This window comes from Archocentrus centrarchus, chromosome 22 (assembly GCF_007364275.1).
Source record: "Archocentrus centrarchus isolate MPI-CPG fArcCen1 chromosome 22, fArcCen1, whole genome shotgun sequence".
NCBI lineage: Eukaryota > Metazoa > Chordata > Actinopteri > Cichliformes > Cichlidae > Archocentrus > Archocentrus centrarchus.
Genome location: NC_044367.1, coordinates 11,957,705 through 12,022,496, shown reverse-complemented (window position 1 = coordinate 12,022,496; position 64,792 = coordinate 11,957,705). Strand labels below are relative to the sequence as shown.

Sequence of the window (64,792 nt, the reverse complement as noted above, 5' to 3'; positions counted from 1 at the left end):
TCAGACTTGACTGATTGTCTTCACATGCAGTTTTCATACTTGAGATTGCAGTTTGCTAAAACCACAGGAAGAAAGGAAACTTCAGAACCAGCACAGATCAGCTGACCACAGCATGTCCACAAAGAAAATCTATACTCACATTAGAGCTCACAATAAAATGATTACATCATGAGGGAACCTAGGGTTCTCCCACCTGCTTTTTCTTACTTTAGAACCCTGACCGGCATCCATAGCAGAAATTATGGTGAAAACAAAGGTAAAGGAGTCTGTAGAGGTGGGCAAATCAAAACAGAAAAATTAAAATAAAATAAATAAGAAAATAATTTAAATAATGAATAAATATTAGATTTGATATTTTCTTAAATAATTGCAGCATTTTTACACAGTGCATTGATATTTTCTGTGGCATTAATTTTCACACTTCTTTTTTTTGTTTATTTTTCAATTTGCTCTTCATCCAGTAGATGGCCATGAAAGATCAGTAAATACAGTGACATACCCTGAAAAGAACATGATACAAGACATCCACCTGTTTATATATATATATATATATATATATATATATATATATATATATATATATATATATATCTCAAAAAAATAAAGGGAACACTCAAATAACATCCTAGATCTGAATGAATGAAATATTCTCATTGATTACTTTGTTCTGTACAAAGTTGAATGTGCTGAGAACAAAATCAGACAAAAATCATCAATGGAAATCAAATTTATTAACCAATGGAGGCCTGGATTTGGAGTCACACACAAAATTAAAATGGAAAAACACTCTACAGGCTGATCCGACTTTGATGTAATGTCCTTAAAACAAGTCAAAATGAGGCTCAGTATTGTGTGTGGCCTCCACGCGCCTGTGTGACCTTCCTCCAATGCCTGGTCATGCTCCTGATGAGGTGGCGGATGGTCTCCTGAGGGATCTCCTCCCAGACCTGGACCAAAGCAGCCTCCAACTCCTGGACAGTCTGTGGTGCAACGTGACGTTGGTGGATGGAGCGAGACATGATGTCCCAGATGTGCTCAATCGGATTCAGGTCTGGGGAACGGGCGGGCCAGTCCATAGCTTCAATGCCTTCATCTTGCAGGAACTGCTGACACACTCCAGCCACATGAGGTCTAGCATTGTCCTGCATTGGGAGGAACCCAGGGCCAACCACACCAGCATATGGTCTCACAAGGGGTCTGAGGATCTCATCTCGGTACCTAATGGCAGTCATGCTACCTCTGGCGAGCACATGGAGGGCTGTGTGGCCCTCCAAAGAAATGCCACCCCACACCATTACTGACCCACTGCCAAAACGGTCATGCTGAAGGATGTTGCAGGCAGCAGATCGCTCTCCACGGTGTCTCCAGACTCTGTCACATGTGCTCAATGTGAACCTGCTTTCATCTGTGAAGAGCACAGGGTGCCAGTGGCGAATTTGCCAATCCCGGTGTTCTCTGGCAAATGCCAAGCATCCTGCATGGTGTTGGGCTGTGAGCACAGCCCCCATCTGTGGACGGCGGGCCCTCATACTATCCTCATGGAGTCGGTTTCTAACCGTTTGTGCAGACACATGCACATTTGTGGCCTGCTGGAGGTCATTTTGCAGGGCTCTGGCAGTGCTCCTCCTGTTCCTCCTTGCACAAAGGCGGAGGTAGGGGTCCGGTCAGTATACAATTTATTTATTTTGGGTGTGCAAAGGAATCACTGAAAATAGACTGAAGTTTTTTTGTAAATGAATGCCTAACATTTTCCTTCTTTTACAAATTAGGGCAACCTCTGATTTATATGTCTATAATTATAATTAATTTGTACTATCAGTAAATTTGTGTATAGCAGAGGATTCCTCAGGGTAGTATCTTTGATTAGAGCCCTCATTGATGACTGTATGTTGAAGCATTGAAGAGTTACAGCCATTTGAAGTTTGTATAACAAAGGCTGGCTTACATGTGGTACTTGGAGTCTCCAAATGGCACATGCAAGACCACGCCTGAGAGCAACACACAAAAACCTTTACAAAACAGAAGGTTTTTGTGCTATCTTGATAAAAGTTGAAATGCACGTTGAAAAGACTTAATTCTACAGCTTCGTTATATTTTCCAATCCATACCTTCTACACTCAGTGTGTAGTTACATGAAAACAAGCAGGAAAAATCTAGGCGAGGCAAAAATTGTCAAATTTTTCTGTGTTCCAAACTTAATAGCTACATACTCATTACAGTTGCAGCATTTTTGACTGCAAAAATGAAAAATATAGCTTGTCTTCTTCACAAAGAGATCAAGCTTTTGCATGTACTCCAAAGAGTTCAGGAACAGCAGCTGATTTAATTTGGGCATGCTTTTTCAGGCGTTTTTGGTGATTTTGGAGCGGCCAGTTAACAGGTTTAAAGCAGGTACTGGTAGCTTTGACACTGTGTGCAGGTGCCAAGTCCTGTTGGAAAATGAAATCTGCATCTCCATAAAGTTGGTCAGCAGCAGGAAACATGAAATGCTCTAAAACTTCCTGTTAGATGGCTGTATTGACCTTGGACCTCAGAAAACACAGTGGACCAACACCCGCAGATGCCATGGCACCCCAAACCATCACTGACTGTGGAAACTTTACACTGGACCTCAGCCAACTTGGATTCTGCGCCTCTCCTCTCTTCCTCCAGACTCTGGGACCTTGATTTCCAAAGGAAATGCAAAATTGACTTTGATCAGAGACTAAAACTTTGGAGCACTCAGCAGCAGTCCAGTCCTTTTTGTCTTTAGCCCAGATGAGACACTTCTGACACTGTCTCTTGTTCATGAGTAGCTTGACACAAGGACTGCGACAGCTGAAACCCATGTCTGCATACGTCTGTGCGTGGTGGTTCTTGAAACACTGACTCCAGCTGACTCCAGCTGCAGTCGACTCTTTGTGAATCTCCCCCACATTTTTGAATGGGTTTTGTTTCACAATCCTCTCCAGGGTGTGGTTATCCCTATTTCTTGTACACATTTGTCTACCACATCTTTTCTTTCCCTTCGCCTCTCTATTCATGTGCTTGGACACAGAGCTCTGTGAACAGCCAGCCTCTTTAGCAATGACCTTTGGTGTCTTGCACTCCTTGTGCAAGGTGTCAGTGGTCATCTTTTGGACAACTGTCAAGTCAGCAGTCTTCCCCATGATTGTGTAGCCTACAGAACTAGACTGAGAGACCATTTAAAGGCCTTTGCAGGTGTTTTGACTTAATTAGCTGATTAGAGTGTGGCATCAGGTGTCTTCAATATTGAACCTTTTCACAATATTCTAATTTTCTGAGATACTGAATTTGGGGTTTTCATTAGTTGTCAGTTATAATCATCAAAATTAAAAGAAACAAACATCTGAAATATATCAGTCTATATGTAATGAATGAATATAATATACAAGTTTCACTTTTTGAATGGAATTACTGACAAGAATTACTGAACTTTTTCATGATATTCTAATTTTATGACCAGCACCTCTGTGTGTGTGTGTGTGTGTGTGTGTGTGTTTGTGTGTGTATATATATATATATATATATATATATATATATATATATATATATATATATATATATATATATATATATATATATATATATATATATATATATACACCTGTGGCCATGGAAGTGATTGGAAGAGGCAAATTCAAGGATTGGATGGGTGAGTGAACACTTCTGGCAATATGGTGTATATTGAAAGCCAAATCTACTTTAAATCAAGACTACTTTTTATAGCACATTTAAAACAGCAAAGTTGACCAAAGTGCTGTACATTAAAAATATTTAGCCGCAACCATTACACTTAAATCCAGAAAAATTGAGCACAAAATGCTACATTAAAAGACAATAAATAAATAAATAGGATAATATAAAATAAAACAAAAGTCAAATGAGCAAGCAGGAAACATATCCAGTTAGAGCCATAATTTGTTGGACAATGACACATTTTTGTTTTTTCATAAATCACAGCCTCCCATTTTCAGTAGCTCAAAACTAGTTGGACGAACTAACAATTTAAAGTATATATGGACTGTTTTTTGTACTTTCAGCCCTACATACCCATGCTACAACACTGCCTCCACCATAACAGACAGTACGCTTCGGATCACGAGCTGCTTCTCTCCTTCTCTAGACTTTTCTCTTCCCATCATTTATGCTTAAGTTCATCTTAGTTTCATCTGCCTAGAGGATTTGTTTCAGAACCAGTGGTTTGCAGCTTGCTGCAAATGAAGGCATCTTTTGATTGTAGACTTGCCCTCTTTATTTGCCTCCTGTGTTTCCTTAACCAAGGAAAGAATTTATGATCGTCCACTTTAGTTGTCGTCTGTGGTTGTTCAGGTCTTTCGCTGTTGCTGAGCTGGTCGGTGCATTCATTCTTTTTAACAGTGCACCAGATTGTTGATTTGTGCACTTCTAAAATTTTCACTGTCACTGAAAAATGAAGGGCTGTGTATAAAAATGGCTGTAATTCCCAATGCAATATTTTTGTTAATCCCTGTGGTGTACAAAGATAAAACTGCAACACCTGTCTTGTTGTGTCTTTGACCTACAGTTCAGTCCATAATTTCATGGCTGTTGTTTGCAGTGACTCTCTTTAGGTTTGGGATTGTTTATTGTAATAATTTTTGTACCTTTTCCCAGCATTTATTGGGCATTATGAAATAAATCCTAAAGTGAAAGTAAAAGCTCAGTTACTTAATCCCCCCCTTTTCCCTTTTCTCTCTCTTTTTTTTTCTCGTTCCTGGTTCTCTTAAATGCCGGAGCGCTCTTTCTCTTTATTCTTTAAATGCCACTCTGACCAGTTCTCTCCCACTCTGAGCGTGCTGAGCCTCCTCCATCCATAAATGCCATGATCAAAGTCTTCACTTTATTGGTGTTAGAACTGACCTCTCACCCCACTCTGCCGAACGTCAGGGCTCCACGTCTCTGTGGTTCAGCTGTTATAAATAAAGGACTGGGGTCCCAGAACTTGCACATCCCTTGAATCTAGACTGTCTTGTAAACAACCTCTCAGACATGACCTTACTAGAAGAGAAGGTCGTAATGCTAAAGCAGGCAGATGGCAGATTGCTTCAGTGCAAAAATGTCAGAACACTTACAGCTGTCAGCGGCAGTACTCTCTGTCAAACCTGGCGGTTTAAAATAAAACATTTAACACCTGAAATTTATGCTGCAGATCACCTCGACCACCAAGAGCAAATGTGCAGGTATGCTCACGGGGCTTTTTTTTTTTTTTTTTTTTTAAATACATCTTAGAGTCAAGGTGATTTTGTGGTATTTCTGTGCACAGTTTAAGAAAGGTCAGAAGATTGTTCCTCCTTTCAGTAAAGCTTCTTCCAAATGTTGTTTTGTTGAACTGTCCAGCAGAGGGCAGAGTAAGATTGCTAAATCCATTGATTCACCCTCACTCTCCACCCTCCTCCTCTTCGTTTCTGCTTACATCCCTCTTATGATAAAGAAACTTTAAAAGTCTACTTTCCTTCAACTCTGTTGTAATTTACCACGGAGCCAGAGACGGCACTTTTACAGCTCGGGATAATTTGTTTTCTTTCTTTGTTCTACTGGCAGTTCCCCTCTTTTTCTCTTTCTGTCTGGCAACTGAGTGGCTCTTTGCCCTGCATGGCTTCCTCCTCATTCCAGTCTAACCCTCTCTCTGGAGGAGGTTGTCACGGCCAAATCATGATTTTATGCACCCATGGGAGAAGTCTGCAACTCTCCGTGACACTAGAGACTGAGAACACACAGACTTGAGAGTAGCATGTGTACATATACACACAGACACGTGTGTGCCTTGCACACATCCAAAGGCATAAATACATACTTTTGATGTGTCTCCTCAAAATGCCAAGATTTTATTGGTGCAAGCACAAGGCCAGCTACCAAAAGCCCCCCATATTTCAGAGCAGGCTGATTCACTGTATATGGCTTAATTTCAGCCACCTGTAGAGTTTCCACATTTGCTCCACAGTCTATACTCCCAATTTATGTCTGTGTAACCCAGGGCAGCTCAATCCTCTGGCTCCCTGCCCAGGTGCACCCTATAGCTGCAGCTAATGAACCATAGCATTGGTGCCAAACAGTGGGGTGGGAACTATCAGGAGTACGGCCCAGATATGGTGAAGCCCATTCCCAGCTCTTATGACCTCGGTGAGGGAAATCCTACACCCCTAACACACCTCCTGCACCACCACAAACTCAATTACCCTCATCAGTCATTGGGTCTGAGCACCAGGACTAAACCCCATGCTTACAGTTCAGTCACAAGACCCCAGCCTCTCCTCAGGTAAGGTTGTGTGTTTAACTACATGCTGAACACACACACACACACACACACATAAATGGGCTCTACTGCATGGAAGCAGAGGCACTCTATAAATCACACCTGTTAAAGCTCATTTGGTACTAAACGTGCTTTATTGAAAAATGGTGTTTACTGCCAGTGCTCTACCACAGAAAATATGATGGTCATATTCTGCTGCAATGGTAACACAATGTAGCAAAAACACCAGATAAGTAGGTGTATTATATTACTGTTTTTATTTTTAATGGTTGCTTTGGTCATTTTTACATTTTCCTTTTTTTGGGAAATGAGGACATGCAACAAAAATCCACAGCTGGACTCAAACAGGAGACTCTGAGATTACATGGTGCTCTCGTAAGCCCTTCAGCCACAAACACACTCTATTACTCTTCTTTATCAGCTTATGAGAAAAGAAAAAAGCTATATTCTGGTTAGTGTAGAGGAGGATGTGGTTTTTAAATGAAAAAAACAGGGGGTTGCTGACAAAAATCAAGCATGATATTGTGAAAGCTGGAGGAATGCAACTGCAAGAGTGGTCTGAGCTGCTTTGGACAGAGGAGCAGAGAGCAGAGGGTGGCGGGGGCTCTGTCACAGCCCCTCCAGGGTAATTGGCTCCAGATGTGAGGCAGCGTGGCCCCTGCGCCAGAAAGGCGTCAGGGCTGCATTAAGAGCTCAGCGCAGGGTTGATGGGATCACACAAGACACAAGCTCACCCCAACTCACAACCAAAAATCAGAATCCTAAACTGCATTGCTGACCACTGGGCCTCCATCTGTACCCTTCCTACCCTGGACAGGTTGCAGCCTGTCACAGAGCAACAGGCAACCTTCACACCTATGGGCAATTTAGAATCAGTAATTAACCTAATCCCACTAACTGCATGCATACTGCCCCCTTTTCAATATAATTTCACAAAGAATCATGAGAAATCTGAGTATAAATGGGCTACAGTCTACTATGACCAATGCATCTGCTGTTTCACAAAGAGTGCTCAGAGTGAGGAATGCTCTCACTGTGACACAAAGAACATGTTTACTGATAGAGCATGGAAATTGATTAAATGCAGAAAAGCGGCATGGAGTGAATGTCGATGCGGGGAACAGAGAAAATGGAAGGAAAGAAAAAAATAAGTTAATGGAGAGCACTTCATCAGTGATGACACTTGCGTATCGATGGCATCTCTTCTGAGCAGCAGTCCCCACCGTGACTAACAAGGACAGCCACTCATCATGCCAAACAGCATTTTAAAAGCTTATGCTGAAGCACCTTTCAGCCAGGAATGCACGTTGAACAAGATCATGCAGGTAAACAGAAAACAGATGTGGATGTTTTCAGCTCTGCTGCAGTTTCTGACATCCACTGCTTGCGAACGCATGTTGCAAACACAAAATGCAAAAAAAAAAAAAAACAGAAGAAGCAAGTGGAATATTACACTGGCTCTGCTGTCGGAGAATCTCAAGTGGGCTCCAGTCACCTGTAGACTGTAGACAGCACTTTCTGCATATCTCATCCATGGTTCCCAGCCCATTTTAGAGTAACAGAAAGGCAAACTAGGCTGAAGGTCAAAGTAAGGTCGCTGGGTTCAGATCCAGCCCCTCTCTTGATTTCCAACAACAGAAAATGATTTTCAAAGAACACAGCCGACACCTCTTAAAACAATACAAAAGCGGCAGCTGCCAACAGGGACTTAATTTCAGCCTACCATCATTCCTCTGCCGGCTCATTCCATCCTTTAACCCTGGGAGATGGTGTTGTCATACTGCTGGACATGGGCCCGGGGTGTGAGTGAGTTTAACTAAACAAAAACACTCCCACCCTGGGCTGAGGACTCGTGACCCAGTCAGACCTCAATAAAAAAACAAAACAAAACAAAAACAGCTCTGGTCTGTGTTAACGCGCACATTTCCAACTCGCAATAAACCTGGAAAAATATCTGAGCATGAGTTTCATGAGATGAAGATGACCCGGCCTGCTGTAAACACAGTGTGACACTAGGTGGTAATCTTGCTCTGCTTATGGGTTTAGCATAGAGGTTTCTGAATGAGCCCATATAGGGGAGGGTCAGGATTCATAATTTCTGTTGCTTTAAACTTCCACTTGGACTACATTTCAGAAAAACAGTTGGGTTGTCACTACTTTTCATTTTTATGTATAAGAATTTACTGGAGGAATTTCTCACTGGGATTTTTTTTAAATTGTTGCTTCAAGCCAAAAATGAGAAAATTATTGGGGAAAAAAAAAAAAAAAGTACTCTTTTTTTTTTTTTTTTCCTGCTGTAATAATTGAATGAAATTAAGCATTTCAGCACTTCTTCAACTCATGATAACCAAATGTAAATTCAGCTGCGGTGAACTTTCTTTCTGGGAGTGTCCTTCAGAAGAGTGGATCGAGGCTGGGGATATTTCCCTGCATTAAACAGCCTTCTTTTTAAGGGTGGCGTGAAAATCAGGGCAGCCGCTGCTCTCTTGCAGGGACGGCGGGGCCAGCCCGCCTAATTCCTCAGATTAAAAGCAGCAGTCGGGTGGCCGCAGGTTCCAGAGGCAGCATGAAGACAATCTAAACAGCATCGTGATTAGAAACGTACAGAGCATGTGGCTTTCATTAGCTACAGGCTGAAACCACAGCACAACAGAGGAGCGGGCCTCAGCGTCAGCCGTGCGCCTGCCAATCAAACGCACAGACATGTTTTGACTGATGAGCTTTCCACAATACTGATAAAGACGTTTTAGTGGTGAAAAGAGCAAACCAACATGTCGTTACATAAACAATGTCACTTTTATCGAGTGCTAGCAATCTGACATAATCTAAGACATCATTTGAAATTATAACCACATGGAGCGCACACACGATAATGAACCAACAAACTGATTACCGGCTATTATCACGTTCACTGAAGCAGATGATGTAGCAGAAACAGTTTTACCTGACAGTTACACTGAAACTGGACTTTGTCAAAAAAAAAAAAAAAAAAAATCCCAAAACCATAAAGCTGATTTAAAAAAACTTTCACCCTTTATTTTCTTCATTGTGTTTGCAACAACAAATAGTGTCATACACAAAATTTAGGAAAGCAGTAAACACTGATGTAGTCAATAAAGTGCAAGATCATCACACAGAACAAGTAGAAGTGAAATAGCAAGCACATAAAATTGCACTTTAAAGTAAATTTACACCCTTGTATCATAAACCCACATATCAGATTGAGTTTGGTACAGTACAAAAGTCAGCATGGACAGGTGATGTAAACAGTGCGCTGAAATTGGTCTCTGACTTATAGAGCACATAAAAAAAAAGAAGAATCATTTTAACATAAATAATAATATATGCTGTTCCCTTTATTCATTCGATGTTCGGTCTCTTTGGTGTGTGTTTCCCTTTCTTTGCTTTTGTTGTCGGTTTGGAAGAAAAAACGAGAAGGAAGCTAGGAGCCGTTTGCCCATGTGATGACAATGACACAGAAACTCGTGACACCCATGATCACGCCAAAGAGCACGAGAAGTGCAGCCTGGAGGGAAAAAAAAGAGCAAAATGCCAAATTACCTAAAAATGTAATGTTTGCAGTTTCATCTCTGCTGTATATCGAACAGCTCATTTACCCCAAAGGAGTCGAAGGACCTGAGGGGCTGCCTGCTGATTTTGAGGTAGAAGATGCCCGGAAAAACAAACAAGAGGCAGCTGGAAGTTGTTGATCCTGAGCAAAAAAACAGGAAAGTCTCATGAAATGCGCATTTTGCATGAAAGGAGATTTACAAACTGTTCGAGCAGGGCTCAGCCATTAATTATGTATGAGCACATACTGCAATTCTAGCCAGTACAATCAATAAATGTGGGCTACTGGCATATTGGCAGCTTTTAATGTATGCTCATATTTAAAAGGTTACAGTTAAGGAAATTAAAAAAAAAAAATGTATAATTTATGAATACCATAATATCTACTGAAAGATTTAGTCCCCCCATATGTCAAAAGTATTTCCAAAGTACCACATACCTACTATTCCAAACACATTTCTGATATCAGGCACAAAGATGGCCAATATCAGCACCACACACAGGAGGGTTAGAGTTACAGCGACGTGGATCAGCCAAGAAAAGGCACGTTCTCCAAAAAGCAGCAAAATCGCAGCTTTACGGGCCTGCGGCAGGCACACAGACAACACTCATTCAAGCTGAAAGCACTCGAAGGAGACGGATCGTGATTGTAACCAGTTGTTTTAAAGGAGAAAGTAGGAAACTGGGGTCGTCTGCGTTTGTTGCAGCTGTAAAACAGTAATAACAAACCTGGACAAATTTTCTAGGCACCGATAACAGTTTTTAAATCACAGTAATTGATGAATTTAAAAAAAGCAGAAAGCTGAAACAATAAAAATACAACTCATCTTAATACAACAACCACACACACAAAAAAAAGATCAACAGAGCAAAGAAACAACTAAAACTTAATTTTAAAAAAGACCTCCAAATGTTTCAATTTTACAGTTTGAGTTTAAAAAAAAAAGGGAGGTACTTCTTTCTGAAAAAGGATATTATGAAGCAGGTCTGCTTACAGGGAAGTGTATAAGTGGCACAGTCAGCAACACAGAGAGGAGGATGGCCAGTCGGACCGTTATCACCATCATGTCCCGTGGCAGGTATGCATCATAACCAAGGAGCAGCTCAGAGTCCACATTAGCTAAAGGTTAGAAGACAGAAAAAATGAGGGCACGCTGCCAGCAGGTAGAACAGGGCTTTCCTTTGACTGAAAGTGTTCCTGCAGACTTACAGTAGAAGGTGAGGTAGCCAAACAGCGCAGAAATAAAGTACAGCAAGAAGCTGAGGCTGATGCCAATATTCGCCACATTCTGCATCCTGGTCTTGGTAGGCCTGAAAGACAGAGAGATAATGATGCGTACATGTGACATGCAGCTTTAGTGGCTTTAAGGTGGACCTATAATGCTCATTTCCAGCTCCTTATTTTACTGATGAACTTTACTAGAACTGAATAACTTCAAAACAATCAGAAACACAATAGATCCCAAGGAAAATCGTGGAAGTAAATGTGAAGCTGCAGTGCTGACCGGTCCAGTTCGCAGTAGATTGGCAGGACAGCCGTGTGGCACAGAAAGGAGAAGGCCATGGTGGGGATGGCGTAGGCACTCTGTAACACACACACACACACACACACACACACACACACACACACACACACACACACACACACACACCTCAGTCATAGCACAGCCGTCATTAACAAATTAACAACTTACTCTGTTACACTGGAAGAAGGGGGCAAGGTATGGCCTGTATAGCTGTAATTGGGCAGCTAAGTGTGAGGATGCAAATTTAAAGGTGTGAACTTTCTGAAACTTCCACTAAATGCATCTTATACTACAAAGTAATTATACACGTATACTACCGTGTGGGCACATTTTAAGAAACTGTCAGGAAAAAAGTAAGTCGGTGTCACGTGGCAGCTACATGGTGTGCTCAAGTTCCTCATGTACAGGTTACACTTAACAGGTGAGAGTGTGACCTGTCAACACAGTCAAGCAGCTGCAGCAGATCTACATTTAACAGCTTCTCACGGCCACCTCAAAGCCTCTGCGTGTTCAGTGTAGAGAAAAACACTGGTTTCCTAGACGTACCTTACTAGAGATGACGAAGAGTTTTGGTGAACACTCGGAGTCAGAGGAATTTGATATCTGGAGAAACAAGGAGAGAAAAGAGAGCCTGTTACCTCTAAGAAGAGATGAGTTCTGCAGCACTGCTGCAAATAGTAAAGCTCAATTCCAGCGATTATTTCTGGAGCTATCGGGAAACAAGTATTCTAAGCTAACTCATGTCTTAAGCTCTTGTATGGTCTGTATAATTCCTAAAGGTCAGACTTGATTTCCAGGATCAGGCAAGGTCACCTGGACTTCCTGCCCTTCAGGAACAGCATCATTCACCATACACAGATCTGTGCAGCCTTCCCTGCTCCTCATCAGACTGTGCAGACACAATCAGTAAACTTAATCTCCTGGGTTTTCCTCCTAATCCTGTGGCCATGACCTTTTGGACCAGACTGCATCAGATCTGTGTTGTTTTTAGAAAGTATATTTATGTCCAATGAATGAAAGAAATGCTGTTCTTACCTGGAAGGCGCCTGAAAGGGAAGTAACATTATGAGGCAGTGGGCAGTAGATGGACCATTTCTTGACAACGACCTACACACGAGACAATGAACAAGGTCAAAAACGGAAGAAACAGATGAATTTATGAAAGTTTATGTCCAAACTTACCACAACTGCAAAATACAGCATGAATAAGAAGGCGAGACTGCTGGTGTATCCCAGGAATCCTGTAAGGGGTGAGAGGAAGATCTAGTAAGAAGCAGACAAATAATAAGCAATTAATAAGAAGCCACTGGATCTCTTAACGTACCAATTTTAGGCAACATCGACAGAGGTAGAACAACACAAAGTGTGACTAGGATCAGAAGCAACCTGCCATCTTCATACCAGGCATTTCTGAAAAAACAAAACAAAAAAAAACAGCAAGGGCTTTAATTATTACAGGTTGATGCTGAATTAAGCCACATGTTTTATCATTAGATCAGGGACAGCAGAGATTATTCTTCCATGCCTTAAGATGGACTGGCTCTGGAAATTTGTCTCCATTTCGTGCTCAAATACAGAGCGACAGATTCATCATGTGGTACGAATTAAGAGCTTTAGCTCTTGCAAACCATAACAATTATGTAATTCACATGCAAACGTTGTGTCGCTCCATCAGAAGAGACCACATTTCACTTGCTGGGCTTTTTGGAGAGGGGGAATAATATTTTCCTTTGCTGAGGGATAGCCTTGGTGGTTCATTTGGGATTGGGGAGCAAAATAAGGGGAGAGACGGGGAAGGGGGCTGGCGTTCGAGGTGACACATGTGGAAGGCATGCTGGCTCCGCCGGAGTCGGGGGTCGGTCGGGACAGGCGCTGCCCGGTGCTCTGCTGCGTGTTGTATGTGGGTTCATGGGGGACTGGCTCCACCACTCTTTATGGGGCTTCCAGAGTCAGCAGCACCTGCTCTGACAACATCAACACCCACTGACCCCCGTTTGGCAGTTTCACAGCTGTGGCGTTACCATAGGCGCTGATGGATTTGTCTCTGTGTCTACACCGTTTCTGCCCTGTAACTGGATGTCAGCGAGACCTCGACTCGCTCTGGGCCAATCACTTCTACTCCAAGCCAAGTTTACGTGAAGCACTCAACTGAATCTTATTTAAACCAAGGCTGGTTTATTTGCATAACACTTTTAAATAAGAAGTATTTTAAATAATAAGAAAAAGCATTCATTTTTACAGACGTGGAGGTTTTTTTTTTGTTTTGTTTTTTTTTTTAAGAAATCTCTAGGGGCTCCAGGCTTACTGTAAAGGCACAGGATACCTAGAAGACCCATGAAATGTGGAACATTTCACGCTATAACAAGATGCAGGAAAGCTCTCGGTTAAAGTCGGAGCATGACTGCCAATGAGTCAATCTCGAACATCAGCATAAATCTGGCCAGCACAATCCCAAATCCACAGCTGTCCGTGTCTTTGGCCTTGAATTTAAACACGATGAGAGAAGCGGGACACACGCAGTCTGTTAGCAGAAACACGAAAAGATTGAGCATGACTTTGTTTTTGCTCTGCCGTATTATGATAAATGAGCCAGATAAAAGAAACGCGTTTTAATATAAAACAACTCGTTTATCTGGCCTTTGATGGAACTGAATGTGCGCGTCTGTTAACATCCCAAAGCCGCTCATTAACAGAAATGTTTTGTTTCCCTCAGCAGTGAGCTGTAATTAGAATGGCAAAACTGATATCCCCTTGTATCAGTCTGATTCCGGGGAACATGTGTGAGAGATTTGGGGGGGTGAAAGGAGAGCACTAATGCAAAGCAGCTGTGTGTGGAAGATTCAGATGTTGACGGATAGGGCTGAGAGCAGCTACAACTCTTGCTTAAACCAGTGTGGCCAATAATAAAGTGATAGAAGTTACATTCTTGGCCAAGAACTTCTCTGCAGGCATGTCCACGTAGACCAATGAAAGGCACTGGCTGCTGCCGAAGGGTGATGAATGGCTCTCTATCATGAATACATTTCCTGTGGGCATGCGTCACGCTATACAACAGACAGAGAAAATATTAGAAGTGTACTTTGGTTTGGTGAGAGAGCATCCCCCACATTATTCATAAACTTCTTATTGCCCAACTAATTCCAGTTTGTGTAATTTTGTGGTGCACAAATGTCAAATTTGACTTATTTAAGAGGCCAAAGGTATAATCTCCAACATCATGGGAACAGGAATGACTCATTCTTTATCTTAGTGCAGCTAATTTAAAAGAATGACTTTGTTCAACCCGCAGCTGTGGCAGATTTTGAACTAATTTCCTTTTTGGCAAAGGAGGGGAGCTCACAGTGCTGGATATACCCACCCTGTGCTGTCTGCACTCAGGAGGCTGCTGATGGCTGCAGGAAGCTCCGACTTCAAGATGAACAAATAGGATGACATGGCTGAGAGGAGAGAGAACAAAAAGGGTTCAGAGATTGGGTGTTTCAAAAAGAAGAAGATGAAAAAGCCCACAATCATACAAAACAACTAAATTATAAAAGCAGCAGTTGACTGTGTGCTGCCAGAAGCAATGATAAGCTGCTGTATGAGGATGATGTGCGTTTTCCAGTGTGAGGAAATAGCAGGGTGGAGGTGGGGGGGTGGTACCACAGCTCTGAGTTAATGCAAATGGGTGGGGCAGGCAGCTCAAGGGATCACCGGCAAAGCCCTTGGCGTAGAGGAGCGGACATTATGCAGGACTTCCAACTGCCGGAGACCACGAGCAGCAGCCAGAATGAAGAAGTGCGAAGGGGGAGGAATGCTAACAATAATGATCTCTGACGCTAATCCAGGTACTTCTCCCCCCTTTCTCCACCTCACTGGGAAACAGGATACTTCCCCGTACACGCAGGCAGCCAATCAGAGAAGTGGAGTGGGGTGGGGATCGGGGTCACTTCTAGTATAACTAGCCCCAACAATTCCAGGAGGGAAGTGAGAAAGGGGAAAGAGAGCACCATCAGAAGTGAACATGTTTGGAATTCAGATGCAGTGTGTGGCCTGTTATAAAGGGAGATAATGTTAAGGGATTTAGAGTTGTGAAGCCACGCATAGCCAGAGTTAGTTGGGCCCTTACTGCCCCGGGGGCAGATCTTGCACTCGCCGTTAAATAAGCTTGGCCTTAATCCCCCAGATCCTGTATTTGTTTATAAAAGAAAATTCCCCCAGCAACCCTGCAGCCCACACAGATACACGGACATTCCCTCTCTGAGAATAACTCCTGCCATTTATATGCACTAAAATCTGTCAATAAGAGGTTACTCTGAGGCTGCAGTTTCTTTAACGTATTAATCAAAAGCATTCCCTGGAAGAGTTCATCCATCAACTTAAAGAAACCATGAAGACAAAAAAAAAAAAAAAAAGATTTTCAACCACAGATAAATAAAGACACACTGACAGAGATCACACAGCAGACACGATGCAATGGTTTAGTTTGATGCAGCTGGTTACTGTAAGTACAACACCATGTCTGTGGAAATTTCTGGTGGGCTAGCATTTGCATCTTTAAAGGAAAAAAAACTCCTGTGTGAAGAGGAAGCACTGCCAAGTGGTAAGAAAACATATTATAATAATAAGTATGCATGTAAACTTCAAGAGAAATTGACCTAAACCTTCTGTGTGCGGTCAGCAAATAGTGGGAGAGTGTGCTCAACATAAGACAGAGCCACTTTCATTTCATTAAGGACAAGGGCCGAAGCAGGCTGTGAGAGCCCAGGGCTGGTCAGTAATTAAGGTCAATTGGCCCATCAGCCTTTGGCAGTGCAGATGAATGTTTACCCAGAGTGAGGCTAATTGCACTCTTATAAAAGGGGCCCGGGGTATAGACAGATGCATGCTGGAGTGCTGGCTCTCACACTCTCACACATACTGCCCCATGCTGGGAAAACCACAAACATACCAGAGGGCAGGGCAATAATCCACTCAGCCGTGCCACTAATGACTGCAGAGGAGCTATCACCTCAGCTCTTGACTGTCTGGGAAGCACGGTTTGTGGCTGAGGAATGACAGTAAGAGAGAGAGAGAGAGAGAGAGAGAGAGAGAGAGAAGTGAGCTGGTGGGGGGAAATAAAGGGAGGGGTCCCATTAGGCTACTCCACACGCAGACGGTGGGAGTGGGTTTACCATCAGCGATCAATTAGAGGATAAATCACGTTTCAGGCACTTGGGGGTGGAGGGTGGGATGGAGAGAGGACAGCGGCTTCAGGGTCAGAGGTTATCAGGGAATTCAGATAATAGCCTCACAGGAGGGAGGGTGTAAACCTGAACCATTTGGGCACCAGCAGGGGGCGCTATCTGCCACTAAAATAAACTGACCATAGTCTGACCCTGCAGCACTCCTCAATCCTCTTCACCATCCTTCTCCAATAAAAACCCACAAAATCAGTTTATGTCCAGCATGTCAGAAATGATGTATGTAACTGCACATTGAACCGAGGGCTCACTTACCACCAATATTTTGGATAAGAATAGCAATTCCAACCAGGACCTAGAAAGATTTTTGAAAAGACTGTCAGTGTGAATAAGTTCTTTGGTCATGGCTGAAAACTTGTACGAACCTTTTGGCAGGGTAAGCGTACAGCAATCCAAAAGTCAACACTTACTTTTCCTGGTTTTTGTAAGGCTTTCCCTCCAAGGCCTTCATATGAATTGATACCTAGATACAAAAAAAAAAAAAAAAAAAAAAAAAAAAAAAGAATCTGACATGAAAATGAAGCCAGGATGGCTCTCACATTGCAAAAATCTTCATGGGAAACTGGGGGAATCAATAGCCCACATCACAAGAATATCTGTTTTTTATCTCCTCTCTTGGCTCCTTTGACACTGTCAAATAATATTATTAAGTAAAGGGAACATTGAAAAATCTATTGAGGGTGTGTAAATTAAACAATTCTGGATTAGACCCCCTAGACAGACCCACAGGGATGTGTTATCTTGCATTCCACCCACCTGTTTGGTCACAGAGCTTTAGTAGGAGGTGTATAGAGTACGCAGCCAGGCTGGACACCAGCACCAACAAGATACTAGAAAGGAAAAGAAGATGTGCTTTGGAAATTTCTAATCCCATCTTTACAAATACATATCAAACTGTAATAAGAAACAATAGGAGAGATTAATTTTGATGTTCTCAAGAAAATATAACAAACTAATCCAAATCCAGATATCCTCTGGGATACAAGGGGTCCATTCATGGAGTTATGTACTAAGAAGACTTACCAAAAACCAACTATTCCAGTGCTAGCCATGGCATAGGCTAGACCCAGTATGCCGCTGCCCATAATCGCATTCATCAGGTTAAACACAGACAAGGCGAAGGAGGCACCTCTGGCTCTGGATAGCACAGCTCCCTGCACATATAATGTACAATATAAACAGTATGAAAAAAAAGATGCAGCAGTTATTTTTGTAAGTTATTTTTGATTGCTCATGACAGTATTAGGAACAACTGGCTGGCCCTGATGATGGATGTCATGAACGAGCACTGCAGCGGCATGGAGGATCAGGGAATGGAAATGGGAATGGATGGGGTGGGATTTGAGCTGCTGGCTGTGGGACAGCTGCCTGAGCTCAGGATAAGGGGAGCTGCCCAAACTGCTTGACCTCTCTAATGGGGGATATCCTGGACAGAACGAGTGGCAACTCTGGTGTCTGTGTCACAACAAGCTTGGATTGACCCGCAGGCCTGCTGGATGCAGTTCAGCCTGCTACAGTACTGAAAGGCAGGAAGTAAACTAAGACTCTAAATGTATAAAAATACAAACTGGCTGCAGTTTATAGTGAAGGGCATCACATTGAGGTAAAGCATATCCCAACTTGCATAGCCTCCCTTTCAACATTCAAACCAAACCACTGCTCATCTCACCATTTTTTTATGTTTTGTGGTGTCAGATTAATGACTGACTGGCACTGAATCTAGAAGCTACCTGATGCATGATTTAATTACATACCACGATGTCACAATTACATTAAGCAAGTGGACAATTCTGCTGTCACCTTGTTTGAGCATGTTTTTGTGGCTACATTCAAACAGAATGCTGCCTGATAAATCTCGTTTTGAACTGGGGTCACTGGTATCCACACACACTCTAATAGGCTGCTCAAAACTGCTGATGATGCCCCTGCAAAAATTCTCTGCATCAGCACCTCTTCAGAATGTGCAATGTTAAGAGTGCTCAGGAGAAAGTCCAAGCAAAAAAACCCCCCCCACCATTTTCATATGTTGCGCTTACAAATCTCTGAAAGCCTCTGAAACAATTATTCCTCGATTTGATGTCAGATAAACAGACTAGATACACAATATGAAGTTGGTTGATGAAGCTACGTGAAACACACACACGTTCTAATGTCAAATTAATCTCTCGTTTTCCTTTTATAGATTTCTGCCTACTGCAGCTTTAAGTTCAAATTAAATAAATAAAAAAAATAGTTTAATGTTTAGACTCTGGCTAACATGCAAATTTGATTAGATTCACCTTTAAACAATAAAACAACATGCAGAATTTATTAGGGCTGTTGCTGTATAAATGTACTAGCGATAACATATTTCGGCTGCTCCTCTTCTGTCACACCAGCCCTCTGCATGTCCTGCTTCACTACATCCATAAACCTCCTCTGAGGACGTCCTCTTTTTCTCCTGCCTGGCAGCTCCATCTTCAACATCCTTTGTTCAATATATCCACTTTCCCTCCTCTGCACACGTCCAAACCATCTTGGCCTTGTCTCTCTAACTTTGTCTCCAAACCTCTCCAACTTGAGCTGTCCCTCTGATGTACTCATTTCTAATCCTGTCCATCCTGGTCACTCATCTCCACCCGGCCCGCAAGGAGTCTCTTTTTTGCATGTAATTTATTTGCAAAAAAGAGACAAACCCAACAAAAAGCAAAGTTGAAGAAAGAAAGAAAGAAACCGTGCTGACACAGAGGAAAAACACGAAACTGAAAGCATGAAGTTCAGAACAAGCACGTGATGTTTGTCATGAACATTTTGGCAGCTTCTTTTACTGACAACACTACAAAAGTGTTGTCTTTTTGTAATTCACAGTTTCTCATTAAATGAAACAAATGTCGATGTTGTGGCAAAAAGTGATTTGTATGTATTTTTTTAATGTCTACCATCCTCGTTTATATTGGTAAGCAGGCTGCAGTCAACAGGATATATGAAGGGGTTATATATAAAAATAAAGAATAACCTGTTTTGCAAGTATCCTCATTACTCTGCGTTATTGTACCTACTCTGTGTTCTACATTATAACCATCCAGTTTTTTCGCCATTAAAAATATATTTATGGACCTGTTATATTAAATTTATTGTAATTTCTGTATTCTTCGTAGCCAGAAAAAAGATCAATGAGACTTTTTTCACTTTTTGTGACCTCTCCGGTTGTTTTAGGTCGTACCTGTAAAAGCGGGGAAGTCTCCTCGGTGTCCCGGGCGGTGCGTTCACTGCCCGCTGTTAAATCGTTGTTGATGCTCATTGTGGGGGGGAAAAAATGAACGCAGCAAACTCATTTATTAGCGTCAAATATCAAAAACACCCTCGCAGTTAAGGAGGACACGGAGAGCTGCAGTTATGATACATCTCAAATTCCTGTCAACTTGTCAGCTGATGACTGTTGTTGTTGAGTCACGTGCCTCTCATTTCCGTCGCGTGCAGCGCGTCAGAAAGTACGCTGCGCTCCACTTGACCAATAACCGCTCGACGCTGGTCCATGCCTGATGACGCAGTACAGACATGCCTGTAATGGGAGGATGTTGAGGTGAGGTTTCTGAATGTGATTCTCTTAATACTCGACTGTGAGTTGCCTTTTTTCGAGCTTTTTCCCGCTAATATGTGATGTGTTTTCATTTTTATGGCGTTGTTGTGTTTGCAGACTTCTCGGCAGGATCTTTGCATCTGCACAAACCCAAAGGAACCTAAATCCTGCCGCTGTAAACCGCTACTTCTGCTCTGCTCCGTGTCCTAGCTTTGCTGTGAAGCCCATAATGGAGCCTAAACTCTACCGACCCACTCCAGAAGTCCGGGGCATGACCTCTCTGGACAAAGAGGCATTCACACAGACTATTACAGTCCCAGCGCTACGGGTGCTCACTGGGGTATTAAATAAAGTAGTGAAGAGCCTGAGAAAGGCAACCATCCAGCGCCCAGGTGTGCCCAGGGTCGTTCAGGACAAGGAGCAGAGTAATGACTTTCGCTTGGTCCTATTGGACCCTCGCAGAGTCTCCTCGCCGAGCTCCTTCAGTGAGGCTGAAGCCGAGTCTTTGAGGTCATTCGGTGTCAGTGAGGAGTTGCACTACTATGAGCTGCAGCTGACCTATGACAACCTGAAGAGTGAAGAAATACTGGAGGCTGTGCTTCCTCCAGACCTGGATGTGACCTCTGCGTTCAGTCGGGTGGGCCACATCGCACACATGAACCTGAGGGACCACCAGCTACCATACAAGAACCTCATAGGTGAGAGCCAGCTGTTGGGATAGTGGGAGATTTTATTACAAACTGAAGCATCTAGAGTTTAATTTCATCTTGGGATCACATCTTACTGCCTATTTATTCCCCCCTTTTTTTTCTTTGTAAGCCAGACTTGATTTGACAAGACTTGTACTACTGAAATGATAAGGACACACTCCCACACACTTCTGCAGGGGTCCTGTGTCTAAAATTTCATGATGTCTATTGCTAAATAAATCAGTGTACACCTAATGCAAACAGTGGCTGATCAGGGGCCATCATTTCAAACTTAACAATTTCACATACTTTATAAAGTGATAATGACAGGAAGGCTTCTTTTCCACTGCTTCCCTTGCAGGTCAGGTGATCATGGACAAAAATCCTGGTGTCACCTGTGTGGTCAATAAGACAAACATAATCGACTCCACTTACCGCAACTTCAGGATGGAGGTGCTGGCTGGAGAAGAGGACATGGTCGCCAAAGTATGTGTAATTCCACAGAGCTGCCTGCCTGTTTCCACTGTTGTCTTTGCATACGTTCAGAACACCTGACTAATCTTCATTGTGATCTGTTGTCATTTCAGGTGAAAGAAAACGGGGTGACATACGAGTTTGATTTTTCTCGTGTATACTGGAACCCCCGGCTGAGCACGGAGCACCAGCGAGTGGTGCAACTCGTCAAGCGTGGCGACACTGTGTTTGACGTGTTCGCTGGTGTCGGGCCCTTCGCCATCCCAGCTGCTCGCTTAGGTGCCAACGTGTTAGCCAACGACCTCAACCCGGAGTCCTACCGATGGCTGCAGCACAACTGCAAACTCAACAAGGTGGAGAGCAAAGTCAGAGTCTTCAATCTGGCCGGCAGGGCGTTCATCAGGGGACCTTTAAAGCAGGAGCTGCCTGCACTGCTGAATGGAACGTCCGGTGTTCACGTGGTGATGAACCTGCCTGCCTTAGCTCTGGACTTCCTGGATGCATTCAGAGGCCTCCTGCACCAGGAGCCTCCCTGTGATGAGAACCTACCCACAGTGCACTGCTACGGCTTCTCCAAAGACGACAACCCTGACACAGATGTGGTAGGGAGGGCTTCCCGTAGCCTGGGATTCCCCCTGGAAAACCGATGCTCTGTGCATTTTGTGCGCAATGTGGCACCCAACAAAAATATGTTGTGTGTTCGGTTCACGCTTCCTAAAGAGGTCCTCTTCGGAAGTGATGCTGAAGACACAGGTGAGGAATCATTCCTTCCCCCCACCCTCTCACTGAGTTATGAGGGTTCAAAAATATAAAAAAATATAAACAGCTGATTCTGAGGGGATCAGTTGCAGGAAGCCAGATTTGAAATCAGGGTAAGGAGCGAGTGGACTTTCATGTCCCTAGCTTCTGTTTTTTTTTTTTTTTTTTTTTTTTTTTTTGCCTGACTTATTTCATACTTTAGCTTTTCCTCATCTTGGAAAAATCCCTGGCAAGCCATAAGTATAGAGAGAAGCAGCATTACAAATAAACCAAACAGGAAAGGGTAGGAAAGCAAGTTCAAGTATGTTTGTCCTTCATTATGAAACCATTTCCTCCATCTTCTGCCATGTCATTTTATGTTCCCACTTAAATATTATTCACTCTGTGGTGTGAATTTTGCATGCATGGGGATTATTTCTGTGACCATATCTACATGTTTAAAATCAAAATCCTCACAATTTAAAGTAAATATAATGTAAATTTCTTTTATTAGAATAATTTTAAAAAAAGTTAAACAGAAATACACAGAATAGGGCTACAAAGCATGAACTTTTGCTGTTATGTGTGCTGAAATTCCAGAGCTAATTTTCAGTGTTGTGGACAGAAACGTTATCCTATTATGTTTTTTCTGTATCTACAGAACCCACTGAAGAACCAGCCCCAAAGAGACAGAAATGTGAAGAAACTAAAAATGCAACGTAATGATTATTTACTCGGCATGATGAGGACAGCAAGGATCAACACTGGAGCTGATTCATTTTTTGCCCTTAAAGAAGTTTATTTGCAAGAAGCCATGACTCAGCTTTAAGTGACTAAATTACTGGCATTTTTTTTTTAAATTCAGGGCTGTGTTTTCTCCATCCTGAGTCATTTTACTTTTAAATAAATCTGGAAAATGACAGACAAAAACACAGTGTTCGTTGTCATTTATTTAAAAATAAAGTTAGCACAAAATATAAAAGATTACATACAACATTCATATAAATCAGAGCACTACCCACCTGCAGCAGTGCTATATTTACAGTCCATTCAGTCACATTTTTTAAATTGGAGGAGCTCCTTCAGTCTTTCAGAGGGAACAGCCCGCTGAATGCGTCCTGGATGGCTCGATAACACGCCAAAGCTGAGGTGTATCCTCCAGCTGTGTCCTGAGGCATGGCAGCCCGCACGTGGTTCAGATACCTGAGAACACAGAAGGCTTTGCTCAGTAACACAGGTTAGATATGTTGGAAAAAATCTGCCCGACTGGCACCCTGAAGGCAGCTTTTAAAAGCTCTTCCTGTGAGTGTAGCCTGAGTTTAAGTTTCTCCTCCTCCTTTCTCTCTGGCTTCCTTTGGCTCTTTGATGAGATCAGCAAAGACAGACGTAGCCGTACACCAACAGTGGAACACCTTGTGCCTAAAAGCCTCTCCAACATGGCTCTATTAAAGTATTATAGGTGTCTTTTATTTTTTAAGTGCTTACAGATGTATCCTGCCAAACCCCCTTTGTGGGGATCTTAAGCAAACCTGAACGTCACTGTTTATTTTCACAATCATGCACAGGCAGAAAAAACAAGTCACAGTGATAGCTGCCGCTCTACTTAAGCGCTGTGTCCCTTCCCACTCGAATCATTTCGTCAATGTTTTTGTGCCCTCAAAAAGTGATCTGTACTCTTTTTCTCTTTAGTTTCTCACTACAAAGCTGAAAAAAGCAAAGTCCGCCAGCAATCGAGACAACACATAGCCTTGCCCATCAATACTGTCCAAACCTCTTACCGCCCCTGCCATACTTCTGGCAGAGGCGTCTAAAGCCAATCACACGAGTCTGACTTTGTGGCCCTTGTTCCTGTGAGCTCAGGAAACTTCAAAGTGAAAAATGAATCAAGAGTACAGACAGCACTCTGTGATTTCCATGCCCATTCAGGCTGCTTTACAGAGAAACCTAACACCTGTGGGGAGCCTCAGAGAGACTGACAGAGCTGAGGTATATGCGAATGAGAGATGGATGAGGGAGAAAAAGGTGTTGGCGATATTACGCGCTGAATAGATCGTATTTTGCTTTTGGTGTTTACCTAAGAACCCAACAAAACCTTCATTTTATGCATCTTTGAAAACAGTTGAAACATACTCAGTAGCATGTCTGTGACATTCAAAACACAAAGTAAAACATGCATAAAATAATGCACAACACCTCACAACATACAGTAAAAGTAACAAGGAGGACAACACAAAATATCAACCAGATGCTGCACGCAAAGACCACTCATCACCCACTAGAGAAACGGCACACAAGTTCAAAACAGGAGGCCCAGTGATTAATAATAACTTCATTAGGACCAAGCTGCTGTAGCCTGTCCTTCAGAGCACTTGAGGGAGGCCTTCTCATATGGCTTCCTGCATCAGATGAGTGCTATCTATTGATTATATTGTACTGGGCCTTTTTAATGGTGAAAAAAGTGGGCTATTTACAGCCCGGCTAAGTCTGCTCTTCCTGCTAATCTAATCCCCAAGCTACTCATGTGGTCATTCCTTCCAAGAAAGCTGAGAGCTCTGTGTAACTTTATACCTGCCTGCCCCTAAGGAGGGAGAGACAGAGAGAGAGAGCAAAAAGAGAACAAGAAGGAGAGGGAGGAAGAGTGTAGTTGAGGGGGGAGGGGAAGTGGAAAGAGGAAGGAGGGAGGATATGGGGTGAAATCACCTTTGGGTATCATCATCACAAACCCTCTTCTCTTAAACCAACCCTGCCTGCCCTCCGCTCACCCCTAACACCCGAGGTTAGTTCAGTTCTGCTCCATTAACTCAGCGGTTAATATCCGCATCTTCCCATAAAGGCTAGATGTTAGTGAAGCTGAAAGATAAACGCCACATTTCACTTGACTGTGCTTGACAGGAAAGACCAACAACATACGCAGACATGTAACAACAAGAAAGGCATTAATTTTTTTTTTTTTTTTGCTGAACACTAACAAAAATCACTTGCGAAACAGCCGCTTCGATCCCCACTGAACACTACTGTTAAACTGTGTGCAATAACAGTCTCCCGTCCCCTCTTTCTCCCTTTCTCTCCGAGGACTGGACTAGCTTTTGTTCGCAGGGCACTGAAACCCAAGCCGTTTCGGCCGGGTAACATCTTTCACTCTCCGGGCCCCACTGGAGCATTAGCTGCAACTTGATATGGGTCTTTTCAAAGCTTCGTATTATTGGGTAAATATGGGTCACTTGGGGCTGGCCTATTATGTCGCTTAGGGGGAAAGACGAGTGCAGGTGATGAAGACGACTGAATGACACAGTGTGACACAGTGTGAGTGTTAGGACTGCAGTTGCCACAAGGGAATATGTAAAGGGGGGGCGGGGGGTTATATGACTTTACATAAACAATAGTGTAACACTCTTTTTGGGATCCCCATATGGAAAACTACTTCATATACAAGTCTTACATGCCTATAATTTACACGAAAGGTGGACCCCTTTGCAGTTTTTTCATACAGCATTACCTGATTTATAATTCTTAATATATTGAGAAAGTGTGCCACTTTCATGAGCAAAACAGTCTATAAAACGGGTTTTATAAATATAAAACCTTTAAGTATGTATTAGAAATATTTTCCATTTAAGTGTCAATCTTTTTTTTTTTGCATTTACAAAAAGCATAACAGCTGATAAATATCTTTTATTTTTCATCCTCTGACTCTTACCATCTGCTATTACCCTTTGCTTTAAAAAGCCATGTGCGGTTGGATCATAACAGTTCAGAGCTAACAGTGTTTTTCCACTTGGGTCTGGAGCTCTGAATACCTGGGCAATGTCTCCTGCTATTGCTAATAACGATCAGAGAGTTTCCTGACGAGACCCTGTAAAGTATTCCTCACTCCTGGTGCCTGGAAAACACTGCAGAGCCCCATCTCTAATTCAAAGTGAAAAGATAAGTGGCGAAATGTTCCGGCGAGTTTCGCGTGATTTCCAGCTGAGAATGTGTGGCTTCTCTTTGCGTTTGGATTGGGGATGCTGCTCCCGAATGAAGGGTGTCGGGGTTCTTCGGGGAAATGGCTGCAAAACTGGGACTCTGGAGGGAAAACGGCAGGTACCAAAGGGAGGTGCAGGCTGTATTGGGCCTCTTGTGTTGGCTAAGAGGAGCTGTGGAAGCCTGGGTTTGATGGAAAAGAAAAAAGGCCTGTAATGTTACAGTGACTAGTTCACCAAGCAGACACTTAATCAGCATACAAACCACAGAGCAGACGCACAGGACAGAGGAGCAATCTGAATCAGCCTTAAACAATGCTCACTCCAGACTACTCCGTGTGGTTTGCCTGCATTCCTACATGAAGGCTTTACATTCTTGTTTACCGTACAGCAAGTTTGAGGAACTAAACTGGTTCCTACAAAAATGAAATTTTCAAGTCTGACTGTTTCCGACAGGATCGACCCCAGAGCAGAGCTCAGACTGGCACCTGTCTGATTTTACAACACTATCACTGATCCGGGGTCACTGCTCGTTTTTACAGCTCTGAAGATCAGAAGCTTTCTGGATTCAGCCTGTCATCAATGTGATTCATGACCCCAAATAGGGTACGATGACTTTCAGGTTGTTCGAGAGATAAACTTTGTATTCAGTTGAACCGACACTGAAAGGAAAAAAAAAAAAAAAAAAAAACACCTACAAGATAAATCAATAAACCCTACCCCATCTTGCCGCAAGGACTGGAGCCTCATTAGCTATATTTATTAAAGCAATGACACTTAGACTGGTGTGTTGAATACACAAAGTGGGCAGCGGACAAGCACAGGGCAGGCTACTGCATACTTCTAAAAAGGCAAGTCAGCCTGCAAGACGACAGTGTGAATGTCCGGATGTCTTCCTTTAGCGCTCTGCTCCAGCAGCAATTGAGGATTCCTGGGAATGATGGGAGCTTTGGGGGGTGGGGTGTACAGAGCCACACACCTGCCAGATGATTTGTCATTATAGAGGGGTCAGCACTCAGCTGTCACCCCCTAATCACCCGTCCAACCCCTCGAGTCACCCCCCCACCACCACCTTCATCCAGTAAACTCAACTCCAGTCCTCCCAAAACACCCCCTGCATTCCTCAGGCAGCTCCGGTTTCACTCACAGCACTGCTGCTCAATCTGCCCCTCCTTCCCTACACTCTGCCCTGAGAGAAAATGTACCCCTGTGAGAGACACAGCACACTGAGCGCATTGTGTGGATGTGCGATGTGTGCTTATGCCCCCATCTGTGCGTCTACACAATTCACATGTGCTTGAATACATGTTTATCTAAGGGCAGAGCTGTTTGTATCGATACCGAAAGCGAGCAGTTGGAGCTGAGTTTTTACCAGTGGAGAATGTGTGAATTGGTCCAGGCTGTGGTCTAGAAACAAAACCCCCGCAGACAAGCCAAATATCGAGAACTCTCACAGGTATACTATATCTGTCAACAGCAGTCTTTCATCACTATGGGTCATAGGTCACACTCTTTTCCATTGAATGCAGCTTCCTCTGGGACATGCAAGTGTGTGTGAGTGAGATCCTCAGCTCAATCCACTGTCTAGCAGATTATCTCAAGTTGTACTCTGCGAGTGTGTCTGAGAGGGGGCTCACTGAGGTTGCGTCATATCCTCAGAAGCATACAAACCCCTTATCCATTATCATATGTCTTATCATCATCACTGACAGTCTCTGCATCCCAAAAGAGAGAAGGAGAGGGAGGTGAGTATCGCTAACACTTACTTAAGGAGAGAACATGTTTAGAGTGTTAACAGAAGCTCTGGATGACACTTGACATTAACGCTTATAGAAATACATTCTCATGTGGAGTGACTGACAACTTGTCCTCAGCAAGGAGGCTTGTTGGTATCAGCGATAACTAAGGGGTGCACTTGTTTTCATTATGAAGGGCAGCATTGCCGAGGTGGCAACCATAAAAGAGTATTGTGCAACTTGTGGCCAAATTCAGCTTCACTTCCTGGACCAAGCATCACCTGTCACTACTCATCCAGAGCTTTTGTGTCTTGGTCCTGCACCTCCTGTGTCTAACCTGATGGGGGCAGTAGAGGCTGGCTGACAGGCTAGGCCACCAACTTCACAATTAATCGCAGCCGCTGTGAGGAGTGAAGCATCTCACACTCACACACACACACACACACACACACACACACACACACACCACACACACACACACACACACACACACACACACACACCCCTCAAGCCACTTGACACACACAGCATCTTTCTTTCGACTCCTGAGCTGCCACTTGATAACTCTGCCCCTGGAAAGCTTAGGAGGAGGAGGGAGGCAAACCATGGAGGACAGGGGAGGATAATGACATGACATCAGTGTCATCGTTAACCAAATGGGGCTGTACACAATAGAAGCACATATGCTGTCTAGTGAATAGCTGCTAGCACAAGACACACCCACACCCACACCCACACCCACACCCACACCACACACACACACCCACACACACACACACACACACACAGTAAAAGGAGCCTTGACAATTGAATGTAACATTCAGGGGATAGATCACCGATACACAGAGAAAGAAAAGAGTTTTCCCGGGAGGGGTTCTCCTATGCAGTTATCAGTTACAGAAGACCCTCAGGCACTGGGAAAAGGCAAAGGGGATTTCAATTAGGAAGAAAAACAAGAAAATAATAAAGGAGGAGAGATGGAAGAAGAGAAAAAAGGAAAGGTACCATAGGAGGAGGGCTTACTTCATACGTCATAGTGGAGAAGTACCTCCTCCCCTGAGGTGTGTGTGTGGCAAGTCCCCACAACTAAGCCCCACATGACAGGAGTTTGTTTTGTTTCTCTAGCTCTTAAGAGGGAAAAATGAGCCAGTTAATCCCCCTGTACATTACTGGACCCTTTGCCCCAGGGGTGAAGAGCAGAGGAGAGGTACAGAGTTCCAGTCTGTTTGTGTGTATGCATAGTTATGAGCCCCATCAGGCTCGAAATCAAAGCATGCAACCCTAGACAGTGTGTGGACGCAAACCACTACAGAGATCACTGTGTGTGTTAAAATAGTCAGGAGACATCACCTCACCCTCCACTGGGTGTTGACCCTGCCGCCACTAGGCTGTGATACAAATAAATCTGGAAGCAAGAGAGGCTGTTATCCTTGGAGTTCCCTGCTTGCTGTTGCCTCCTTCACTGGCAACAGCCTGACAGGGCCTGGCTTCATCTCATGAGGAGACTGCTGCCTCCAGAGGGAAAACAATAACACGAAAAGCAGACCTCTTTCAGATGACCAGAATACACATGAGAAAAATGGACCTCCCCTTCTGTCATTCTGTTATGCTCCCTCTGTTTCCGCCCACTCTTTGGGTCAGAAAAGACTCGCCCGCAACTAAAAAGCTTCTAGTCAACTACAGTGCATGCTTATTTGACTCATACTTCAAGAGAAAATCAATATTTGCACAGATCTATGGAAGGGAAAACAATAGTGATGTGGCCTCCTCCAGCTCTGTCTGTTAATGGTCTGTTTACTGAGACAGACGGGATAATGGTCTGGGTGTTGGCTGGTGGAGAATCATTCAGTGGCCACACTCCACTCTGTTTCTGATATAGTTAGTAACAAGAAGCGTATGCATCAATGCGTGCAAGAAACGTGGACTCTTAGTAAGGTGGTAGATATGTGCTCTAAATAAAGATGGGGCATTCTGTTGACACAGACAGGTTTGCAAGTCAAATAGCTGGCCTCAAGCTCCCACACTTTTATACTCTCTTTTGGTTATGCAAATTTGAAATCTGTGTGTCTCATGGCTGCAGTCAAGCTTTCAGATTGTATAAGTATTTCTAAGCTGTAGAAACACTTAAACAGTCACTTGAAGCATTTCGTTAAACTATATCGTTATGAGCAATGATGGCTCTAGTAACACAAGACAATGGCATGTGCAATGAATTTGTTGTATGGAAGAATGAAGGATATCAAAGAAACCAGGTCGATGGTTCCTTGGTTATGATGACAACTCCAAGGTACTCGAGAAACAGCAAGAGCAAAATAAACCATTTCCCATAAACGGTATTGTTTGGCAGCGTCACAAAATATTTTAATTGGCGCAGCAAGAGCAAAATATGTGCCTAGAGACACTATCTAATAGTAGTAAAACTAGATCAAAGCCCACTGCTTTTGAAAGAGTTCATCTGAGGTCACGCTAACCGGCGCCTAACTCTCCGGCTCATAACTTCAGCATCAAAGCTGCGTTTTGTGCGGGAGAGAGTGCGAGAGTCTGTGACTATTTGGTGGCCCAGAATACGAGAGCCGTCTCTCCAAGGTGCCATCACTCTGCTCCTGTCAGTCTCAGCACTCTGACGTCCTGGTGCTGCACCTCAGGTCCCCCATGGTCCGTGACCTCTGACCCACCTCCTGGCCCTTCCTGACCCATCAGAAGGATATGTGCCTTGCAGGGATCAGAGAACCTGGGTTACATGGAATAGCTATTCGTGGCTGTTTCTACAGATTCCTCTGGAGCGCCCCTCCTCTGCATATTGCGAGAAAAAGAAAAATATTATGGCTGACTTGCATTTCATCACAGAGTGCGAAAGGAAAACAGGGAAAGGAAAGAATGATTTGTATGGAATGGCAAACCTCATATTCTCTAATTTAGTGATGGCAGAAATGGATTCAAAAGCACTCTATGGACCATGTTTAGTGGTGCTTGCTAACTTCCAGAGCCAAATCCAGGGTCACTGGTAGTGCTCTTGGCCAGTGAGGCCAGAGCTGGAAAGATGGAGAGCTCAGACTTGGAGTCAGGCCAACCAAGCAGGGAGAGGCTAGAGAAGCTGTCTGCCGGTAACTGAGGGCTGTGATTGCACCATTGACTATCCTGGATATCTTCCTCCCACCAAAGCACTTAACATGCAGTATAAGCCAACACACAAACAAACAAACAGATGCACACACTATTCAAATAAACACGCAGACACCAAAGGATGCGTGGAAAGCTAAAGAACACAGGCAGGAGGAGAGCATCACTCAGAGAGCCATTAACCCCTGGCTTCCAACCAGAACAGTGAGCATGCATCCTTTAAGTACATGTTAAACATAGCTAGTCTGTATGTGTGTGTGCACAAGTGATTTATGTATTACTTCTCAGTGTCCAAGTGTATCTATGTGAACCCTGTATAATTACTGGGATTTCTCCATTGATTACTCATAAAATGTGATCTGATCTTCAGCTAAGGCATAATTATATACAAACACATTCTAACTAAACAAATAACACAAACAGCTGCACTATTCATTTCCTTATTCAAAGAATGAGTAATTATTCACAGTCCAGACTAGGAACTCTCAAACCTGCTAAAATCTATATTCACTGTGTCATTATAAAGAAAAAACACTGCTGCTCTTACCAAAAACAACAACAAAAAAAACTGCAACACATCTCAAGGTTGCAAAAAAGACCACCTACATATTTCACAGTATTAGTGAGACAGTGTTCTGTGAATAGATGTGACAACATTCAAGTGCTTTAAAAAAAAAAAAAAAAAAAGCACAACACTATTTCCACATGGTGGAAAGAGCATAAAGTTTATTTCTGCTTTGTTACCTCAAAATCTTCCTGCAATCACTGGGGAAACGATGAATTCGAACTAAATACAAACTTTTAGAGAATGTCAGGGCAGCAGCCGGGTTGGGTGACGCAACAAGACAACGATGAACCAAAGCACACAAGTAAAGAAAAGAAGACAATGTGGAAAGACCTGAAGAGGGCTATCAAAGGAAGAATTCCTAGAAATGCTGATGAACTGAAACAGTTTTGTTTTTTGTTTTTTGTTTTTTTTGGGGGGGGTGCAAGAATTTACACTTGTGCTAATGCCTGATGCTTACTTTCTTTTTCTAGCCCACACATCAAGTGCTTATTTAATGTTTAATAAAAATATTAAAAAGTACAACTCCTCTCCCTAAGTGCTTTATAATACAAGTCACATTTACCATTACATTCGTACAGCACTTTTATTTATGCCCTTTTAAAGCATTTATCTGCCTTCCATCTGAGTCAGTTTAAAATCACCAATCTTGCTAGGTCAGCTCTAATAACATTTACAGATAACTCATGGTTCAAGTCTAATAATCACCAAGCACAAGATTTTGACACACTAGTGTAGGACTGCATTATGTACAGTGGGCAGCACGACAGTACAGGAAGTGACCCTATAAAAGCTGGGCTACATCTTGTGCATGTAGTGAATATACCCATATATCATGGCGCTCTCTGTGTTACTGTCCTCGGTGTGTCTGACCGAAGCTGTCCAGGAATACTAACATCTAAATTTTGTCTAAATGACAAAATGTTTGGAGAAGCCAGCAATGCTAAGTATCGCGTGTCTGAAAAGGCTTCTGAGTGTTATTAGTTCAATCAAATTATCCATAACTGTGACTTTGTTGGAGATCCGGATACATTTTATTTGCTGCTAATTTAGAAATCCCAGTAATTTCAATGAGTTTCAAACTTCCTCCTGCAGTCGTTGTCCATGAAAACATTGACTGACTTCAATTTTGAGTTTTCAGGGGACAAAACTGATTGTCTTCTGTATTAATGAATGAAGGTCACAGCAAACCACCTATGCCTATTTAACCCTTCAGACAAAGTAGTCTGAGGACTGCTTCCTTGTGCAGAGAAGTGCATCCCCAGGAGAGAAGCGCCAGACTAAACACTCTGTCCATTCAGCTGCTCCCCTTCTCCGCACCGACAAGAGACGGCCGCCTGACAAGTACTCCCAACAGAAAACCTCACTTTTTCCACCAATTATAGAAAGCAGTGTGGAGTGGGGGAGGAGGCAAAACTTCAAATATTATACACACTGGCATTGGCGAAGCGCATTGAGCAACCTCTGTCAGAGAGAGATGGGCTAATTTCAGGGCACCCTGTGCCAACACAAACAACTGTTCTGGATTGCTTTCATTGTCAGCACTTGAGGTTGAGTCACATTTTTTTTCAGCGCTCCGCAGCCAATTTCTCTTTCCCCTATTTTTCCCCCCATATGATTTGTCCTTGTCCAAGATCCCAGTCAGTCTTTCATCGCCTGCACAGTCAGCGCTTAAAAGTATTCTGGTAGAGAGCAAACTCAGATCCAGATGCTCATCTACATACACAAACGAAAATAGAATTTTTTTAAATTTTAGGATCCCAGCATTTGTCTCCAAGAGCTCATGCACAAAAACCTATTGTAACTGTAATGTAAGCATGTGTTTGAGGTGCTGTGTATTATGTTGTACCCGTTTGTTTAAAGATTATGGCTGTCAGCTGGCGGCAGGAGTTTAACAGCTACTACTCCAGTCCCACAATGCTGTGTGCTGGGATTCATATCACAGCCATGTCAATGTAAACATCATATGTTACTGTTTGTGTCTCCAAAGCAGTATTTACTTCTACTTTGATTTTGTTTATTAAAGGCTTTTTACTGTTGAACATAAAAGCAAGAAGCCATGGCAGGACATTTGGAGTACGGGCTGTAGTGTTACATTCGCAGTCTACTCATAACTCTGACAGCTCACGCACAGTTTTGGGTATGTGCCAGTCAAAGAGATGGGCAGCTCTATACTGCCATTATAGAAGCCTCACACAGTTGGGTTCATATCCTCTGTGGCAAATCAAACACACCTAAGCACATCAGGAGAGGAACCTTTGGATATGTGTGTGAGCGGAGAGGGTAGATGCTGAGGTGGAAGCTGAATGGGCACTTTTGGAGGCCCCTAAACATGCACCCTTTACTCTGCTCCAGTATCCAGGCAGCTGTCTTTAATATAAGAGTCCACTTCAACTCATATTTATTCAGGTACAGCTGACAGAGAGGGAGAGACAGTGAAAGAGGCGTGGCTTTTCTTTTTTTTCCTGGCAGCCGTTGCTGCGCTCCTGCGGTTTTTTGGGGGGCAAAGGGACAAGGCGAAAAAGACACAGACACTGAGATGGTGGGGGAGAGGGAGAGTGGTGCAGAAGAAAAGAGCTAGCTGACATAAAAAAGGCATGGCTCCACTCAGTCCTGTGTTGACTGGACATCCTGTGCAAAAGACAAGACCAGAAGGCCCTGAGGCCACCGGGGAGGGGGTGTATGAGCTCTATTCTCCAGTTTTACTTGATGGCTGTGTCCAAGACAAATCACCAGTGGTGCTGCTGTCACAGTGGGCCTTGACCAAGACAAACAGCCATGTTTTAAAATAAGTACCTGCCCCCTCACAGCCCCTTCCACCTCATCCACACTCAGGCACATCCATATCTTGCCACACGTTAAAACAAATTCCCTTCACAGGTCATAGGACTGGAGCTATAGTCCAACGCTCTACACAGGGGACTCACTTTTCACTCTCTCAACGCTGTCTGCATGCTCTCTCCTCCCCACACACACACACACACACACACACACACACACACACACACACACACACACACACACACACACACACACACACACTTGTGAATATTTACCACATCACACGAGTTCCACTGAGGCCAAAAGGCTGAGACTGCAACAACAAAAGGTGAGTGTGTACGACATAAAACCTACAGTAAATTTACCGGGCACCCTGTGTGGGGGTGTATATGCAAGCTTGATCATCTATGTATATCACAAAATCTCCAATTTAGTTGAATCACAAACTGCCAGCAGCGCAGAAATGTCAGCACTATTTCCTTCTTTTACTTAACAGCACATTGTATCTTGGGAGTTGTGGTTTGTCGGAATGGGCCTGTCTGTGTCGCTGCCTACAGCCTGCACCAAAGGGACTGGTGTTCCTCACTGAACAGAGCCTCATTTATCTCTGTGGCAGAGTCCTTCCTCTCCAGCATCGGTCCTCCTGGACCCCTGAACTGCTGACCCTGGGGGGGGGGTTGTCCTCTTCCTCCCTCCTCTGAGCTCCAGCATGCGGCAAAAATTGTGAGATGCGTTTCATCTGCATATTGATTAGCCTGGCCAAAAGAAGTAGAACCTCAGCACTTCACTGAATACATAATGTAAACAAGCGGCAGTTATTCACTAAACTCTCCTGAAATGTTTCACCTTCAGCACATGCTTTTCAGGTGATTGTGCAATAAAAGTCAATAACAACTTTTTCTGAAGAAAAGGAACAATGAAACTAGAAATCTGCTATCTAAACATGCTGACATTACGCTTAAATATGCAGATCTCAGCCAAATAAATGTTACTGTCAGAGTGAAGCACTGAGCTCACCTAAAAAAACAAAAAACAAACAAACAAAAAAAGATCATAACCCCGTCTTGCTTCTGTCACCCAATAAAGGCAGGCTGCTCTCAGTGTGTGGGCAGGCTATAGTGCCAGCCAACTGTAGTGCAGCCGGCTGGGCGCTGGGTTGTCTGATGGATAGCTTACATTCGGTGAGGAGTGGACCAATGGCGTCGTGGATTGATTGGCCCAAAGGGGCCGTCGGAAAAGCACTTCCTGTGTGTTAATGGACGCTCCTGCAGATGCACTGTGGCGGCTTGTGGCAGGGTGATGGCTGTTATCCCCCCATTTTGCTTTCACCCTCCCAGTTAATCAGAAGAGAGTCAAGATTTTCCAAGCAGACTACTCATCTAGCAGCTACTCACTACACCTACAATAAAACCTTTCCAAACAATCATTTAAATGAATCGTAAATACGTCCCTTTCTTATTTTATTTTAGAAGTAATAATCCAACAGTATTCTGTGTATGTTTTTATAATAAATGAATCCTATATATTTGATTAATTTCAACTATTTCATAACTTTACTTTTATTTATCCCATACTAGGCTTATTGCTTAATGCTTTCCAAGAAATGTCAAGAATTTATAGAATAATTATGAACATTATTCAACTTGTCATCTGTGACATCTTGACATCTCACCCTCACTTAAAAAGGAAAAAAAGAATAAAACAAAACTCATTGTAGGTGTATGGCCTGAAGGAAATGACACGTCAGAGTTCTCGGGAAAAGCTGATATACAAATAAGATTAATTAAGTCTGTACCCGAATCTGCCCAGCTGCTCCAGTTCAGGCACCGTAGGTCCGTAGGTTTCAACTTGAAGGGGTTTATAGCGGTAAAGAACTTCCTCTATCTTGGTAACAGGCTGGAGAGACACGGTCTGACGCTGAAGGAAAAAAAGAAACACACAAAAGAGACAGATCACTCAACACAGGATATAATTGTCATTGTCTCTGTGCAGTGCAATGCTGGAAACTGGCTATGGCGCAAACGCACAAAAACAGATCGCAATATGGTTAATGTCAATCAAACTGCAGCATTATCACCCACCGGTTCTTGACAGACTGGTTTGGAAATAGAAGTTCTGTCTGACAACATGTTCACTTTCCAACGGCAGTGGTGGTTTGGCCAAGAAACTTAACCAGGACAATGACTGAGCATGTTTTTAGCGGTTAAATAGTTTCGGAAACTGAATAGGGAAAAATGAATGCGAACATCATTCAGGAGAATTGTGGTCTGCTGAAATGTAATTCCTGATAACAAAGCAAGTGTACTTTGGTTCAAAAATGGCTATTGGCTAGTTCTATAAAACCACCAAAAAGAAATCAGCTGATAATGTATAAATGTAGTGTGGAGGAACATGCGTTGTTTGTGGGTTGAGCTGTGATTATTTTTGTTTGCACTGACTTCCCGTGGTTTCACCTAAAACAATGTCCATCAAACTTGCATCTTATTGAAACTTGTTCAACTTAAAAATGCTTGTAAATCTTAAGTTGTTTAATTAAAAAAAAAAAAAATCCAATCAATAATTACTCAGTGCTGAAATTTGAGTCAGACTACTCTAGTTCCTAATGCCTCTTAACCAAGCAGATCGAGTGAGAAATATGAGACTTCTTCGGGATACTGCAGAATTGTTCGATTTGGGGCTCTGCCATCAAAGGGGAATTCCACACAGCATCCGACCGCTATTTTTTCTCCAGCATTAAAGTAATGAGACTCATAAGACAAGCCCGAGTCATGAAACAAGCCTGGAATTAAAAAGATGATGTTTAAACAAACATGAACTATCTTAGAGAGCAGCAAAAGACCTCAAGACAAAGAAGAGATAAAAAAGATAAGAGAGAAAGCCAAGGGGAAAAAAAAAGTAGTGGGGGGAATATAAACAACAGAACACAGAGGGGGAGTCGATGAAAACCAAACTAAACGAGTAACATGTGCCCCGCGGCCTCACACTGCCTGCCTTCACACATGCTTCGGCCCATATGAACGCACACGCAGGGAAACAGAGCAACCAAAGCTGAGCTGGAAGTTACAAAAGCACCAAAGACAAGCACATGGAGATGACGACAAATGCAGATTTTCTTGGTGCCATTTCCTTTCCGGGTCAGTGTGTGGGACAATAAAGCTGCTTTCAGATGTGCACCTCTTTCCATTAATCTGACAGCATCTGAACATGTCTGCTTCATGTCTGAGTGAGAGACTTTTATCACGTTCAACACTGCAAGTCTGAACTGCATGCAGTCGCATTAACAGACAGGCACACACAAGATTACGACGTCCAGCTTGGCGGGGGGGGGGTTGAGAATCTGAATGTGCTTTTGGAGCTGCCAGAGCCTCAGAGCAACTTCTACAGAGAATTTTGAGCATGGGTCCTTCATCATCTTGGCACACAAACTGGATATCTACGTGTGCTCAAATTAAAAAGGACAACTCAAGTGTTGACCAATGTGCAGATCTATGAATACCTCCCTACTTACCAGAAAGAAAAGTAGGAGAAATAAGTAGCAATGCATAAGAGCATTAAAATAAACTTCAGCTTTGATTTAGGATATTTCTATTTACATGTACCCATGTAGTGTGTGCATGTATGTGTGTATGGTTTAAGTTAGACATATCAAAATTTTAGAAGTACTTACTCAATTATTTAAGTAACATTTCACATACTGTCCTACACAATCAAATAGTCTTAAGATTTTGTCTCCCTCACACCAACAAAACAGCACCATATGAGAATATCTTAATATATCAGATATCCACATTAACGTAAAAGTGACAGACACAGATGTAATGATGTCACTTTAACAGATGATGCCAGCATGTGACTGATCTTATATCTGACAAAAAGCTAGAAATAAATAAAATACATGGAGACAAAAAACCAAAACAACAAACAACAACAGCAAAAAAAAAAAAGTACTGACTAATAATTTTAGAAGTCATCAGTATCCTGTTACTCCAGGACAAAAGTACTGAGCACCTTCATGTTACATTTACAGGAGCTGCTGGGGCCATGGAAATCCATGCCATGAAGCTCCCAGTGAACAGTTTATGCTGATATTAATGCCAGAGGAAGTTGGAGCTCTGCAGTGATTGAGGCAGGAGAGAGGTGTTGGCAACTTTTTATAGTCTTTCACTTCAGTCTACCACTTACAGCTGTGTGGAATATCAAAGAGGAAGACATTTCACAGACTGACTCGTTTCAATGGCAGCATCCTACTACAGTACCGCACGTGAATTCACTGAGCTCTTTAGAACGACCAGTTCTTCCACAGGCAGACTGCATGGCTGGGTGCTTGGTTTTATACACATGTGGCAGTGGGACTGAAAAAAGCCTGAATTTAAGGATTAAGAGTGTGAGCCAAAACTTGTGTCCATGTAGCCGCAGTTTGTATTTATTTATTTACTCACTGTGACTTGGATAATATGACAATATATACTGGAAAAATAAACGCATCTGTCCTCATTAGTTCTATCACACTGAATTACCCACCATTCATTCTCTTCTGATTGTGTCAGACCAGCATCATTTTACCTTAAAATACCTTAACATGCCAGATATTTAATCCATTATGGGCCTTTTTCTTAAAAAACAAAACAAAACAAAAAAAAAAACACATTACATTTACATTGACTTACATAGAAGTAGAATAGATGATACAGGATTTTGTCTACATCACCAAATCATATTTCCGAGAATAACTTTCAACTATCTTAACAGAACGAGTCTGAACCTGCTGCATTCAGCTGTGGTTTATCACATGCAGGCGGGGGTAGCAGCGGGGATAGTGACAGTGACAGCAAAAGAGTGAGTTTTTCCACAGAAGTTATGAAAGCTGAATATCTGCTCAGACAAAAATACTTCCTTATGATGTCACTGTTAGTTAAGCAAAGGTACTTTCTCTTCCATCATCATCAAAAAAATTTTTTTGATTGCAAAAGAGGCTCTTTGATTGTAAGGAATGCAAAAAACTAATAGTATCTGTGCTTGGCTATAGTGTCAAATGTTCAGTCCTGTTTTATGTAGAAAACAAAAAAATTATATTGGCATTCCTAGCTTGTAAACATTGTTTCCGTTAAAACACTAGGCACACACACTTCTCCATGGTTTTCATTCAACCTTTAACCCTGAGGTGCCAGGGCTCCGTTATACCATCCTATCTATTCATCCACCACAGAGCACTTCTGCAACAGGCTAATGAAACCCAGACCGCTGAATGCAATCCCAGCCACTCTCCCTCTCTTTCGCACTCCTTCAGACTCTTCATCCATCTTCTTTCAAACTTTCAGCACTGTTTAACCCCCTACTGCGTCAGTCAAAGAGATGCACTGGGACAAAGGGAGGGTGGGAAGAGAAGCAGAAGACACAGTAGTGGTTGTGGTAAAGAAAGAGCAGCAAATTGGGAGTTGCAGATGGGCTGAAGTGCAGTAAATCAGATTTTTAAGTGACAGACACAACAGACCCAGCCCCCAGTCTGGAGAAATTTCTTTTGCATTCCTCTGCAAGGGCACCTTGAAAACTGGCATAGATACTTCAGCGTGCACAAATGCAGCCCTAAAACATGTACACACAAACACAGGCTTTACACGCTTCTAATATATTTACAGAAATGTGTAAATGAATGACTTATAGTACATTTAAAACTGGTTTGACAGAAAAAAAGTGTATGAAAAAGTGTAGAGCTGTAACCTCTGCTTTCCAGTGCACTTAATAATACTGCTGAAGCTTTTCATTTGCTCATCAAGTCCTATTAAAAACCTGTGTGAATTACTGCATTTGAATGTTGTTTTCTAATCCTTCAGTTAAAGACAGTAACAGAAAGAGGGAGGGAGAAGGGGAGCCTCCAGCCAGGGCCCAGCAGAGCAGAAATGCTAAGGGACTAGGGCCATTGAAAAAACACCCCTGCAAGAGCCATACAACATCTGCTTTTATCATCAGCGAGGCCCATCCTCCTACCTATACAACACTGTGTGTATTACAAGTTTGTGCATGCAACTGATTTCAAGGCTCTTATAATACCCCTGTGACACTAAAATGAAACTCTGGGGGTCATCAATCTTAATAAAACCACAGGGAAAGCTGATTTGAGGAAATCACCATCATGCCAATGGGAGTACTCCAACTAACCCTGTATTTGTACTTCTACACTGTCTGGTTGTAACAGAACTAATTCCAAGTAAAAATGTCACAGGGTGCCCGTCCTTTAAACTGCTGCAGGTGACAGGTGTGTTTTTATTACCTGGCACTTATTACACATTAGTATTGTTTTTAAAGGGGATACTTTTATTATTTGACTTTACTAGAGTAGCTTTGTAGGACAGTTGAAAATAATTCTTACTTAATACTTACTGGGTCTTTGTTCAGGCCCTTAGTTACAATGCATTCAGCTACTTTCCCTTTAAGCTAACTTTACTCTGACTGGCTGCACCAGGTGTTCATTTGTTCACAAGCCTGAGCTGTGTGCAGGGGATGACCATATTAGGGATAAAAGCTCTTACTGACATCATACAGATCCAAGACTAGGGAAAAAAAAAAAAAAAAATGTGTGAGACCAAGCATTTAGAGCAGTCTGAAGCTTGATAAACTCATTTTTGAAACCCTGGCCATGTTTAATGTGAGTATCCACCACTGTAAAGTATGATGTCTATGAGAGAAAAGAAGGAGATGCATAACAGGTTCGCTTTAACCCTGCTATCCATCTCAACAGGTGACATAAGAAAGCATTAGCACATCTGACAGAGTGACATAGCCAACATTAATGTAACTTTTACAGGACAGGGGTCTCATAAAAGTCACATTACTTTGAAGGTACTGGAATGTGGCATTACGGGATTGCACTGACTCAGCCAAATCTTCACAAAAAAACAAAAACAAAAGGAGGCTGGGTCTATGCCATAGTTGCTCCTTTTAAAACAATTTACATGGCCAGCCAAATTTTAAATATGTTTTAATGCCATTTCTTTTATTACCTGACACTAAGCATCAGTGCTAAAGTATGGTTATAATATGATTTTAAATGCTTAGTGACATTTCACAGGAGAGAACAAGATCTTCTACGGCATTAATGATGCCAAACTTCCACCCAAAGCTCGTTGGTCAACAGCTCAAATCGTGGGTCCGCAGACATACCACACACACACACACACACACACACACACACACACACACACACACACACACACACACCCCAATCATCAGCTCCCTCTTTCCCCTGACTTTGCAGCTCAGCAGGACACATCAAGGTTGCTGAGACTAAACTCTCCATCAGCACCTTCCCACAACATCCACGCACTCACACACAAAACCACATACACTCATGTGGTCCCCGAGGGTTTGGGAAGCCACAGCTCCAGAGACACTGAGGCACTCTGCACTAATGCAAAATGTAATAATGATAACAATGGAAAGGGGGAACAGTGGTCAGTTTTGCATAGGGAATAGGGGCCAGGCTAGTGCCATACCAACTCCAGACCTCACTTCCACCTTCTGCTCTGGCGCTGCCAGTGCTTCTGTATGGATAAAGAGCTTTGGGCTGCCCAGTGGCCCACTAAGCAGCAAGTAGCAAGTGTAAAAACTGCTTCCCACACAGTGCCTCCCCTTGCCTTACAAGTTTAAATATAACTCCCTGACCAATGGCAGCTGCCCCAGCGCAAAGCCCCTAAAGCTGACAACTTCTTTTTCCGCTGGGCTGGGCTGAACCAGCTTGCCCAAGGTTGCTGAGGCCAACCTAAACAAGGCCAAGCCGGGGACAGGGGCAGAGGTGTGAATGCCCGCATGTGCTGGTGCCAATCAGACACTCCCACCCGCCCGCAACCTGCAAGCAAGCAGTCTGATATAAAGGAAAAGGGCCAATGGACAGTTTGTGCATTCTCCCACAGAAAACATGCAAACTTTGGTTTGTGAATGTCTCAACTTAAATAATCTCAGTATAAAAAAAACAAAACAAACAAACAAACAAAAAAAAAAACAAAACATAATTTTCCTGCATCTCTAGGTATTTTTCTCAAGAGTGTTAAGAGTGTGAATATGGGATGTAAAGATAATGGTGAAGAAGAGTGAGTGGGGGTTGCACTAAGTATATAGTGACAAACTCGCAGGCAAAACAGGTTGGGCCAGTCTGCCAGAGCAAAGTAAAGCAGCGCCTGCACAGTGCTAAAAAGTACGTCTACTGCGCAGAGGTCACCGTAAAGGACAACTTAACCAAGTAAAACAGGCCTGAGCAAACAAGCCCACAGCATGTCTCTGTGTGTGTGTACTTGTGTTTTCTGTGGTATTCAAATACCACTGCCTAAGAGTAGAATGGACTAAATCCAGAGAGGACCCGGGGTTATTTCAGCCAGCTACACGTCAATGTTTAGGTATAAACTTTCCACCCACATTTGGCTGATTGTGTGTGTGAGTTCCACTTCTGTTTATGTGTGTGTTTGCCTCCTGCTTTCATTAGGTGCCCATGCCGGCCTCGTCAGGTATGTCAGCTGCTCTCCTGCCTGTGAGGAGAGGATTGGGCCCCAGCAGAGCAGGAACCTGGGACCTTTCATTTAAGATGGCGCTGAAAGCTGCCCCAAGGTGGAAAGATTCCCCATCGGTCAGCTGCTTTCAGGAATGGGACACTGTAGCAGCTAGAAAAAAAAAATCCCTAACTACACACACACACACATACATACACTTTGTCCAGAAAATATAAAAATTTACTGGTACAAATAAAGCAAGGATGCTGAGCAGAATAAAAACAAAGTGCATGTCATTTGTATGCTAATTACTCTATGATTTTGTCAGAGCAGGTGCCGAGCATGGTGACTCTTGTCATTATGCTTGGCACTGAAGCTCTTCTTATGTGTCAGACTGCAACAAGCAACCTGTTTAAACAGTGTATAGTCACCCCCCCCACCCACACAAAGTGTCTCTTTTGATATCAGCGGACATCTATTTTAAAAAGACACTTTATTCTTCAAAGGATGTTTACTCAGGCTGGCTAAGGAGGGGGTGTATTTATATGTGCGCGCACACACACACACACACACACACACACACACACACACACACACACACACACACACACACACACACGAGTATGTGTGTCTCATGCTTCAATAGAGTCCCTACAAAGTAAAGGATTAGTGAGTAATTTCAGACCATTCCTCAGGCAAGACCAGACTCATCCCACTTCAAATCACACCTGGAATAAGACTACTTTCTCTGAGGATTGGTGAATTTCCTCAAGGATCCACTCAACAGCAATGTTAACACATAATCTGAAACATCAGGTCCAAGGTTGGAGTCCCCTTCATCAACTCCGTGAAAATCACTGGCAAAGAACAGAGCCAGCATGGCTGAGATGTCCCCATGCGTGTTTCCAGTAGACAACATATCACAACTAGATGCAATATTAGATCACTCTTTAAATAAAGTCTGCAACGACTAGGAAGCTGAGGAATAACTGGCATCCCCAATTTCCAGCCCAAAGACAGGCAGATATGTCATTCCTCTGGTGACGGCTCACTTTGGCCCGGGATGAAACAGCTGGCTGAAATACTGTTAAGGTGGCAGTAGTGGGAGGGGGTGTGGGTACAGAGATCCAGGGGCGCCACACATTTGTGCTTCTGTGACTGGTGAACATCACATTGCCAAAAACATCCAAATGAAAAAAAAAGTGCTCCAAGTCCATTCATCACTGTCACAATCAAACTGTTCCTTATTTGTCAGTGTACTTCACAAGACATAATAGGACTTGTACTAACAAAAACTTCACTGATTGATATTTCTAAAAGCTTTGGAAAACTGTGCATATGTTTTCCAAGTAGATTCCTTTAAAGTGCTTTAAAAAAAAAGAAAAAGATTTTCTTTTCATGATAGAAAACAGGGTTCCATGAAACCGAAGCCATTTGCACTTGATAATTACAAAAATGACTAATCATTATAACAGTAAAAAATGATATCACAATTACTAAAGAGATTGGCACATATTAGTTTTGCTTCAAAGCAATATTATACAAATGTGGCCCAGCTTTAAAAGCTGTGTTTTTACATTTGTCTCTCCTAATTTCTGCTGAAGAAAAACCGAAACCCTGCTTGGAGCAAGGGACCACAACCTAGCAGATAAATGAATTCCAGCAATCTCCAGGAATCTGCCGCTCTGTGCTGAAACCCCACCAAGTCAAACAGAAGTCATTCTTATGGACTCTGAGGTGAAGGGAAATCCAAACCCACACGTTCCCCTGACTCAAGTCTCAAGTCCAACAGCAGATGCATGGTGAGAGCTCTGCTCCACCATCAAGAGTGTAGGGATGGGAAGATGAAGAGAAATGGGAGAAAGAAGCAAGGAAAAACATGCACAGACGAAGCCAAGGGCAACATAATCATGCAGTTTCTCTCTCCATCAGCAACTTTTAACTTCACACTGTATATTAAGGAGGTGAAAGCGAGAGTACTGAATTCTCCATTTAGCTCAGTTCAATACTTTTGAGTGCTGCCTTATGAGGTAGACCTCTCTTTAAAAGTAGAGAGTTTGGTTATACCCAAGTATGTCAAAACCTTGCTCCAGCTTGAGCTGAGGTGAGTACTAAGCAGATATCTCTCCCACGCACCACTGAACTGTGGGAAGACAACCATACCTCATGAGGGTTGCTGTGAAAGGGGTGGGGATGATGACACAGCCTATCTCATCACAATAAAATGAAAATAAACGACCCGAAAAACCTGAGCTACAGCCAAATGGAAGTTCTCTCCAGACATGGTGTGCACAAAGCTGCAAGTTCAGAGTGCCCTGAGCCCACATGCTCGCTCTGTGGGACCTACTACCCGCCCAGAGGAATGTGATGACATGAATGAAGGGCCTATTCCCACCCTGAAGAAGCACCAGACATGGAGGACCATCCACCTTTTGAAAGTGTGGACTTATATGACCACCCTATTGCCAACAAGCAATCTGTGTAATGTTATAATTGATACTAAACTAACAATCACACTATGACCACAGCAGTTCCGATTCACCTTAGCACCACTGGACAGAAGTATGTCATTATGTGTATTAATTGCCTCTTAAAACCTGATTGATGCTCATGTTGCTCTCATTGCTTTGTTGCTTGTGTGCAGAACTTTGTAATGCAAGTTTGGTGCACCCAAGCTCAGTCAAGTGGATGCATGCTAAGAGGCAAGCAGCCTTAGTGCAGGGATTTGTATGAAAAGTAGTAGTTTGTATGATGTGCTGCCCAACCACAGTGGAAAGGAAAATGTCTTAAAGCTGTTCTAAACAACCACAATTGTAAGCGAGGGAAAAAGCTTCCCAGATTATCATGGTGAACACACTCCAGACTCTCAGGATTTAAATGGAACCTATTGTGCTCATGGAGAGCTCCATATTTTTATTCTTGAACTCCGCTGGAGAACCAGTACATGATTTACAGCACAAAATTATCTTTATTTAGCTCATGCAGGATCATGACGGACCCCCTCCATTCACTGTTTAAAAAAAACAAAAAAAACAAGCTCTTTTGGTTCCATCCTCTTCTGAAGCTCCTTGAAATCAGAAGTTTTGATGTCCCACTAGTTGTGTGGGACATCTTAAGACTCAGTCTCCACCAACCAGAGCTGTGTGCCTGAGATATAAGCAATAGTACTTCCCACTCAGGGATAGCTTTGCAAATAACACACACATTCACTGTGAAAAGAGTCAGAACGCTAGAATATAAGTGTCGTACTTACCATATGTATTCCTGTTGAAAATAGATTGGTGGGCTTCACAGCCTGTTTCTGCTGCTCTATCTGGGTCTCAAGCTGGGCAGCACGAACCTTGTGTTGTGCAAGTAAGAGGGTGGCAGGAAGCTGAGACTGCTCCTGGAGATGAAAAAAAACAAATATACGCACTGGTTCATTAGGGGGAAAAAAAAACTGACATTTGAACATATTTAGAACAGAGGAAAACAGAAACAACCCCTCCATCCCACCCCACCCATCACTGGGACATGATTGTGGCACTGGATCACCGTCGGCCCGAGGTGCTTTAGGGCTAGCTGGCACAAAACTTTAGTAAGTCACATTAGCAAAACTGCGGTGCTGCAGGGGACGCTGCTTCAAGTGCACCGCAACCGTCTTCACCTCCATTAAATGCAAGGTCAGACATTTCAATTTCTTCAGTGGATTATTGCCAAGTGCATAGATCTAAGAACACAAGCTTGGACACATTGTTCACTGTAGAGGTAGGACATTTTTGATGGGGTGAACAGTAAAGGTGGGACAGTCTAGAGTTTTTCTGGACATTTATCAATATACCAATAACAATTTAAATCCGTTTCCACACTATAAGTCCTGGTCTGATTGTAAGAATTGACACATTTCACTCATGTGAGAAACAATGCTCATGAATTCAAGAGTGAAATAAAACAGCACATAACAAATGTGAGCACAAAGTAGAGTACATCTTTTATTAGAGAAGAACAATAATCCCGTGTGCTCCAACTTCCCACTGATGTGTTTTATTGATTAGTTAGCTGCTTCAGGAAACAGTAACATGCAGTCTAAATGTATTTGTTGATGTAATGTATGTGTGTGTGTTCACATGTAAGAACAGCAAGCCTATTGGCCACAGGGCCGTACAGATGTCAGAGCTCAGGAGAGTTCCCCTGGGGGGGCTGAGAGCTGATCTCATCTGCCTATAGTCAACAGGCCCTGTGCCTTAAACAAACAAACAAACAGCTTAGCCAGCTATCTGTGATGGTCCTTCAGCAGCCCACTCTGCCAGAACAATAACTTCCAAAGCCCGCAGCTCAACACAATGGAGCCGATAGGCTTTGGAATCACAGAATGAGAACAATGCAGTCCACAGCACAATGACTGGTAATAAGCTCTTAATGATCTCACATCCATGAACCCTCAGGCCGACTGCGTGCGTATCAGACATGGACCATCTGACCTGCTGTTTGCTTGTCTTTTTGCATCAGAGATTGGTCATTCCACACGGATATGTACATGCAACATGTGTGCATCTCACCAGTTCATCCAGCAGAGCCTGCTTGTTCTTCCTCTTGGCCTGTAGCTGCCTCTGCTCTTCCTGCAGCACCTCGAGTCGCCGCTGCTCATTGCTCTGCTGTTCCAGCAACAGCAGCTCCTCCAGCTCTTCCTGCTCCCGTGTCTGAGGAAGAGAGAGAGACGGGAAGTTGGAAGAACCTGTCACTTTACTGACCATGTGGCTGAATCCACACAAGCTGTAGCACTGCCCTGTGGCATTTGATTCTACAATCTGACCTCTGGGAGAAAGGAAGCATCAGGCAAAATAAATAAATCCACAGTGCTTATATTAATACATAATTGTTTTTATTAGTTATTATGTGTGTATTAGGGGAAAAACGTAAAAGTACGTACAAGTTTGGCCTTATTTCTCTGGATGACATCTCTGTTCTCTCTCTGGTACTGCTCCATCCTTAGCTTGGTGTTCTCCACATCAACGTTGTTTGTCAGGTTATACACTGCGTGGAAAAGAAAATCCACTGCTATTCAACATATCAATCCACTGCAAACTCACATTTTGCACAGAAGCACCGTATAAATCCGCAATACCATTATTTAAAACTGTAATCAAAATAACAACATAGTACAAATTTATTCAACTGAAATACTGAAAGAAAGGTATATGTTATATCTTAAATCAAGGAAGCATGCTTGTTTTTGTGTGTCAAGACACTACTGCTTATCAGGCAGCGTTTGTTAAAACATTTCACTTATTTGTTTTTTTGTGTGTGTGTGTGTGTGTGTGTGGGGGGGGGGGGGGGGGGGGGGGGGCAATTAGCTTTATAAGATCACATCATCTGTACATTACCAGAATTTTAAAGGTGTCTGACCAATACTGGTAAGTAAAATATTTGAATAATCAAATTCTTTTCTCTTTTCATATCAGGGACAGACAACAAAACAATCAATCCTCGAATCAACCAATAAATGTCCTGGTTCATGATGAGGACGACTGTTTAAACACCAGCTCTAACTGAACCAGGACTTTTATTGGTCGATTCGAGGATCAAACACCTGTTGTGAATTTTGCCGTTAAGCTCCTCGTTAGAGAACAGCAACTTGTGCAAAAAGTTCTGAAACATTTAACAGTTGGACATGTGCATTCAAAAGCTTAGAGAAGGTCACATTAAGTTCACCTGTAAAGGTTTGAATGCATTTTAGGGTCGTCCTGAAATTTCACCCAAAAGCCAAATATCCCTAACTTTTTGTGTGTGTATATATATATATATATATATATATATATATATATACACACACTTTTTTTTCTCCACTCATTGGGGCATTTCATTTTAGAATTTAGACATGCACTTAATTTAGTTGTGTCCTTGTTTTGTAAAATAAACCAGCAATCGATGGGAGAAGTTAGAAAGATTGCTTTTCTTCAAATGTCCAAACATGTTTTCTAATGTGAAAACAGAGCATAAGAAAAAAAAAAAAAACTAATGAGGGTCCATTGGTGGAAACACCGTCACTAGTCCAGATGGACCAATAAACTTTCTGAACACACTTTTTTTCTGACCCCAGGCCATTGGACCATTAGTTATGTTGAACCCTCAGATAAAGTCAAGACATCTTCTTGATGAACATGAACTCCTGATTAGTACAATACGTTATTAATCTCGGGTAATCTTATTTCAAAATGAGTCTAACAGCATTTAATGCCAAATTTAAGCACAATTTCCTACATACTAAAATTAATTATTTATTTTAACTATAGCCAAATATCAGTCTTATTTTAAGACAATGACATCAGCATTTTCTGAATTTAAACTTATTTTGAATGCACTCATTTTAAGATATCTGTGGGATCTTTGAGGCAACGTGCACTTATAATTATTTTTAAAATCTTGGTAAAAAGTTGGCTGTAAAGCTGACTGGCCACACCATTTCCAGCTATCCTAATACAGCCATGCAAAAAGTCTGTCATGCCAGTCAAGACGCGTTAACATCGTAAGGGCTATTCCCTAATCTGTGGCCCCGGCTGGCACTAATGCCTGTAAAACATCCCCTTGTGAAGCCAAAGTCAAGGAGAAATCATTAAACTAGTCTCAGCATGAAGCTTCCAAGCTGATGCTCCTACCAACGTCCTCCACTTGCTCCAGATAATCGTTGTATTCTCTCAGGCTGGGGAAGTCAAAATCTCTCTTGTTGTAACTGCAAAGAAACAGGAGAAGCGGTGATGCAAAAAGTAAAACCTGGTGAGAGCAAATATGCACTGACATTAATAGCTTCCATTAAATCAACCATTTTATAATACCATGTCTGTATCCTGCCTAATAGGCGCACATTAGATGTCAATTAAGGGGCTATTAAAGAACAGATAACAGGGAAGAAAGAGAAGGCAGGGAGGGGCCGAGAAGTAAAAATCTGGCAGAGAAAGAGCCTTCCCGTTTGAGCCCCCCCAGGGAGATGCATTGTCTACAAAACAAACAGTATAATGAGAAAGACAAAGGTAGCTTAAAAAGTGGGAGGAGGCATGGGATGACACACAAACACTAAGAACCGCACCCCTCACCCTCACAGTCGCCCTCACTCACATCTTCAGCACTTTCTTGCGAATCTCCACCTCCTTGTCTACTGTCGGGTCTTCAAAGAGCTGCACGCGGAAGTTGCTCTTCCTCAAGGGCGTGTCGCACTGCACACAGTTGCCCGAGCCACGCACAAACAGCATCTCGACACAGTTCTCGCATCTGTGCGGGACAGGACAACAAAAACGGGTATTAACCGCCCAGCTAAGCTAAATATTTTCAGAGGTGACCCTCCTCGGGCACCTCTGAGAGTCAGTTGTAAGCATGCACGTGTGGGCCTATGTGGCTGCCAAAATATGATTTTCCTCAAAATAAAGCAAATTTGCATTTGTGTGTGGTTTTTTTAATGTCTGTAAACCATAATCATGCACAATGGGTGATAATGGGGCATATGAATATTTCCTCTGAGTGCTCAAAGATGGCTGGGATTATGCTAGGAATGTCGATTAGGCTCCGTCTCACTCTCAGAGAGGAGGAAATTACTCCGACACCCCATCAGTGGAGCGTCTGTCTGCGCTGGAAAAACATTTGCTTTATTGTTATTTCAACAGACCTCAGTCATTTTGCCACGTTGCATAATATGATAAAATCCAGCTCGGTAATTCACAGTGTAGTTTTATCATGATAAGAACGGGCTGAGTCTTATGTAATTTGGGACAGCCACAGAGATGCTGTCAGCAGTGTCTTGTGTTTTATGCACTTTACTGGTAAATCTTAAGCTCAACTGTAATTTGAACTAAAGTGTTTAATAAATCTGAAATATTTTCTATCTTTTAAAAAAGTAGGTATCCACATGCCATTTCAACCTTTCCCCCCTTTTCTTATTATTCCTGACATGGTGCCTAAATGAAAGGAGGCTGCAGTATAATAAACCACAATGTTAAATACCGTGGAAATCTAGGCTGTTGCTGATCAAAGTATTTGCTATAAATCTGTTAAATGGCTATGTCTTTCCAAGGCAAAATATGTAGCAGCACAGAAAAGTCATGATGAGTTTTTCAGGTGGCCTTTAGTTCCTCATATAAGCAACAATGAATCACATCTCTGCAGTAAAGAGCATGCCTTTAAACAAAAGGTAGAAACAATTTCAGGTTTTAAAAAAAACAAAAAAAACAGGTCAAAACAGGAACTTCATGCACCCTGACTGCAAACTCCATGGTAACCAATCAGCAGACCTACCTGAGGGCACAATTCTGTGCTTAGCCATCAATCACACCTTTATGCAGGTAGGCGTTTACCCATCAGTCACACTCAAGTGAGTAGTGGACACCGAAGACAATGGGAATGTTCCTTTATCTCCCCTGATGGGGCGGAGAGCCTGGATAAACGTTTGCACAGTACACTCTTTTAATTAGGTCTCTGTGGAGCCTTATTTCAACATGAATCCACCTTCCTGCTTGTGACCACCACAACAAAAAAAAAAAAAAAAAAGGACATCTGGTTTCCAAATTGCTGCTTTTGACCATTGACAGTTTTCATAATAAAGTATAACAAAGCTGAGATGAAAGAGACTTCTTTTCGCCACACGTCACTGATGGTATGGTTGAGTCATTTCTTCCCAAAAGTCAAATGCTAGGCATGAGGCACTGGTGTCAAGTCAAAAGTTCTCCAGGGATGGAGTCTATTAGAACAATCATGACAAAGTCATATTGCAAGACATTTCACTTCATCAGCAAGATTAAAAGCAAAAAAAAAAGCAGTTAAAGGAGAAACTGCAGAGCCATGGAGTTTGGCTGTTTATACCTAGCGTCTCACATAAGGGTCAAACAAGCCCAACCTGCTGAGTTGTGACACCAAAGCTTTCCATGCAGCTATACAATAAACTGAGGAAGCACTACAGAGGACTGTCTTACAAGCAGTTCAGCTTGGCTTACAAGAAGCAGCAATGTAAAAATGAAAGCTGAACAGCAGACGAAAACATCTGTGCCGTTCAGTTGGTACTTCAGAGTATGAAGAGTCCCTGCTCAAGTGCACCCTGGAAGAGGCAGATGTTCATTGTGGCCTTAGGCTACAGGAGATCTATAGGCCTGGCCATATGGAGGTAGATGGAAGGATTCAGCTTGTTTCCACAAGCCCACAAAGAGCCCATTCATCAACACAGGGCAAGGAGTGGGGTGTAGCTTGCAGCCCCCCACCCCCACCCCCAAATAAATGGACCACACAACAGAACTCTCCAAAGGGGAAATCCTGTGTAACTCTAGAGCAAAGAGATGACCGTCTAAAAGGGAGGGAGGAGACGCTTAGAATCAATTTGCCAGCTTTCAGATTGAGTGCCTGTTGCAATTTGTAATCAAAGGAGGATCCAGAATTTATTTTTTTTTTTTTGGCCAATTCTACACTCCTTTGCACAGCATACAGAATGGGCATTTAAGTGGCCAGATCTCTAGCAGCTTGCCATGTCTGTGTTTCAAAGCTGCTGTCGCTGACTGAGCGCTCCCGACTCCTCCCTCTCTCACCTGTCCTGCTCGGAGCTCCAGGCTCCTATCTCTCCCATCTGCAGCTGTCAGCAGGTCAGGGAAGGGGGTGGTAAGGGGAAGGTAAATAGGGCCCTGGCTCAGCAAAGAGACTCTTCTACCACCACAACCCCCACCCTCCCTCCCTCAGTGACATTGCCTATGTCTTTGCCTCGTCCCTTGCGCATTAAAGTGCAAAAGCAAAACAGCACAAGACTGAGTTTGTCTGCTTGTTATAGTGATGTCTGTAGTTATGTTTCCATCTTAGCCCAATAACTGATTCAAGACTAAGCAGAGATGACTTTGTGTAAAATCTCAACCTTCTATGACGTTCTCAAACACCTGCAGCATCACAGTCAAAAAACGCCAAAGCTCAACAGTATGACTGTTTAGACTGGAAGCTTGCAGCCAACCTGCGTAGTTTTAGCGTACTTTAAAGAAAAGCCAAGTGACCAAGCTGAGAAAGTATTTGCCCATCTGTTTCCTGAAATCTCAATGATTGCCAGAATAAACCCAAAAACCATTATTACTGTATATTATCCTCGAACATACAATTATAACTGTAATCTCAGCGCTACTGTATGCCTCAGCTACAACTGTTTTTGCCTGCCTGTGCCCAGTGTCAAATGCCAAAGGACAGGGACTCAGTGTCATTGTGTACAGGTAATAAATAACCCACATCAAATGCCCTGGTGACAAGGATACAAAATGTGCTGCGGTGGAGTTTAAATTTAGATGCATGGAGAAGCTTAATAATGCAACCGCTGAAGGCTAGTCAGCACAGACTGGACTGGCCACTCAAAGAAGAGGCAGTCTTACATTTATCTATATGGAGTCCAACTATGCTCAGCTGTTTATGATCATGATTCATCTAGTGTCCGTGTCTCAGTAAGTCAATTAATCCTTTAATGGACAGTCACAAGATACTGAAGAAAACTGTTTCACAGAGACCAGGGTAACATCTCCAAATGACTTTGTGCACTAGAATAGATTGTGTTGTATTAGCATTATCATTCTGAATAACAGAACTGCTTTGTGCTGCTTTTTCCTGTGTGAAATGATAAACAGGCTGGTATTTATATATAGCTTGTCTTTCCTTAATGAACATTTAAAGTGCTTTTCTGCCACACTACAACACACATTCATACAGGGCTTCACGCTACAACTGTAAACCCATTTACCTATCACAAATATGCTCACACACAAATAGATGGGTGTTGCCAAGGACATGCGGATTGGAGATGCTGGGACTCAAACCACTGACATTTAAATTAGTAGATGACCCGCTTTATCTCCCAAAAAAGTGGTAATGTTTATGTATTAGTTTGAGGGTTTAATAATTTATTTATTTATTTATTTATTTTTTACACACACACACACACACACACACGCGCACACGCGCGCACACACACGCACACACATGCACACACATGCACACACCTGAGGTTCAGAACCCATGAACATCATGAAATGCTGTTTCCTCCTTGAGATGTGTTGCCAGGTCTTTACTGCTTGTTGCTGCTTGCTCATAGGTCTCTCTGCATCCAGTTTTGTCTTCAGTAACTGAAACGCATGCTCTATTGGTTTGTGATCAGGTAACTGACTTAACCATTGAAGCATATCTAATTTCTTTGCCTTGAGAAAATCTTGGCTTGCTTTTGGAGTATGCTTTGGGTCGTTATCCATTTGAACTGTGAAAAACTGTCTGATGAGTTTTGCAGAATGTTTTAGTTGAATCTGAGCAGAGAGTGTAGCCCTGTACACTTCAGAAATCATTCTGCTACTTCAATCACCAGTCACACCATTAATAAACACTATCAACTATACATATCCATGCCATAACACTGCCTCCCCCATGTTTGACAGATAACGCGGTATGCTTTGGATCATGTTCCTCTCCTTCTCCAAACTGTTCTCCTCCCACCATTCTAGTACTAGTTAATCTTGGTTTCATCTGAAGGGGGTTTTCTTAAACATGGGGAAGAACTTGCAGTTATCCACTTTAGTTGTCTTCTGTGGTCTTCCAGGTCTTTTGGTGCTGCTGAGCCAACCAGCGCATTCCTACTTGTTAAGCAATACTTTTATTAAGCCCCTTGAATTAAAGCTGAAAGCCTGCACTTCAACAATATCTTTACTGCTTGATTTAAACTCCACAGAGGCAAAATCCCAAAACTGTCACAGCTGTCCAAAAACTTATACAACTAACTGCATTCATTTACCGCTTAGATTTTCTCATTCTTTCTTATTTACTTTCTCTTCAGAGTCCTGCTGATTACAAATGAATAAATGGGTAACTCTGAAACTGAAACACGTTCTCAATCTGCAGTATAGGTCCAGATCTTTTAGCTATTCTGTAAGACTTGCTGCAAACAAAAAGAAAAAAAGCCAAATGGCATCAGTGATGAAAATACTAATATGGTTAGGGAGTACAGCAGTTTCCAAGTGATGCATAAATTCATTGTCTCACCGGCTGTGAGGAACAGATCCAAGGTGACCTGGGCTAGGACATCTCTCCAAATTGCTTCATTGCAGAATCATTTTAATTTTCTGTGTGTAGTCCTGCATCCAATCAGAGGCAGTGAGTTATGAGCCTGCCGACCTGATGACAAAGCACGACCACTTCCTGATGGCACGGTCAATAAACAGACAGGGTCGAAAAAGATGTGCTCATCAAACTACCACCGTTGCTGCATAATGCTCACGGAGAACATGTCCCTTTCATTTAAACACCCATATTTTTAAAGAGAAGACAAGGTTAAATGCTGGAAAATGCACAGCAAGGTTTAACAAGTACTGATATGAGGATGCTGTACAGCAGTAGCAGAACAATGACAACTGTGTGAATAATAATGCATTCCTTTCCATTTCTTTTTATATGTTATGTAAATGATAATAACAATCTTCTTTCGAGTGCCCCCTTTAGGGGTCGCCACAGTGGATCATCCTTGTCTGTCACACCAACCCTCTGCATGTCCTTCTCCTCTTGTGGTCTTTTCCTCCATCTTCAACATATTCCTCCTCTGACCATATTCCAATCATGTCAACATTGCCTCTAATAATAATAAAATATTTTACTTTAGGCTCTGGTTTTCCAACATATCTTCTGTTCAATGCCAAAATGACAAATTCCACCAAAGATGTGGCTAATCTATCAAACCAGACCCATGGATGGACAGACGTCCATCCAGAGCCATCCAAATAAAAATGTTTATGCATAAGGTAGTAGTTAGGTTTACAGATTAACATGGAAAAAGTCACGTTTTGGTTGCAGTGTGAATTGGCTTAGGTTATAGTTATAGACTCGTTTTTAGAGCACTCAGATAGATGTTAGTCCTTCTGTAATAATGCTGCATCACTAAGTGAAAATCAAATTGGATTGGCACCTTTCGGTTTTCAAAAAACCTCAGAATAAATCATACCCAATATGTGGTTAAATAGTCAGCACACAATGTTTATGCTCCGCATTATTAGTCACTTTTTCCCCTGCCATCCTGAACAGTTTGCACATTTTTCCCCTGCCATCCTGAACTTTTTGTACTTTCTAAAACGAGCCACAACTTCAGGGTTTGCTTGACTAAAGAGGTCTTTAAACTGAGGTCCTGATAGCCAGTGAAGGTGCAAACAACGACCAGTGTACTGACTTAATGTCCGCCATGTTTACCAACAATGTTAGCCTAGCTTTGCGTTGTACAGCTCTATTAGGGGGCATAACACACCTCTAAAGAATACTTTCTGTTTGCACTAACACTGTTTTTAATAGCTAGAAGACAAATATGCGCTAGCTCATAAAACCGTCCGCATATGACGCTTATGAGTTTTTGTTTACATCCACATCCCCATAAAGGCTTGAGAAATAGTTTGAAATGCTAAATTATAGCTACTCCAAAGGGGGCTGAGGGGGTTTCTGTTGTGTTTGCCGTCTTTCTGAGCAGTCTGAAGCAGAAACTCCGCGGTGTTGTTGGGAAACTGTGCTCCTCTGTCCCGGTAGCTGTCAGGTGTGAGTACTCACAGCGTGTGTCCGCAGACGTTGACCATCAGCTTCAGCGACGGGTTCCTGTATTTGGTTGTTTTGCATCTCGGACAACCCTGATCATCCATTTCTGCCTGTGCCACGCAAAAATGAAGCGCTTCGGGAGGAGAAAACAAATAAATAAAACACGTCAACAACCTGCAGCTTTCCTGTCACTGTCCAAGATGCGAACCGCTGCGCTACGCAGAGTGAGGTCCGACGGGAAACGGCGCTAACAAGAGTAGTTCCTATTTAATCAGTTTTAGAAGAGAGTTGACAACTAATGCTGACACACACACACACACACACACACACACACACACACACACACACACACACACACACACACACACACACACACACACACACGCGTAAGGGACCCTGGGGAGTCCCAGCAGAAGCGAGGTAAAATAAATAAATTAATGCAAAATATAGCTGAGTAATTTGCTCTAACACTAAAAGTTCTATTGAGAGAAAAAAATAAATAAATCAAACCTAGTATATTTAAAAATAAAACTTGTATATATAGCCCATGATCTAAAGTAACTCTGAGCAGAAACAAATAAAAAGCAAAAGTCAACCCAGATGTCGTTCCCTGTGGTTTCTGACATCATATAGTTTCTGGCTTGTTATGAATTGGGGGACACCAACTAATAACATACTCTATATTATTGTATGTTTCATTGTGGGAAAACATTAACTTCGGGGGATTTGATTTAATATTTTAGTTCCAAAGAGTTGTCGCTCAAAAAGCAGATGCACTAGTTTTTCTTTGATCCCATGCCTGACTTTTAGTGGTTTATTGACAATATGTGAATACCAGTCATTGTTAAATTTTAGTAATGATGTGATGTTTGAACACAACTATAAGATTTTGAGTCACACCTGATGTCTGCCTTCCTCATTTCACAGAGTATAGCCCACACCTTATATTAATGGTAGACAGATCACCTGATTTGGGTAAGAGGAGAAAATATAGCTACTCTTGAGAGCCATTTGAGGCAGGACACGTGGTTTCTTTGAAGAGAGGGTCTACAGTTGCATAATTTGGGGGGGGGGGGGTGTCTGATATTGCTTGACAGAGTTGACAGAGGCAATCTCGGAATAGCAACTTCTGTGCTTAAACAGAATATTTTCAAACCTTTAAAATTGTTAGAGCTAATGGAGGGCATAGAAAGTGAAAAAATAGATTGATCCGATAAAGTGAGTGATACTATTCCCAGTATTACTTCCGCTTGGATTCCCAGACAATGACATAGGAATAAAAATTCTTTTATGTGCGTACCTACAACCAAATGAGCTCCTAACAATACAGACAACAAAGTTATCCCGTTCCCACGATCACAATAGCGCTCACCTTGCACAGGTGAGCGACGGCGATCTACTGGAAGTTATATGACTGACAGCTGGAAACCAAACGTTCGCGTCTGAATCCCGCTTGCTCCTCCCTTACCGTCCTTCGACGGCCAATAGCAAGGCGCTCCTGTAGATAGACCCCAGCGTGTCTCCCTCCAGCTCCAGTCCCCGCAGAGTAAAAGTCACGTTGGAAGGAAAAGGGGAGAGAGATATCTACTTACAGCTGCTGTCAGATATCCGATCGCATTCGCATGGCGAGGAGGTAACCTGATCGAGTTGGGAGGAGTGACTTTACCAGGGAAGGCTTGAACAAAAAAAAAAAAAAAAAAAAATGTCTTCTTCTTCTGCCGGAGAAGTCACAACAGCAAATGACATCAAGAGGGAAAATGTGAAGGTGGTGGATACGCGGGAGTGCATCAAGCTGGTGGCGCTGGACGCGGCGGAGTTGCCCATGGAGCGCACGACTCCCAATACTGACGCGGTGCGCACTGAGCTGCTGGTGAGTGCCGCTTCCTCTCTGGCTTTCTCCCCGGAGCAAGTGGCGTGTGTCTGCGAGGCACTGCAGCAGGGAGGCAATGTGGACCGGCTGGCCAGGTTTCTGTGGTCCCTGCCACAGAGTGACCTGCTACGCGGCAACGAAAGCATCCTAAAAGCCCAAGCCCTCGTTGCTTTCCATCAGGCGCGGTATCAGGAGCTCTACAGTATTTTGGAGAACCACAGTTTCAGTCCGTCCAACCACACCTTTCTGCAAGATCTATGGTACAAAGCCCGGTACACTGAGGCGGAAAAGGCGCGAGGGAGACCCCTGGGCGCTGTGGACAAGTACCGAATCCGGAGAAAGTACCCTCTCCCCAGGACTATCTGGGACGGAGAAGAGACTGTTTATTGTTTCAAGGAGAGGTCCCGAAACGCATTGAAAGATCTGTACAATCAAAACAGGTACCCGTCTCCAGCCGAGAAAAGAAATCTCGCCAAGATAACCGGACTCTCCTTGACCCAGGTCAGCAACTGGTTCAAAAACAGGAGACAGAGAGACAGAAACCCGTCGGAAGCACAATCAAAAAGGTAAGGCAACAAAAGGAGCACGTCACAGAATTTTTTAATCTTATTAAACAGAGAATAAAATTCATTATGAAGGTTCTGTGTGCAAAAGGCGCTTTAAATTGAACTCCAATTGACTTGAACAAAGTATTTAGAAGTTTTTTTAATGGAAAAGCGCCTGTATTATGCAACCATTCGCATTAAGTTCAGTGACTGACAATACTGAGTGTATTCTCATAATCTCCTGCCGGCCGCGCTTTTTAAGAGCTAACAATTTAAATAATTAACTAGTCATAGTTCAGAAATAAAAAATGTATTTGTAAAAGGGTTTGGAGCACGCTTTTAATGTTTTGAAATATGAAGCTGTTGCCACAGAGATCCGGTTTCAAGTTCGTTGGTGCTAAGAGGCATGGAAACAACAAAATACACACTTCAGTGATTTCAGTGATCAGACGCGAGGAGTGGGTAACTTTAATGAGAGTTCAAAAGATGACTTAAAAGGTTAATATCTTATCTGTGTGTGTGTCTGCGCGCGCACACGAACGCACTTACGGGTGCGCGTGTACCCAGCGGAACATAAATCATTTTCATGATCACTTTTTTCCTCCCCTCTTGGACTAAGAAAGGATCTCAGAGCTTCCATCAGCTCCTGCGCTTCATGTTATAATCCAACAGACAAACAGACTGACATGTGCACGCTATTCTTTCATGTTTCCCTCTGTGTGAACAAAGATGACGCACACCTGGTGGAGGTGACCCCTCTGTGTCTCACTAACGCGCGCACACACAAACACACACGCCATTCTAGGTTGTCTTAAAATCGCCAGTAAAATTGATTTTAAACTTTTAATATGTTTAGATCTCCTAAATTTCATATTTCATTTGTTATAACCTTTTACATTTTCCTAGAAGTGTGTGTGTGTGTGTGTGTGTGTGTGTGTGTGTGTGTGTGTGTGTGTGTGTGTGTGTGTGTGTGTGTGTGTGAATTAGGGGGAGTGGGGGTGTGAAGCAGTGCAGCTGTTTTAATCAGTCTTTTAAAAGGAGGCTAGTAAACAAAATATAGCTGCTAATATAGCCGTTCAAATTCTTTCACTTGTTTATTCTTAAAGACTTAAAATAAGAATTTTGATTTAACATCCTAAATCAGAGAGGGAAACAAATAAATGCCTTAAGCCTTTTGTCCTGACATGTCACCAGAGTTGGCATTTTGTCACTCCAGAATTTATTGCGCCAAATGGCTGCATGGTTGTTGACGCTGACTGGTTGTTGTCCATGCAGCTCTCGATGAGACACGGCCTGCCTTCAAAGCTCTGTAATAACCCAGCAATAAATGTGTCCCTGTGTGCTCTGGCTTAAAAGCAAAATGTGGGTGGAAATGAAATGAACGCCATTATTCAAATTTATGATCTAATTGTATTGGTGTTTATAGTGCGCTTCCTTCCCAGAAACCTATACAAATGTTACACAAAGATGCCCCTTTTGTTCGCCTTTGTTTTGTTACACACCATTTGTAATCTTTCTCTTTTTTTTTTCCTACAGTGAATCAGACGGAAACCACAGCACAGAGGATGAGTCTAGTAAAGGCCAAGAGGAGCTGTCTCCTCGTCCTCTCTCCAATTCTTCAGATGGGGTGATAACGCATGGGAACCTTCCTATTCAAACAGGACCTCTGGACAGTGGGGTGGTCATCCAACAGATTGGGGACATCAAGATGCCCCCTGGATCCAGCAGTGGCGGTCTCTACAATGGAAGTCTAGTGACCAGTAACACGTCCTCTACTGTATTTCACAATGGTGGCTCATCTTACCTTCACTCACCTGGAAACATCCTCTTCAATGGGCTCAATTTGGGCATCCAGCCCCTGGCTTTCAACCCTCTGAGACCGTCTGGAGGGGTGCTGCTGGGGGGCTCTGGAGTGGACATGCAGATGCAGACGGGACAGGACAAAGGACTGGGGAATGCTGAGGAGTCCACCCTGCCGTATGCATCTTACTCTGGATGTGTGAAGGGGGCAGAGGTGAAGATGGAAGGGGTTCACACCATGGCTGCCCAGAACGGAGGCTCCTCCGTTCTGACATTCAGCTCCCCATCAGGCGCTCTGCAGCTGGGTGGCTACAGTCTGGTCCAGGTACCAAGTGGAGTCTCTGACAGCGATGGCAGCTCATTACTCAACAGCGACGTAGGTCTTCCTCCTCTGCAGCTCTCTTCAGCTTCCTCTTCTTCAACAATTACACAACAAGGTGGGTTCATGAAATCATCTGTTGTTTAAGATGATTCTGTTTTAATGCTTTGCTTCTTCTTTATCTTTAGAAGTTACATGGTCACGTGTAGCTGAAATATATTTGGAAGAGAGTTAATCAGAATGGACAGCAATGACACAAATATAGCTTTATTTTTCAATGAACAATTCTCCTTTTGCAATTCTTAATAAGGAGTGGAAGATGTTTAATAAAGCAGATAAATATTTGGATAAACATTAGAGCCACTTGCAGTTCATTTTAATAATACACTCAGTTTTATATGAATCAAACTTGCTTATTATTGCAGCTTTTAAGACAGCAAAAGTACAAAAACAGGTCAGTTGCTCTATTAGATTAAAGACCTAAATTAAATCTATAATCACAGAAATCATAACTTTATATCACCTTGCATCATAATAGGTGAGTGTTGCTCTTTTCCCTCCTTGAATGTCCCTGGTGGTTTGTCAACAGGTCTCTAATACACCCACCCAATATATCTGAGCTGCTTTATTGGCTTGTCTGTGTTTGGGCCATAGCCCAAGGGGCTGATAGTGCACATAACACAGACCAGAAGAAATATGGAAGGGGCACACACACACACACACACACACACACACACACACACACACACACACACACACACACACACACACACACACATATAGAAGTGGTGGTCCTTTTAAAACCCCAGAGATGGATAAAAACAAGCTCTGAAGTCACCATCACTCATCATCATTACGCTCTTGATGTCCAGAGCAGGGGAGGGGAAATATGTTTCAGACAATCAGAGGCCATGAAACGCACTAACAGGGAATAAGCCATTACAGCACTTACTTTGACATAAAACAGAGAATCTACACCAGGATGAATAATTAAAAAAAACAAAAAAAACAGAAAATTGCAGCTTTCTCTTGAGTTCTGGCAGTGCTTTTCATTTGTTCTCTGGGGCACTCCGGGGTCGAGCTTAACGTGCACAAAGTGTGTGAGACACACAACAGCAATTTTGCGGCCAAGGCCTGCTGTAAATGGAACGCATAATACTGCAAGACCTGAAGAGGGGATCAGGCAGTGGGAAGGGGATCTACTGTAGCCAAACTGGAGAAAGATATACTGTATGTATTGATCTATTGTTGTATCACCACAGGTACAATGGCTCTGAATAATGTAGCAGTGAGTTCCTCCAGTGGCGACTCATTCGAGCCGCAGGACAAACTGACCATGGGATCTTTGCACCACAGTACGGTCCTCTACAGCATGGGCAATACAGGCCAGCCATCCATCAAGAAGGAGCCTTTGGAGGGAGGTGTTTATTCCTCATACCACCATGGGCTCCACTTGGACCCTAGCGGTCAAATCAACTACTCCACCCCTAATTCAGAAGAGATTTCCTCCAGCCAAGGTCCCACCTCAACCACCGAGGTCACTGCCGTCAGCTCATCTGGCCCAGAGTCAGAGGTCTACACCACCCTCACTGTCAGCACACCCTTGATGGCTCAAACAGAACCGAGCAACCATCACCTCCAGCCCACAGAATACCTTGGGGGCCACGAGGTTCGAGGAGCGCCATCCTCGCACCTGATGGGCCCCGGCATGAACAGCAACTACATGAACCTTTCAGAGAGCAAGGTGGATGGCTCAGGTTCAGGAAGCATGAATGAAATGGTGCGGGCGATGTGTGGGGAGATGGAGGCCGTGGAGGGGAAGGAGCTGGCCAAACTACAGACAGTCCAGATGGATGAGGACATGGCTGACCTTTAACCTCAAACCTCTCCCCTTGCAGAAGCACTCAAGTCCGCCCAAGCAGTGATATGATGAATCTTTTTACTCCTTTGTGTGCGTGTGTGTGGATTTTTTTTTTTTAAGCATTCATTTCCTTTAAATGTTAAATTATTTGCATTCATTTGACTTTTGCAATGCACTCAAGTCAGAGAGGAGCCAAGTGGGTGGGCTATATAATTTTGTCACAAAATTTTTAAAAAGAGCTTGTGACTTGTTTTAAAAGCCCAGTTCCTAAGACGGAACATTATGACGGTGATGTGCTAACAGAAGATGTTGCTGTAAGCGTTTGAGCTGTGTCTAAATGTGCATTTTTATAGACAACACCTGCTACTTCCTGTTGAGTGGATTTGATCAGCAGAAGCAGGTGCTGGAAAGCCTTGAGTCATGTGACAAGGATGTTCCTCCAAACTAAATGCGTCATCTGGGTCAAACCAAAAAGGTCATGCTGTAGGGGGAAGAGGGAGCGAGCCTCTATGAAAATGGTCGGTTAAACAGCAACAGATTTACTGAAGGATTGCACACACATACAGAGAATAATTCACTAAACACACAAAGCTGCTGATTTAGGAAAAAGTGTCCTTCAGTAAGCACTTTAGATTGTCTAAAAAGCCTCACAAATCACTGCTAAAAACCCAGCTTTTGTGCTTTAACTCATACCAAATGAACTGGGAGGGTTCAAAATGGGAAAAATGTTTAAGACAAATGTGCCTTTCTGCTACTTAAAATACACAATGGCATTGGCCTGTTTTGGCATTTTGCACTACCATAGTGACAATACAGCTGATGTGTTTAAACAGCCTTTATGTTGGGGGTTTTGTCATGTGTGACACACCTCAACAAATGCACACCCTCTCAGCAATGACTCCTATTTCAAGCCTCATCATCAACCTGTGAGACCAGTATATGAATGATGATCAAAAGGTCAGTTCACATGCTGGTCATCACGTTTTTTGGGAGGGGGTATCTGCAGCTAATCGTATGTTATCTAGATGTGGTGACGCCGTGCTGTATCATGTTTCATTTTGATGTGTCTCCATGATGTCAGTGATCATGAATGATATTTTTCTGTAAAGCCAGGTGCGAGCATTGCGTACGCTTTTGAAAAGTATAAGGAACAAAGGGACAGAAGTTAGACATGACTAAGAGGACGAATAGTTGTTTATTTTATTGTCCCACTTTAAAAACAGAGAGGGATTGTGATAATTTCTCTTTGCGTGACATCATCATGTTTGGGACACTTGTGCCTTGTACTTTTTAGTATTGTAACTACCACTAAAATGAAGCTCGGTTGTAGCTTTCGCGTTGCTGTGCGGGCGGTAACAAAGCAGCTTCAGAGATTTACCACCATCGCCATCGCTGGCACATTTGTCGGGTGTCAGCTGAGGGAAAAACAGACGAGTGCAGAGCCCGTTTGTTGAGTGTGTCCAGTGCTTTTCACAGCAGGAGTTCTCGCTTTCATATGTGACCATAAACAGCACATTTCAATCTCACGGCCAACTCACACCATACATATTTATCAGTGGATCTTCATGCTAGTGGCCTAGTAACACTTTTCTTCAGGATTTTTTGGCATGATCCTCTCTTTTGAGTGGACATTTCAGTGAAACTATCCTCAGTGCTTCAATGTCATAAACCAACAATGAGTTGTGGGCAAAAGATAGTCCTTTTTTTTTTTCTTTGTTGAGGTTTTTTTTTAATCTTAGTTTGAAATATGTTTGTTATCTGAAATTATGTGAATGTATTTTTCTAAATCTCCATACTGCAATAAAAGTTTATATTTATAAAAATGGAAAACAGACATTTTAATTCTTTCTAACTAAATTTAGATTCAAGATGGCTGATAAAGTTATTGAATTATCTCTCACATTTCTCAAGATTTCAGTGTTGCAGCATGCCTGTAATAAATGTGCATTTATGGCAGACAAAAAGCACATGTCCTTACAATGTTTAGGAGTCCTGTGCACCCAGGTTTTAAGGATAGGGGGAAAACTGGCACACTTTAATCCAGCGAGCCTGGTGCTGCTCTCTGCAAACCTGCAGTGATCGTTTGCACATGCCTGGCAACCTGGAGTTCATTAGGCCTCCTTTTCTCATCTCAGCCCCTGTAATTCAAATAAACAGCAATGAGATTTCCAGAG

The 64,792-nt window shown here is 42.8% G+C and overlaps 4 protein-coding genes across 4 annotated transcripts; 2 read left to right on the top strand and 2 right to left on the bottom strand.

The window, feature by feature from the left end:
- Window positions 1-9,288: 9,288 nt before the first annotated feature.
- slc38a6 (solute carrier family 38 member 6) lies at window positions 9,289-20,020 on the bottom strand. The gene is made up of 16 exons (XM_030718784.1): window positions 19,795-20,020; window positions 17,616-17,746; window positions 17,349-17,422; window positions 17,003-17,055; window positions 16,848-16,887; window positions 14,729-14,807; window positions 12,695-12,780; window positions 12,553-12,611; window positions 12,406-12,477; window positions 11,917-11,973; window positions 11,350-11,429; window positions 11,055-11,155; window positions 10,840-10,964; window positions 10,284-10,428; window positions 9,892-9,986; window positions 9,289-9,800 (listed from the first exon to the last, which is right to left on the bottom strand). Exons 1-16 carry the CDS (start codon window positions 19,870-19,872, stop codon window positions 9,717-9,719), a joined length of 1,359 nt encoding a protein of 452 aa, XP_030574644.1. The 5' UTR covers window positions 19,873-20,020; the 3' UTR covers window positions 9,289-9,716.
- Window positions 20,021-20,113: 93 nt separating this feature from the next.
- trmt5 (tRNA methyltransferase 5) lies at window positions 20,114-22,916 on the top strand. Its single transcript, XM_030718797.1, has 5 exons — window positions 20,114-20,154; window positions 20,269-20,849; window positions 21,202-21,326; window positions 21,428-22,067; window positions 22,714-22,916. The coding sequence occupies exons 1-5, from the start codon at window positions 20,114-20,116 to the stop codon at window positions 22,773-22,775; spliced, it is 1,449 nt and encodes a 482-aa protein (XP_030574657.1). The 3' UTR covers window positions 22,776-22,916.
- Window positions 22,917-22,954: 38 nt separating this feature from the next.
- mnat1 (MNAT1 component of CDK activating kinase) lies at window positions 22,955-56,437 on the bottom strand. The gene is made up of 8 exons (XM_030718798.1): window positions 56,239-56,437; window positions 49,786-49,938; window positions 49,329-49,402; window positions 47,603-47,706; window positions 47,232-47,372; window positions 45,947-46,078; window positions 36,012-36,133; window positions 22,955-23,255 (listed from the first exon to the last, which is right to left on the bottom strand). The coding sequence occupies exons 1-8, from the start codon at window positions 56,325-56,327 to the stop codon at window positions 23,135-23,137; spliced, it is 936 nt and encodes a 311-aa protein (XP_030574658.1). The 5' UTR covers window positions 56,328-56,437; the 3' UTR covers window positions 22,955-23,134.
- A 1,338-nt stretch (window positions 56,438-57,775) lies between these two features.
- six4a (SIX homeobox 4a) lies at window positions 57,776-64,413 on the top strand. Its single transcript, XM_030718795.1, has 3 exons — window positions 57,776-58,659; window positions 60,175-60,875; window positions 62,020-64,413. Exons 1-3 carry the CDS (start codon window positions 57,926-57,928, stop codon window positions 62,631-62,633), a joined length of 2,049 nt encoding a protein of 682 aa, XP_030574655.1. The 5' UTR covers window positions 57,776-57,925; the 3' UTR covers window positions 62,634-64,413.
- The last annotated feature ends 379 nt before the right edge of the window (window positions 64,414-64,792 follow it).

What these genes read in the sequence shown, in the direction of transcription:
- six4a (XM_030718795.1), top strand. Translation starts at nt 57,926, where the DNA reads ATGTCTTCTTCTTCTGCCGGAGAAGTCACAACAGCAAATGACATCAAG. An exon ending in TCGGAAGCACAATCAAAAAG is followed by an intron (nt 58,660 to 60,174) that starts GTAAGGCAACAA and finishes TTTTTCCTACAG; the next exon opens with TGAATCAGACGGAAACCACA. An exon ending in TTCAACAATTACACAACAAG is followed by an intron (nt 60,876 to 62,019) that starts GTGGGTTCATGA and finishes GTATCACCACAG; the next exon opens with GTACAATGGCTCTGAATAAT.
- slc38a6 (XM_030718784.1), bottom strand. Translation starts at nt 19,872, where the DNA reads ATGAGCATCAACAACGATTTAACAGCGGGCAGTGAACGCACCGCCCGG. An exon ending in AAATGTGTTTGGAATAGTAG is followed by an intron (nt 9,987 to 10,283) that starts GTATGTGGTACT and finishes TTTTTTGCTCAG; the next exon opens with GATCAACAACTTCCAGCTGC. An exon ending in GGTCCTTCGACTCCTTTGGG is followed by an intron (nt 9,801 to 9,891) that starts GTAAATGAGCTG and finishes TTTTCCCTCCAG; the next exon opens with GCTGCACTTCTCGTGCTCTT.
- trmt5 (XM_030718797.1), top strand. Translation starts at nt 20,114, where the DNA reads ATGACGCAGTACAGACATGCCTGTAATGGGAGGATGTTGAG. An exon ending in ACCATACAAGAACCTCATAG is followed by an intron (nt 20,850 to 21,201) that starts GTGAGAGCCAGC and finishes CTTCCCTTGCAG; the next exon opens with GTCAGGTGATCATGGACAAA. An exon ending in AAGTGATGCTGAAGACACAG is followed by an intron (nt 22,068 to 22,713) that starts GTGAGGAATCAT and finishes CTGTATCTACAG; the next exon opens with AACCCACTGAAGAACCAGCC.
- mnat1 (XM_030718798.1), bottom strand. Translation starts at nt 56,327, where the DNA reads ATGGATGATCAGGGTTGTCCGAGATGCAAAACAACCAAATACAGGAAC. An exon ending in AACGTCTGCGGACACACGCT is followed by an intron (nt 49,939 to 56,238) that starts GTGAGTACTCAC and finishes TGTCCCGCACAG; the next exon opens with ATGCGAGAACTGTGTCGAGA. An exon ending in TTTCAACAGGAATACATATG is followed by an intron (nt 36,134 to 45,946) that starts GTAAGTACGACA and finishes TTTTTCCTTCAG; the next exon opens with CGTCAGACCGTGTCTCTCCA.